This window comes from Neolamprologus multifasciatus, chromosome 2 (genome assembly GCF_963576455.1).
Source record: "Neolamprologus multifasciatus chromosome 2, fNeoMul1.2, whole genome shotgun sequence".
NCBI classification, from domain to species: Eukaryota; Metazoa; Chordata; class Actinopteri; order Cichliformes; family Cichlidae; genus Neolamprologus; species Neolamprologus multifasciatus.
This window is the reverse complement of record NC_140440.1, coordinates 13,392,683-13,464,771: the sequence shown is the minus strand read 5'-3', so window position 1 is coordinate 13,464,771 and position 72,089 is coordinate 13,392,683. Positions and strand designations below refer to the sequence as shown.

Sequence of the window (72,089 nt, the reverse complement as noted above, 5' to 3'; positions counted from 1 at the left end):
GAATTGAACTACACACTAACTACACAAGATTTGAGCTAAACGTCGCAAATCTCTCACATCTCAAAACACGCCGTCACTCCTAAAACTTCCTCCCTCCCTAAACAACTAAATGCCATGTTTTGATTGGTCGACATGGTACATTTTTCGACCAATAGGAAAGGACAGGGTTTTTTGGTGTTGTTTTTGTTCACAGGCTTTCCAGCGTTTTCCTTATAAAACGCTGTTTTTATCGTTTCTTCTCACAGTAAATATAAACAACGACAGTATTCAGGAAGAAAACCAAACATTTTATATATTTTTATCATAACTCTGGTTTTACTGGCCGATCAACACAATTTAAAAACTGGTATAAAGTCCACACTTTTCCCGTCAGTTTCAGCCGCTTTGCTAAAACACCGGTGTCGGCACATAAGGACGCTGTCATAGCCTGTCAACCACGCTGATTAGCTGCGTATATACGAATGTGAATCGCATTATTGGCTGGACTATGGGATAAGGTGGCATCGTTGTAATCCCATACAGGAGCAGTCACTCTCTGACTAACACTGCAAAACAAAATTGTTAACGTATTTATTTTAATTTCAATTCAGGTTAGATCCTTTTTGTGCTCAACACAGATTTTCTGTGCGCAGAGACCGTGCAAGCAGTGCGCAATTGCGCACGCGCGCAGCTTAGAGGGAACATGGCATAAATTAATAAATAGTTGAAAAAGGAAGAACATGTGCAAAAAGGGTGTAGCTGTTGCAGTAAACAGGGTGTTAAGTGGAGGAGTTGTACAGGGAGCCACAGGCAGGAATGATTTCCTGTGTCGTTCAGTGGTGCTTTTCCGTAATCTCAGTCTCTGACTGAACGTGATCCTGTGACTGGCCAGCATGTCATGGAGTGGGTGGGAGGTGTTATCCAACATTGTCTTTATCTTGGACAACATCCGCCTCTCCGACACCACCTTGAGGGAGTCCAGCTCGGTCCCCACAACATTACTGGCCTTACGAATCAGTTTATCGAGTCTGTTGGCATCTGCAACCCTCAGCCTGCTCCCCCAGCATGCAACAGCACAGAGGATCGCACTGGCCACAACAGACTCGTAGAAAATCCTGAGAGTTTTCTGGCAGATGTTGAAGGACCTCAGTCGCCTCAAAAAATAGAGACGACTCTGGCCCTTCCTGTAAAGTGCTGTGGTGTTTGCAGCCCAGTCCAGTTTATTGTCAATGTGAACTCCAAGGTATTTATAGTCCTCCACAATGTCAACACTGACCCCCTGGATTGAAACAGGGGTCAACCTTACCGTGGTGTCATCAGCATATCTGGCAATTGGGTGGGTTGGTGTACAGTCATATGTGTACAGGGCATACAGTAGGGGCTGAGAATGCAGCCGTGCTAGGGATCAAATGCTGATTGACAGTGGGGGAAGCGATGGCGGCTGAGTTGGACTTTAGTTCATAGTTCATGGTCTTGATTTCTTGCATTACTGTGTTGTCTTGTAAATAAAGTTCTGCTCTGAGTCGACCTGTCTTGTGTGGCCTTGGCCGTGACAGATTTACTCTGTAAGCAAATGGGAGGGGTCGAGGGACGTAGTCAGTCTCTGATGTGCTGAGACACTACCCGCTCGAAACACTCCCTGACGTGACGGCTATAGGTCTGTATTCATTGAGACCATCTATACCAGTCTATACTAGTCTATACCAGTCTATACCAATCTATACCAGTCTATACCAGTCTATACCAATCTATACCAGTCTATACCAGTCTATACCATTCTATACCAATAGGGAAACCAAATTCAATTAGTTGGAATCTATAATCTGATATGCAATGATTTTACACACTCTATGTTTAATGAAGATGATTTTACATTTTGCCTATCACGTGCCATTATTCATATTCTCTGTACCAAATTATCCAACTTATAACCATGATTTTTATTTATTAGTCTTTTATTTATCCAGGTAAAAAATCTCATTGAGATTAAAAATCTCATTTTCAAGAGAGACCTGGTATCATGGCAACAAAAGTCAAAATACACATACCACATAAGTATATAACATTTAAAACAAATACAATATCCCATACCAACATGTGTAAAATATACAATAACAGATCAAATTAAGAGTACATTAAAAACAGTCACACTGAGTAAAAGAGTTATTCTCTCGTTCCTTTAAGACAGACTTAAACTCTCCCAACGTAACCAATTCTGATCATTTCAGTTCCTTCTGCAGATTGTGGCCATGCAGATGATAGAATGTGAATGCATTATTAGTATATTAGTATTATTAGATATTTTTTTTGCAAAGTTGGTTTTGGCAAACTAGTTTCTTTCAAAAAGTCACAGCAGTTAAGCCAATAAATCAAAGCAAATTTATAAATGAAGGTAAAAATGACAGGAGGGGAAAGCATGAAAAAGTGAAAAAGTAATAATTTCAGTGGAATGGGGTCAGAAAGCTGGAAAGAGAAAACAACAAAATGCACAGAGAGAGCAAGAGAAAGACAGAGACAATAAAGAAGACATGGAGGGAGCCAGAGGATGAATCAACAGGAATGAATGGGAGCACAGGGGGAGAAATAACCAGGTGAGGAGGGGAGGGATGGATACAGAAAGGGCAGAAGAAGAATGATTGAGGGTGAAGGTGCGCGTGTGTGTGTGTGTGTGTGTGTGTGTGTGTGTGTGTGTGTGTGTGTGTGTGTGTGTGTGTGTGTGTGTGTCTGAGTATGGTGGCAGCAAGGGGATGATGGTGGGGGAGGGGGCCTGAGGAGCCAACGGCGATGAGAACATTATGGCTGGATAATGAAGAGGTTCCACGCTGTCAGCCAACACCATTCACCCTGCATGGCTCTGACCCCAAAGTGTCAACAAGCTAAACGACCAAGCAGCAACGCATTACTGCATGTATACACACTCACAAACACACATGGATGCACACACATGTGGACAGACAGCTAGACAGACAAACAGACAAACAGGAATATTTGTGTGATATGTGACTCAGCAAAATTACACACAAATACCCAAAATACATAATACTACGTAATGACTTCTACAGTGGGCTCTGCATGAATGTGTGTGTATGTTGTATAACCTAATAACAGATACTGATTCACTCAACACACACAGCAAAGAGCCAGCTTGCTGTTGTTTGTACAGTAAATATTATATTCTTTATTGGTCTTCAGAACAGTAAAATTCAAAACAAAATCTCTGCTCATACATCACATGATGACACAACATAGTCACGGGAAGAAATACAGCTTAGACTGACTGAAGCCTGCCTTTAACAGTCACTGTTCCTATAGCTCTCCCGGTCTCTCTGCCCTACCAAAATGCTGATTTATCATGCATTAGAACACAGTGATCTTTTCCCCATTTATTTATTTATTTATTTTTTTCTGTCTTGTATTAAGATATCGCAGCGATTTAATGTGTAGTTACACTTCTTTCACTGGTCTGCCCCACTTAAGATCAAAGTGAGCTGCATGTGACCAAGGGTGTAAAAGGAGTTTGACATCCCTGCTGTAGACTAAATAAGAACTTATTGAACTGTGTTTCTAGGACATTAATTAAAATAGTGTCAGACTTTTCTAGTCTGGAGTTAAATAATATAATTTCTAGAATTAAGCCTAGCGCTAATCCAGGTCTAAATGAGGACTTAAATTAAACCTGGTCAGAGACGTTTAACTTCACCTTAAAGGCCATTTGCCAAGTGAAAATGGATTATCTTGACATATTGCTCCTGCTGCTGCTGGATGAACACTTTCTGATGTCTCTCTTCATCAGAAAGTGTTTTCATCTTAAGTTTATATTTTTCTTTTAAGTATCTTCTTTTTAGCTCATAGAGTCTTTAAATACAGATAGAACATTTATTAAATTAATTAGGCGGGGACAAATCATACCGTTCAATTAATAATCATGCTTTTAACCTGAGTTAGGAAACCTGTTTCCTCAGAGGAGGTTGGAACCCCCGGGATGCTTTGAATGGCGAGATCCCAGTGGCTGTTGAATTATGTACTCCACCAATGCAAGCTGGTCCCTCCAAGTGGTTTGGTTGGAGGAGGCGCAACACCGAAGAACAGCCCAGTTCTTGGTTGGCCCACTCTGCCTGACTATTCGTCTGAAGGTGAAACCCCGAAGATAGACTCACTTGCGCCCCCAGCCCAGAACAGAACTCCTTCCAAACTTGTGACGTGAACTAGGGCCCGCGTTTGGAGACAATGTCCTGAGGAATGCCGAGTAGTCGAAACGCACGTTGGGTTAGTAACTTTGCGGTCTCCAAGGCAGTGGGCAGCTTGTGTAATACCACAAAGTGGAATGCCTTGGATAACCATTCAATGATGGTAAGAATTGCGGTGTTACCTGTCGATAGCGGGATGCCAAGTCCAAGGCAATGTGCGACTGTTACCGTCTCAGGACAGGTAGCAGTAAGAGCAGGAACCTTAGTTTTATTTTCAAGTGCTTTATGAGTAAAGGTGGTATGGTATTGCCAGCTATAGCTACTTTCTTTTGTGCTTTATTGGCTACAGATGAAAACTGACTACTCAGATTTAGAAGCCTTAACCAGCAATCTGACATTGACCTGACAGTACAAGTCAGTTTAACAGCTGGATTTGTGTGTATGTGTGCAGTCACCTAGGTATATGGTTTACAGGAACAATGGTGTATACTGGGACGATATGTGTGGTACAAAAGGACCAGACACACATACTGGTGCAAGCGTGTGAGTCTTTTTAGCGTTTTCTTGTCACTTTTTGTTTGCGCAGCTTTCCTGCTGCCTTATCCTGATCATCACACACTGCACCTCTCCAATCAGGTCCTGACATCCAACTCAAATAGGACAGGCATGATTAGATGAAAGACAACACCTGTGTTGGTCAGTCTCCCCTGACACCACACCCTGTACCCACTGCTCCACCCTTCCCCCGCAAGAGGAGGGGACACCACTCAGTTGTTGCCATCTTCCTGATGTAATCCTGGATGTTTGTTGTCTCATCCTGTTCTTACAGTCTCAGGGTCCTGGATGTGGGGCAAAACTCTCCATGCACAGTCATGGCCATGGCCTCTTCTTGATGTCAGTAACTTCTATCGCCTTGTTTGACCAACTCATTATCTCAGCAAGCTAATCAATCCGGATGACATTCCGATGTCATTGCTCTAGATCCTTGTGGTGTGTATCAGTGAATCAAGGTCTTTTTCACTCCTTGCTTGATGTCAGCTGACAGTAACTCTATTCTATGGTTGGTATCCCTAGCCAGTCTTGTCAGTAATCTAACTGAGGGGGCTCAGGTGTATGTAGAACAGCAGTGGGGACAGAGCATCTACTTGGTAAATCCCGTACTTGAGTGTGACTTGTGCTGTTGGCTTGAAGTTGACCTGTAGTGTTGTTCGACACATCCCCACATTGATGTTCTGGTTGAAGGCCCTATGGGTCCCAATGATCTTGTACAGTTCTAGGCATTCCAGGATCCATGTGTGGGGCATTGAGCAATAGGCTTTCTTTTAGTTAGTCCAGGAAGTCCACAGTCTCATGGGCGACTGCTCTATCGACCAGTAGTTGGTGTTTCGCCACTCTGGTTTTCCTGCAAATTCCTTTCTGTGCCCAGTACATTTGCAAATGTACTGTTTATAAGCCGTGACAGTCATGTATGGAAAGGGAATATGAGAGGAGGGCGGGAGTGGGGGGTTCTAAACACCCAAGCCCTGTTGTGGAGTGGCAGGATGTAGTGGTGGATTGTTTGATAGCTAAGGGAGGTGTTAAGAGTAGTGCTGTGTGCAGAGGGATAACAGGGGGTCCAGTGTTGAAACTGGTCAAAAATAGATTCGCCTGATTGGCTCTGTCCAGGCTGCCCCCCTGTTTTGAGGACGGTGATTAGCTGCATCCCTCTCTGCATTTCAAACATGTCTAAAGAGACCTGAATAGCTGTTCACTGACATTCCCATCCAACCTGACTGACCTTGAGAGGATTTGCAGAAAAGACTGACTGAAAAATGTCTAGAGTCAAATGCTTTCAACAGGTTCTTTTTTTATTCTAATACCTAATAATTGAAAACTAAAAAGTAAAGAAAAATTTTTATCACAAGAACACAGCTCTTGTAAAGCCAGATTAAGTGGATTAGAACTACCTAACTTTCAGCACTACGTCTTAGCCAACAGGCTTCAGTTTATCTCAGGATGGCTAAAACATACCTTCTTAGATGAACCTTGGCTAGATGCAGAACAAGCACTTTCACCCCAACCGGTCGCAGCAGATGGCCGCCCCTCCCTGAGCCCAACACGTTCTCACTCCCAAAGCGTAACATTTTACGCTAGGTGACAAATCGTCAACATATTACGTTTTCGGCTACCCACCACGTTCCTAAATTACGACCTCGGAAAAAATGAGGAAATATGAGAACCGTATGGACTCAATCTACACATGTTCGCTCTTTTTCTTCAAATCGCTTAGAAACACGCTATTTAACATCATTAAAGTCCTGGTTGAGCTCAGGAAAAAGGTTATGGTTAGGGCTGGGGATAAGGTTAGGTTTAGGGCTGGAATACAGGGCTGGAACGTCTATTACCACGGGAGCGTCATTGCACTGGATTTCGCCCATAACCCGCCGCGTACCATAAGAACGCCGAAGGTCTCCTTTTGCGTTCCTCAGGAACGCCCCGGGACGTGACAAAACGTCGGCATGTTACGCCTCGGGAGTGAGAACGGGCTCCTGAGCCTGGTTCTGCCGGAGGTTTCTTCCTGTTAAAAGGGAGTTTTTATCTAACAAGTGAAAATAAAAAATAAAATAAACAATAAAAGGTGAATCAAATAGATCATCACGGCAAGGCTGGGATGGTTCATTTGGTAAAGTAAATCCGTTGGGCATCTTTCTTCGCCTTTAGACAATAATTCTAATGGCAAAAGAGCAAAACGGGACAGGCAAAAAAAAAAAAAAGTAAAGCCAGATTAAAAAATTAAATGTTCTATATTTTAATGTAATACTTTTGTAATATATATATGTAAGCACACACACACATACAGATAGACAGAGGTGTATTTATGCTAATGAGGTAGGTGTAATAAGTGACATCACTGCCCCTTTAAAGTCCTTATAAACCATTTGTTTTGACCTTGTAAACCACATATTTGTCAAAATTCAAAATGTCTCCATTGACCATACTGTTAGGTTGATGTGTATGAGGTTTTACTGACTTCTATACAAAGTGTATGGGGCTTTAAGGGGCCCAAATGTTTGTCTGATTTTTTAGAACAGTGTAGCCTTATTCCCAGGGCTCTAGGACCTCTGGAAAGGGCAGTCCATGTTAACCACCAATGGGCGGGGGGGTGTGTGCGTGTTCTGTGTGTGTGTTTGTGTTGTGGCACTGGCTGGATGAGGAGAAAAGCCCCTGATGTTCCAGTCACTCTGCCTTGATCCTGCTGGATTAACTGGACACACATCCAAAATCAAAACAAAGAAAGAAGCAGATATATGCACAGCAGGCTCTCTGTGTATCTATTTAAATACATGCGCACACCCGTGCACACACACACATAAACTGGTATAAATAAAGATTGAACGGATTGAATGGAACACAGATATGTTTACTGTATGTCAGAACGCATTGTTTAAATAGGAACTCTATTTATATATATGTGCAGGTATGGGTATGCACACAATCATTTCAACATTATTACAGTGATTAGAGCACGCTGTAGGTATTACAGCTACTGCACTGCAGTGGTTTGAATCGTATCTATCTAATCGAGAGTCCTGTTCACACACACTAAGGTTACTGAAGGAGGCTCTACAGGGTTACGTGCTGGGACCAATTCTGTTTACAATATACATGATTCCCTTAGAAAGTATGATAACATACATTTTCACTGCTATGCATATGACACCCAACTTTAACTTATTGTTCTGTGTTATGGATATATAAACTGCAGGAATGTCTTGAAGACTACAAGATCTTAATCACCTCTAATTTCCTACTTCTAAATTCAGATAAAACTGAGAAATATGGTATCTAACCAGATATTTACTGTGGAGGTCTCCAGTAACACTATGAAAGGAATCTTGGAGTCGTTTTACCAGGATATGCCCGTCAATGTGCATATAAGCAAATATGAACAACTATTTTTTTGCCCTTTGCACAATATTGCTAAAATTACAAATATCCTGTCTCAGAAACTCAAAAATTAGTTCATGCATGTATTACTTTTAGGCTGGACTACTGTAATTCATTATTATCAGGAAGTCCTAAAACTCCCTGAAAGCCTTCAGTATGTCATGGTTAGCTGTGTGGCCGGCAGGGTGTAGGACCCAAATGCAGGATTTGAGACATGGAGGGATAAACTAAACGAGGCAGCTTTTATTGTAGTGTAAAAACTCAAATACAAAATACAAGAGAAAAAACATAATAATTGGAAACACTGAACTCAGAAAACTAGAAAACTGCAAAAATGAAAAAACTAGAGACTAGGAGCTGACAAAAAACAACAACAGACATAACGACACGATAACGGACAGAGGAAAACACAGGGCTTAAATACATCAGGGAGAAACAAGGGAATGGGAAACAAGAGGGAAACACAGCTCGGACTAATTTGACAAAATGAGACAGGGCGGAAGCAAAACTAAAAACACTGAACACATGACACGAGACTGTCAAAGTAAAAGAGGAAACACAAGACAGGCATGGAGACGCAAACCTGACAAGGAGACACGACTGACTGACTGACTGACTGACAGGAGATGCACGAACAGAGATCAGGAAAGAACAGACGAGAAAACATAACTGACTCAACGTGAAACATGGAACACAGTAACAAAACCTGAGATCTAAAAATCACTCAAATATAACCAGAAACTAACTGAATCAATGATATTAATAATCAAAAACATAAACACTGAATCAGACTCAGGACCATGACACAGTTAATCCAAAATGCTGCAGTAAGAATCCTGACAGGGACTAGAAAGAGAGAGCAGATTTCTCCTGTATTGGTTTCTCTTCATTGGCTCCATTTGGTTGTGCATTTGTGCATGTGGTTCCCCCAGAATTGATTTGTAAAATGAACCTGCAAGCACAAGACAAAATATATAATTTCTTTAAATCCACTTCCTTTCACAATCCTTGTTCTTCTATGCATTGTAACTTAAATAAAATAATTAAAATTAGACTTCATGTATTACAACAAAATGTATTTTCAGTATTTTGTTTGCATTTGGATAGCCCAGCCCTTAGACTGCAGCTGATGCTGCTCTGAGCTGTGAGCTGGCGTTACTCTAACAGACCCTGCAGATGATTGGTTCATGAGCCACCACACAAAGCTCATCAAGGCTGCAGAGCAGAACAAGGAAGCATCCCTCAACATTGCAAATCACTGCATCTATATTAGTAGGTGTAAAACAATGAAGATTTTTTATTTTACTGTGTGTGATTCCGACTCAGGGGTGACTTAAATGTAGCCAACGTTCCAAAACTGCAAGGACGATTCACTAAGCCACAACCGAACACGGAGTTAGCTAGGTTTCTATGCATTTTGATATTGTGTTAACACTTGATACATTGCACTGTTTACAAGCTAGTATTCAAACTTGTTGACTAGGTGACAGGGAACGAAAATAAATCTTGATTTTTAACAGTTTGTATTTACTCTAAAGTCTGCTCCTCCAACCAAACTCAGTAGGCAAGAAACTCATATGCACCTTTGATTTGTCTTTAGCTTTGGTTTACTTAACTTAATTCAGTGGTGTTAGCTTACTCACCCAACCCTCTGGGCTCTATCCTGGCCATTTGTGACCACTTCACTTTTCTTTTTTCAACCATTTTTGTTCTGTTAATGCAAATGGAATGAAACTTCGCATGGTCTAAATTTTTTATTCAGATTTTTAATTTTCAACATCAGCTCCTTAATAATGTCAGTAATATTCACTATACACCAAATTGTTCCTGTTGACTCTATCGTGGCCATTTTTGGCCAATTGAAACCCATTATAACCACCTTTTTCGATTCCTTGTTACTGACCATACTAAATCATGCAATTTAGGTAAAATTGCTTTCATTCTAAACTCAACACATGAAAATTGTAGTTTTTAATGTTTTTTACCAAATAACATCATTTACCCATTTTTGGCCAAACAAGCAATTTCATGTAATATTCTTAGTTTCCAATAGGGGCGTTTGATGGGTTACCACACTCCAATGGACCAAAAGAATGAAACAATTTTGACATAGGTTTGATCTTAAGGATCTAATAGTTAGTGTTTGTGCATGACATTGCAGCACAAACATGTATTTGCAAGACAGACTGGAATAAATTATGACGCCTCAAATATTACATGGGCTGCAGTGAATTTTTGTCAATGCAGGCTATTGGGCTTTGAGGTTCCCAGTCAAACTTAGCTTTGAAGCACATATTAAAAGCACTTTTACTCTTGTATTTTTCATAAAAAGATACCATACCCATAATATTAACTCTAAAAAAAAATCCAATCACAGGACATTTTGCAGTTTGCAGCTGCAGCACAAACAACAACAAACACTGTTTGTACTGTTCTGTAAGTAAGCCTAACAGCTTCCAGATCATTTATTCTGGCAATATGGCAATAAGGTCATCACTGCTTCAAGCACTGTCTATCTGACTGCATCACCACTGATGTTGAGTACTAGCCAGTGAATCCTCTTCTTTGGGGGGATTGGGTTGGGGGCATGGAGGTGGAGGCTGAGCAGCTGATGGAAAAGAGCAAAGGAGCATTTTCTGAGAACGAGGAGCCGGTGACTGAGTGGATCCCTCATGAAAGGAAAACCATGTGGGTCCCACTACTGAAGAGAGATTGCTCTACAATGCAATACCCACTGGTATCAAACCACACTGTTCCAAAAAACAGTAATGTCAAAGTATCTTACTGTATATTTTACCGTTTTGTACTGTCTTTCTAGAATATCATTAAATCTACATAAGTAGACTGTGATTTTACATGTCAAAGGTAAGATAACATAACATCACTGTAAATATAGTAAAACACAACTTACTTGTTTTTTAAATATATTTGTTGTACATATGCATATTTAGATTGTAAAAATACATTCAGAAATGTATCATGGTTTCACAAATATTTGTCTGTTATGTGAGAGAATGATCTGTTAAATCCAAATGTAATACTATGGAAAAATATATAAAATGATAGAGAATTAATGAGAATAATCAATAATTAAAGCGGTATTTGAATTATAATTGTGCTGAAAATTTCATGTCATCTAGGTCTGATTCAATAATTCAGAGGTAACAAGTGAAAATGTAATTAATAGGAATAAAAACTAAAAAAAAAACATATAAAACATTGCACGGCCACGCTGTGCTAATTATATATTTAAAAAAATAAATGTAGAGGTAGGAATTGCAATTAATATGAATCTCAAAGTATTCCCAACATTCCTGAACAAAAATAGGCCTCTGCACCTGGGGGGAGGGTGTGGCCATGAAAACAATGTGACATGCCATTGGATGTTGGCAGTAGCGGTTTTAGATACGGGCGACACGGGCGGTTGCCCGGGGCGGCATCGTGGTGGGGGGCGGCATCACGGGCATCGGTAAAAAAAAAAATAGCTTGTACTCATGCTGCCCCGACATCATGCGAGCCCATATTGGGAATGGCATAGGCACCGATCGATTTTCTATAGCCCATGGGAGTAAGGGCGCCCTCCGTTTGCGAGGTGCTCCTGCTGCTTGCGGCACAGGGAGGAGAGGGCGGGGCGACGGGGGATTGGCTGGAGCAGCAAAAATTACCAGCTCTCGAAATAAAACAAAAATAAAAACAAACACGAAAACACCAGACATCATGATACAGACTTATAATTTGCACCGATGTTTTTTCAAAATTCTATACACGAAAAGTGAGCGTAAGAGCCCTCGGTGAGCCTGCTTGCTGCTGAAGTCAAAGTAAACTTTATTGTCATCTCCGCTACATACAGTCCAGTATATATAGAGAGACGAGACGACGAGGCTCCAGTTACAGCAGTGCAAGAAAACAAAAATAAATATTTAAGAGTAAAAAAATATATATATACACACTTTAGGACTCGGGGTAAAGGGATCAATAACAATTTAAAATGTATATTTTATATTTTGTTTATTTAAAGTCTCACACACAACCCGTTTTTAAAGTTTAAAAAAAGAGAAAAGAAGAGGAGTGTAGCGACTTCCACAGTCGCTAGAGGCCGGGGATGGAGCCTGCCTCTTTGCCTGACGCGCTGTCAACTTTACGCAGTAATGCCAGAGGTGGAATTGCTTGCTTGTTTATTAAAGTGCTTGAAAAGTTTACAGAGCAATGTGATCGGCTCGCGATTCAAACTCTTAAAATATCACAGGCTCTAATGCAACAAGGGGAAACTCGTTGTGCTGCGGTCAACAAAAACTACGGCTACCCAGCCCTCCTCTCTGTCAAAATCAAACCAGTGAATGACAGACTAACAACGCCCTCTTAATGTCCCCGCTAGCACCCACGTGACTCCCGTTACACATCACCATAGCAACCAAACAAATAAAAACCCAGTGATCCTTAAAATTCAATACATTTAATTATGGCTCCTACAAGGAGGAACGAGCAAAAGACACAGGTAAGCAGATGTGTCATTGGATAATGGCAGGTCATGTATCCTAAAACATTAAGAATCAGGATACTTTCTTAATCCCTAAGGAAATTATGTGGGTTACAGTTCCTCCAAGAAGAAATGGTAAAAATAGTAACAGTAACAGACTAAACTCCAAACAATATATACAATAATATAATATTAATTAGTCAGTATCAATTGTTGATTTGTCCTGTTCTCATTGTATGACGAAGTATGATGTCTGTTTAGTAGCCGTTTGCATACTATGCATACTCTCTCCCTCTTCATATGTATGTGTGTATGTGTGTGTGTGTGTGTGTGTGTGTGTGTGTGTGTGTGTGTGTGTTTGGGGGGGGGCGCCAGAGGGGGTGTTCGCCCAGGGCGCCTAACAGGCTAGGACCGCCACTGGATGTTGGGACACATAATAACATGACGCTAAGCATCAGCCAATGAATGTGAACTAACAACCACAAGGTCGCGGGTATGGCTGCACTGTAGGAAAAAATCCTAATATAAAAGTATTTTACTGCATTTTACAGTTTTGTCCTGTTCTTCTAGAACATCATTAACGTTACGTAAATAGACTGATTTCACATTTCAAATGTAAATTAACGTTAAATCACTGTAATGTAATAAAACATAATTTTCATAATTATTAAATGTATCTGTCTGTACATATGCATATTTAGATTGTTAAAATAATTCACAAATGTATCCTGATTTCACAAATATCTATCCGTTATTTGAAAGATCGAACTGTTGAATTCAAAAGTAATGCTATGGAAAAGTATATAACATGATTCCTATAAGCTTGTGTTACATCACATAAGTATTATGTGCCGGTTCGAGCCCCGGCTCGGACACTCGCGGTGTTGTGTCCGTGGTCAAGGCTCTTCACCTACCACCTACTGGTGATGGCCAGAGGGGCCGATGGTGCGATATGGCAGCCTCGCCTCTGTCAGTCTGTGCCAGGGCATGCAATCCATTATTATTTAAACCAACTGTTAACTGTATATTTCTGTACATTTACGTTTTATGATTCATATTGCCACATTCATTGACCTTGTTTATAGGTAATTTCATTGTTTGATCACGTTAAAATGTTCCTAATTAATGTCTAAAAGCACTTGGAAAAGGCAGAATCCCATGTAAAATTAGCACAACAAACTGTATTTTCATTACTGAAAATAACTGTATTTTCATGAAAAAGTTATTTTCTGTTATTTTACGGAGTATTTTGGCGCCCCAGCTGCCAGAATATTACCGTTTTTTTAAGATGTTTTTTTTTCCTATTTATAGATGATTTCATTGTTTAATCACATTAACATGTTCCTAATTTAATGTTTAGCGGCACTTGAAAAGGCAAGATCCCATGTGATATTAGCACAACAAACTGTATTGGCATTACTGAAACGAACTGTATTTTCATGAGGAAGTTATTTTCTGTTATGTTACAGTCGTATTTTGGCGCCCCAGCTGCCAGAATATTACCGGTTTTTTTAACAGTGCAGTGCTCAGCCTGTATGCCAGGGGTGGGCAACTCCAGGCCTCGAGGGCCGGTGTCCTGCAAGTTTTAGATCTCACTCTGGGTCAACACACCTGAATCAAATGATTAGTTCATTACCAGGCCTCTAAAGAACTACAAGACATGTTGTGGATGTAATTTAGCCATTTGAATCAGCTGTGTTGGATCAAGGACACAGCTAAAACCTGCAGGACACCGGCCCTCGAGGCCTGGAGTTGCCCACCCCTGGCATACAGGCTGAGCACTGCACTGTTCCCTGCAATAGCAGCCTGAGATCTACTTTTGACTTTTATATAACAAAGGAGATCTTTTAGCTGCTGTGCACCCTTACAAACCTGCACAAGAGGCAAAGGTGTGAAGACTGGAGGATTATATGAACTGAAATTCTGTATGTCATGTGTTACTCTGGAAGTTTTAACAAGCTATCTCCCGACTCCTTATTTTTATCTACTTCCAATTTATTTTAGCCCCATTATTAAATCTCCATCTCTCAAACTCAGCTGTCTTCTCTCTTGCTCTCTCTTCCTCTAGTCCTCGCTGGCAATGAATTCTAATGACAAAACACAGGGGACCAACAGAATAATTAGTTTAATGTAGATTTGCATGCCCCCCTTCTTTGCTTCTGAGCATTTGTACACACACACAGATGTACACAAACTTGTGTTAACATCTGTACAGTATGCACACACAGACATGAATTGTCCTGTTAGTCCTCTGGTGCCAACATCGAGTTGTTGAAGGAAAACTAAATGATGGCTGCTCTTTTCTCCAATCTCCTGGATGTCTTGGGATACGATCCCTTTGTCCCACCGGAAACAACTTCACTGAAGTGGGGGAGTCCTCTACAACCTACAAATGAAGAGTGATCCTGGGAGAGCTGGGACACATGCTGGTGACCTCAACAACTGCAAGACACCCTTGTTCCTGATTCTCAGCCACTTCTGCCATTGATCTCAAGATACAGTAGTCTGAACCAGAGTGTGACCCAGAGTGTGACCCACACCCCACCAACGAAATGAGAAGAAGGTGCAAAAGGCGCACCTCCAGGATTGGAACAGCAGCCCCTTGCTCCAGTTGTGGACAGTGTGCCTACAAAAACCACTCTACTGTGGTTAGCGCATCTTGCTGCTAATGAGGATGCACACAGAAGCACACACACTGGAATATAAATTTTAATCATTTTATTGGTCATTTCAGTGGTTATTTGGTCATTAAATGGCCTTTCTGGCCACTAACACACCATGTGTGGTTTTCTTTTTGGCCATTCATCCAAAAAAAAAAAAAATAGAAAATAAAATAAAGTAAAAAATAATAATTAATTGTTACTGTTACTGTTACTGATCTGCAAAGATGATTAAACAAATATTAGGTTTCATCATTCATATGCTGAAAAAATGTGATCTTTATTGCTATTTTCCCCCAAAACGTAGTAATAATACGTAATCTGAGTGATATTCAATCAATCAATCAATCAATCAATCAATCAATCAAGGCTTTATTCGCCACGTGCAGGTTGCCCTGCAGTGAAATAGGACCTCATGCTGGGCTCCTGGGAGGACAGCATGAGGACAGGAAACAAAAAAATGGGTATAATTTCTGAATTTGAATTATATTTTGGTTTTTATGACTAGGACCATTGCTAATTTAGAAAATCAAGTCAATGAAAGAAAAAATGTTTTAATATATATTAATTTTATAGCATTTTGTAAACATAAACAGGAGGTGGCCATTTTGGGCCACGAAGTTTCTGACCACTTATAAAATGTGTTCAATGTGCTGCCCATTGTGTTGGATTGTCAATGCAACCCTCTTCTCCCACTCTTCACACACTGATAGCAACACCGCAGGAGAAATGCCAGCACAGGCATCCAGTATCCGTAGTTTCAGGTGCTGCACATCTCGTATCTTCACACCATAGACAATTGCCTTCAGATGACCCCAAAGATAAAAGTCTAAGGGGGTCAGATCGGGAGACCTTGGGGGCCATTCAACTGGCCCACGACGACCAATCCACTTTCCAGGAAACTGTTCATCTAGGAATGCTCGGACCTGGCACCCATAATGTGGTGGTGCACCATCTTGCTGGAAAAACTCAGGGAACGTGCCAGCTTCAGTGCATAAAGAGGAAAACACATCATCATGTAGCAATTTCAAATATCCAGTGGCCTTGAGGTTTCCATTGATGAAGAATGGACCCACTATCGTTGTACCCCATATACCACACCAAACCATCACTTTTGTTGTTCCAACAGTCTTGGAGGGATCCATCCAATGTGGGTTAGTGTCAGACCAACCGGTGGTTTTGTTTGTTAACTTCACCATTCACATAAAAGTTTGCCTCATCACTGAACAAAATCTTCTGCGTGAACTGAGGGTCCTGTTCCAGTTTTTGTTTTGCCCATTCTGCAAATTCTGTGCGCCGATCTGGGTCATCCTCATTGAGATGCTGCAGCAGCTGGAGTTTGTAAGGGGGCCATTTGTGAGTAGCTAATATCCGCCGAAGGGATGTTTGACTAATGCCACTCTCCAGTGACATGTGGCGAGTGCTACGCTGTGGGCTCTTGCTGAATGAAGCTAGGACAGCCACTAATGTTTCTTCATTAGTGACAGTTTTCTTGCGTCCACATTTTGGCAAATCCAACACTGAACTAGTTTCACAAAACTTAGCAAGCAGTTTGCTAACTGTAGCATGGGAGATGGGTGGTCTCGTAGGGTGTCTTGCATTGAAATCTGCTGCAATGACCCGGTTACTGCGTTCACCAGATATCAACATGATTTCGATCCGCTCCTCACGTGTTAACCTCTTCGACATGTCAATGGCTGTGAACAAAGAGAAACTTGTAAATAACTCATGAAAGAATAAAGTTACGTTGGAACCAAGCACACCATTGTTTTTCTTGTGACATTACCAATAAGTTTGATGTGTCACATGGCCCTCTTCCTATTGAAAAAACAAAAGTTGTATCCAAGATGGCCGACTTCTAAATGGTCACCATGGTCTCCGCCCATCTTGAGGAGTTTGCCCCCTCACATATACTAATGTGCCACAAACAGGACTTTAATATCACCAACCATTCCCATTTTATTAGTTATATCCATAGAAATGGCCCACCCTGTATTCTATTCATGTATCAAGTGGCTTTCTGTTTATATTGTTGTTAGGCTCAAATGTGCAGTGTTATCAGAAGTTTTAATATGTACAGATATATAACTACACATCCTGGTCATGTTTATAAAAATCTAAAATAGTCACCACAGCTTAACTGTAAACATCATGCTATATCCAGGCATTGAGAACTGAAATTCTGTATGTCATGTGTTACTCTGGAAGTTTTAACAAGCTATCTCCCGACTCCTTATTTTTATCTACTTCCAATTTATTTTAGCCCCATTATTAAATCTCCATCTCTCAAACTCAGCTGTCTTCTCTCTTGCTCTCCCTCTAGTCCTCGCTGGCAATGAATTCTAATGACAAAACACAGGGGAGGAACAGAATAATTAGTTTAATGTAGATTTGCATGCCCCCCTTCTTTGTTCCTGAGCATTTGTACACACACACAGATGTACACAAACTTGTGTTAACATCTGTACAGTATGCACACACAGACACACAGACATGAATTGTCCCGTTAGTTCTCTGCATGCGCGCATGTGTGTGTGTGTGTGTGTGTGTGTGTGTGCGCGTGTGTGTGAGTGTCCCTGTTTCTATTTCTATGTCTCTCCGGGGAGTAACAGATAGCATCCATTACTGTCAGCCTCATTTCCCCTAATAAGCTGTGATTGGAGCCTGTCGACCCTGTAAGGAGGGGCCTCAGATTCAATTAAACCCTATGATAGGTCCCTTTAAATATTTAATATCCAGGACTAAAAACAGCCAGTGCAACACTTCCTGTAACCTAACCTGGTATGAATAATACCCTTAAGTGTTCATACATGGATACAAAGAGAGTAAATGCACAAATACACATTTTCTTTCTATAAATGTATCATTGTGGTGTGTATGTGACACCTTTTTAATTTTCTTCTTCTTCATATTATTTTTTACAATTCAATTTTATTTATTCAGTGCTAAATCCCAACAGGGACCCTTTTCGTCAAGGTTTCAGCCAAATCATCATTTGTGAGATGTTCACTGGAGCCTTTTGTGGCTGGTATCTGGACTGAGTTTGATTGTGGAAACTTAACCCTCTGGGTTTGTCCAAAATCACGACCCTTTCAGCTTGTTCATGATCAAATGTGTCCACCAACAAATTGGGTCTGAAATTTTGTTATTTTTGTGTTTTTTGCCATTTTTTCTGCATAAAGCTTTTAACTAACTTCAGTTCTTTTCATAAATGTAAAATAGTTATTACTTTTTACATTTTTAACCCTTTAAACACCAGTTTGTTTGTCCACTGCACTAGCTGGAAGACAACCACAAATCTCACAATTTTGTATAATTGCATTGCTACTGGAATTTCTTGTATTATTAATAGTAGAGTCTGGGAGATGTAATTGATTCACATCAACACTGATTATAATGCATTGATATTTTTGTGCAGGGAGAGCAAAAACATAAAAACTCTCTCTCAGCTTGTTCTTGGCCAAAAATGGCCACCCCTTGTTTACGTTTCCAAAATGCTATAAAATTCATATATATTAAAAGAAAATTTCCACTTTCACTGACTTGATTTTTTAAATTGGCGTCAGTGCTGTTCATGAAAATCAAATTCAAATTTAATTCAAATTCAGAATTTTAACCCTTTAAATACCAGTTGGATCACATAATTGTAATGATTTAAATAGTGATAAAAGCATAAAATCCCTGCCATGGCCCTGCTTTTTCTGAGACAGGAAGATCTGGCGATGGCCTCCAGGGGTGACAAAGAGCAGCCAATGATTTTTGGGGGTGGTGTTAATTACCCTCTGCGCAGCCTTACAGTTCTCAGTCGTGGCCTTTGCATGCCAAACATTCAGGCAGTGGAAGAGTCCACTCTCTCTGAGGAGCGGCAGAAGGCCAGCACCAGCTTCCAGTCCAGGTTATACTTCTTCAGGACGCAGAGGAAGTGCAGTTGGGCCTTCTTTACCAGGGCGTTTGAGTTGTGAGTCCTTATCAGCAGAGATGTGGGTGCCCAGGAGGAGACAGATTCCACCCGTTTTCCATTTTATATTTAGAGAGAAATATTCAGTTAGACCATGGATCACTAAGGGTTTACAAATTGCATGTAAAAAGAAAAATACACTCTATAGGGAATTCCTAAAACAAAGAACAAAGGATGCTGAAAATAAATATAAAAAATACAAAAATAAGTTGACCAATATTATACGAGTATGTAGAAAGGAGTATTATAGTAAAACATTGATCAAAAATGAATATGATATGAAGGGATGTTTTAAACAGTATCATTAAAAATAATTCTGATAATAATATCTAATAATATCTTCAATATTTTATTGACAATGGCAATATTATGGAAAACACTGCTGATGTGGTCAACAGCTTTAATCATTATTTTGTAAATATTGGACCAAACCTGGCAGAACAAATTCTTGAGTCACTGCCATCAGTAGACTGTAGTGAAAACCTGATTGATAGGAACCCTAACTCAATGTTCCTCACAGCAGTGGAGGAAAAAGAAATAATTGACATTGAACACATGTGTAAATATCAAACATCTACTGATCGTAATGATATTGACATGAACAACGTCAAGAAGGTCATAGAAGGAATTGTAGGACCTCTAACATACATGTGCAACTTCTCATTTCAGACGGGAAAAGTGCCAAACAACATGAAAACAGCTAAAGTTGTGCTGTTGTATAAAACTGGGGATAGACAAATTACAGGCTTGTTTCTTTACTACCACAATTCTCCAAAATCCTAGAAAACCTGTTTAATAAACAATTAGACAAATTCTTAGATAAATATAAATTACTCTCTGACAGTCAATATGGATTCAGATAAAAAAGATCAACATCACTGGCATTAATCGAATCAATTGAGGAGATTACGAATGCTATAGATCAGAAAGAATATGCAGCTGGAGTATTTCTGGATCTCAAGAAAGCATTCGACACAATCAATCATGACATATTAATAAATAAACTGGAACACTAGAGGATCAGGGGGGTTGTACTGCACTGGTGAAAAATTATTTGGGTGACAGGAAACAATTTGTGAAGCTGGGTGTCCATTCCTCATCATGCTTGGACATTGCTTGTGGTGTTCCACAAGGCTCTGTACTGGGTCCAAAGTTTTTTATTATTTATATAAATGATATTTGTAAGGCATCTGATATATTAAAATTAGTATTATTTGCAGATGACACAAATATTTTTTGTTATGGGGGGAATCTAAAGGAGCTGCTGAATACAATTACTTCAGAAATGTGCAAAATTAAAAAATGGTTTGACAAGAATAAACTATCACTGAATCTAAGTAAAACTAAAATTATTTGGGAATTCCCTAAGAAACGCACAGCTGCATGTTTACATAGATGGTGTGGAAATTGAAAGAGTTCTTGAACACCAGTTTCTTGGTGTGATAATGGATGATAAATTAAGCTGGAAATCACATATAAATCATATACATAACAAAATTTCAAGACGTGTTTCAATTTTGAGTAAAGTGAAAAGTAACCGGCAGCACGGTGGCATGGTGGTTAGCACTGTTGCCGCACAGCAAGAAGGTCCTGAGTTCAATTCCACCATCAGGCCGGGGTCTTTCTGTGTGGAGTTTGCATGTTCTCCCCGTGTTTGCGTGGGTTTCCTCCGGGTACTCCGGCTTCCTCCCACCGTCCAAAGACATGCAGCTTGTGGGGATAGGTTAATTGGATAATCCAAATTGCCACGAGGTGTGAGTGAATGTGAGTGCGAATGGTTGTCTGTCCCTGTGTTTTGGCCCTGCGACAGACTGGCGACCTGTCCAGGGTGTACCCCGCCTCTCGCCCTATGACAGTTGGGATAGGCTCCAGCGCCCCCCGCGACCCTGAAAAGGATAAGCGGAAGTGAATGGATGGTGAAAAGTAAAACATTCTGGACCACAAATCACTCCACAGTCTCTATTGTTCACTGATTGCACCGCACTTGCATTACTGTGCAGAGGTTTGGGGCAATACTTACAAATGTTCGCTATAATCAATCTTGATATTACAAAAAAGAGTCATAAGGATAATCCATAAAACCGGTTACAGAGATCATACAAATCCACTATTCTTAACATCAAAAATACTAAAATTCACAGATCTGGTTCATTTTCTCACAGCACAAATAATATATAAAGCAATAAACAGCTTACTTCCTGATAATATTTTAAAATTGTTTTCTAAAAGGGAACAGGGACACAATATGAGGGGTGAATTAAATTTAAAACATCCTTGTATCCATACAACATTAAAAAGTTTTTGCATCTCTGTTTTTGGAGTGAAGCTGTGGAACAGACTAAGTAAAGAAATGAAGCAAAGTCCCAGCATGAGTCAGTTTAAAAAGTGGTTCAAGCGTATGGTTTTTGCTGGGTACAGGGAGCTCTGATAATGTTTTCTTGTCCAATATTTTCATAATGCTGATGTGTGTTTATGTGTGGGTGGGTGCACAGGTATGTTGGTATGGGTATATATATCCGTGGGTTGCGTATCCTTTGAGGTGTTACTTTGTAGTTGTGGTTACTTTGTTTTCCTTTTGTTTTGCTTTGTTTGTTGTCTCATTTTTATTTCTATGTGGTTGTAATTATTCTAAAATGTTCAAAATAAAGATTCAATTCAATTCATTAATTTCCTGTAAGAAGGTGGAAGAAGAAAGTGTCCTGTAGGACGCAGTGAACGGACACTAATTTTATGAACATGTGACTCCAAAAGGTTCAGTAAATGAGAGCAACAATATTGCTGTGTGAGACTCAGTGATTTCATTTTTATTTTTTAAAGATGCAACAAACGGAGTGGGTACAGGCCCTATAAAAGACAGGTCAGATGTGCCCCTGTGGGTATTTTGTTTTGTGTGCTTATGTTGGTCCTTGGCCTGCATGTGCTTACAAACACCGTAGGGGAGCTTTTGCTTTCTTTATGTTTTTGCTGAACCTGCCTGTTCAATAAAACAGCTGGCATCAAACTCCGCTCTTCTCTTGTGATTCTGGTTCTCTGAAATTAACGGAACTCTGAGAACTGAAATCCATAATTTTTCAACCCAGAGATTTTTAGCAAAAAATGTGAGATGCGACACCACAACCTGCTATGTCACTGATCAGTGCTAAAGGGCACTGGGGTCTGTTGTCTCTCAGATACCTTGTGTGAATCTAAGCGATCCCAGCAGGATGTTTGACTATAGGCTGAAAAAAACTTGATTAAGCTCCAAGAAGCAAGAAAAGAAAGGGTATTGTCAGCATCAGTGCTTTCCACTTGTCTTTTATTTACTGAACATGATGTATGATTGCTCATAGGCATGACTGACTTAGATACATAGCGAAAGCATTGTTAATGATATTTGTTACACTTGTGTATTTTTCATTAATGATGAAGTCCAATCCTGCTTAGTACGGTTCTCATACACTTTTCGTTTAAATAAGTTTAATTAGATATGCTTCCCTCAATCTCACACCTTCAATTTAGCACATGTCCATGGTCGTTTTAGATGCACAGACCTGAAGTAAAAGGGAACCTCTCAAACTAGTGTCATGAAGTCAATCCAGCAGAAGACTCATTCAGCCATGCTTGTTTGTGGCATGATCCTTCACTGATTACATGCTGCATGTAATAAGTGTTTTCCTGAGTTACAGAACCCTAAAAGCAAAATAACTGTTCCAGGCTGCTGCATCTACTTGATGCAGAATTAACATGTCTCTGAACAACGAATTCTCACTGTGAATGTGCTTGAAGGTGTGTCCACCTTTAAAAGAACAGTCAAGTCAGGCATATATGTATAGTAGTCATGTATACCATAGCATCACATAAAGTATGAAAGTTAGGCAATTAAAAAAAAGTATCTCACATTGCCCTTTAATCCAGCTGTTCACCCAGCATCCTGTGCCAGGGGAGGTGACAGCATCTGACATTGTTACACACAGACTTACTAATTCTCACTACTAATTCTGGTAAGCTACAATTGACACAACCAAGTGTTATTAGACTTTTTATATGTAGTTTTATGAAATCTGCATTTATCGTAAACCAGAAGTTTCCGTGTTTCAGTAGTTTGTTTCAGTGTCCCCTGCTCTGGCTCCTGGAAGACAATTCACTATGTTCGCCAATGTTGTTCCTCACTAGGTGTGTCACAGAGCGGGGAAAACTGATTTGAAATGTGAAAGGTTGGTACCAGGGTTAGGGTTACACTTCCTCCTCTCATGAGCCAGCTGGCCTGGTTTTCCAGCTGCTTAGGACAATCTGTTGGGGTTGCTAATGCTAACCTAGCAGTTGTTACCATTACTTCCACTGGGGCCTGGAGAGCTACAGGATTTACAAGGGTGCATTGCAAGGCCTTTCATCTTCATTGAGTAACAAACAGTCTACATTTATTGCAAGTGCCATTATTACTAAAAGGAGGCTGAGGAATAGTTAAACAGACTTTGCAGAAGGTACAAATAAAGACGCTATACTGCAATACAAGCTAGTAATCACAGTAACCCAAGAGCAAGCAGAAAGTAAACATTTGAGTCCAGAGCTATAAACTAATATAATACTGACCAGTTGGTTATGAAAGTGGACAGAAACATTCAGGTCTCCAGCATGAAGCACCAGAAGAGTAACGTGCATCAAGTATTCTGTGTTTGAATAATGAATTGTGCTATAAAGTAAATGTATTTACAAATTCATTTTTAATACTTTTATTTATTTAGATGATAATAATAAATAAACAGAAAATGAAAAGAGCAATTATAAAAACCCCTTTTTAAATTTTCAAATTCCAAGGTAACAGATTTTCAAAGCTCTTTGAATTTCATAAATAGTTAAACTGATTCAAAAATCAAAGATTTTTTTGACATTCAAAATACAAATTCCACTCCTCAAATCCATTTCCTCACTACATTTCCCTTTCCTGTTAGATAATTAATTAGTTCTTATATTAGCAAATGTATTCGCTTTGGTATTAACTACGGGATTTGCTATAGGATTAGCTAACAGATTGGCTATCCTGTTTAGCATTTCCATGAGTCTTTTGGTCTGTGGAGAGAAAAATACAAATTAGCCATGCTGTTCAATGTAAGGAGCTCTGCAGCGAAATAAAGAGTTGAACCTCTGAGTGTACTTAAACTATAAGAACCAGCATTTATATGCAGTGTATTAGAGCAATGGCTTCAACCTGCAGCCTATAAAATCATGATTAAAATGCTGTCTGTAAACAAAGTCCTGTGTTTTGATGCAAATCATATAATAATCTCAAGTACAGTCCAAGGCATGGTCAAATGAAATAAAATATATATGCAATCTAAAGTAAGGCATAAAAAATGTATGTTTCCTCTGTCTTCTTGGAGGCTTTCTGACATTAATAGAGTTAGGGTTTTATCTCCTGGATGAGGTGTGTGTCCATGTTTATGACTTTTTGTTCATATACATTTTTATTGGCTTGTGAAAAAGGTATTGCTTCTATGTAAAATTGGACAGCTGCTGTCAGCTACAAAGTTTGCTGTGATCCGGTGCTTTCATGAAGGACTCAAAATCAGAATACTTTAATAATCGCTAAGGAAATTATGTGAGTTACAGTTGCTCCAAGACAATAACAGTAACAGACTAAACTAATTACATAATACAGTATATTACAAAGTTTACAAATATAAGAAATAGCACTGTGTGTGCCTCACAGCAAGAAGGTCCTGAGTTCAATTCCACCATCAGGCCGGGGTCTTTCTGTGTGGAGTTTGCATGTTCTCCCCGTGTTTACTCCGGCTTCCTCCCACAGTCCAAAGACATACACTTTGTTGGGATAGGTTAATTAAAAAATATAAATTGCCCATAGGTGTGAATGCGGGAGTGAATGATAATGGTCGTCTGTCCCTGTGTGTTGGCCCTGCGACAGACTGGCGACCTGTCCAGTGTGTACCCCGCCTCTCGCCCTATGACTGCTGGGATAGGCTCCAGCGCCCCCCATGACCCTGAAAAGGATAAGCGGAAGCGAATGGATGGATGGATGGACTAATATATGGCACTGATCCATGATGGCGCCGGTGTGTCACTCCCAAGCTTGTTTCTCTTTCTAATGTTTCTGACCTGTGTCATTCATGAAACAAAGTCTCTGCTGAGCTTTGATAGCCAGACACTACTGGACCCCTCTGGTCCATAACTTTGTGTTGTTTGGTGCTGGTGGGCAGCAACCCTTGGCCCCAATTGCATCGGAAATCCCAGGTTACCCATAATGGGTTCTCACGCTACCTTCCCGGCAAAAGCGTCATCGGTGCCGTGGTAAACAAAGCAGTAGGCTGAGGAAGCCGAAGTTTTCAATAAGGATTTTTTCTGCTGTTCTCCGACCAGCACATGGATTGTTCCCAAGATTGTGTATGCGATCTCCTCCGTGCTGTCCGTCCGGTACAGTACAGAATTGCTACATCGATCGCTAGCAGTGTGACTCTGAAGAAGATAACCATCGCACACAAAGTTGGACTTCTGATTCATTGATTCATTAATGATTCATTGATATTGAATTTTCTGGCAGCTGTTCTATTCCCATGTTCTGGACCTGAAAACAGGGTTTGATCTTTGGTTTCATTCTATAATACAGGACTTAGCTTTCTGTGAAGGTTTGAACTTTGAGAGTGTTTAAACAAGAGAGAAAAGTATAAAGTGTGTAGTGAGAGGTTTTACAGCCTTAAAACATCTATAATTGTAAAAAATAAAGCTGGCTACTTCGTGGATTTCACCTATCACGGGTTATTTTTAGAACATAACTCCTGCGATAAATGAGGGACCACTGTATACAAATACTGAGAAATATAAAATTTCTCTCTTTTGCTCTGAGGCACGGGGGAAAAAATATCGCAAAAGTCGATGAACATCATCTACAGATATATTCGGTAAATGCCCAAGACGTCTTGAATATGTAAATCGCCACTTGATTCATCCATTTAATTGACTTGCTTTGGAAAACCCGACCATAAAAAAGGAGCGAATATCACACCAGAAACGAAGCGCTATACGGGAGTTCCCCCACCCACATGCAAGGTGCACATAGTCTTTATCATACAGTTACATTGTAACCTTGGTTCTCTCCACTCCATTACATATGTATGTGGTATGGTGCAACCAGCCAGTTGTCCAGGTAATTCAAGACTCTGAGGCCCTGCAGAGTCTTGAGAGCTAGGGCCACGTCTATGCACCTGATGAAGGTCCGGGGTGCCAGGGAGATGCCAACTCGAACCCGAATTTGAGGAACTGCCAGTGCCCCTGCCAGATAGGGATCTTGAAGTAGGCATCCTTCAGATCAATAGTGGCAAACCAATCCCCCATATTGATGGCCTGACGCACCCTGGGGGCCGTCAGCATCTTGCATCTTAGGGGCCGATGATAATAATTGAGGCCCCTGAGGTCCAGAAGGGGATGGAGACCCCCGTCGCGCTTGGGTACCAGGAAGTAGCGGGGGGGAAAAACCCATTTAGTGGTTACAAGTGTCTACTTCCCGTATGGCACCCTTTGCCAGTAGCATCGCTAGATCTTCCCGCTGCACCAGGGCCTGCTCTGGGTCGCCCACTGAGGTAAAGGTCGGGATGGTCGTCTCAGGGGGTCTGCAGCAAAACTTCACGACCTTGGGTCATGGTGGAAAGCACCCAAGGGTCCGCCCCCAGAGCCAACTAGGCCACCCTGTGCTGTGCAGACAGGGAAGGGGCCTGGCTCCAAGAGATGTCAGGAGGGAGGGGGACGGCTGGAGGACAGCTGAGCCTTAGCACCACGTACTCCCCGCCTCCCCTGTGTGCGGCCGCTGCATTTACAAGAGGCCTCCAGCTGGGGCTGGAGATCTCCAAGCGGAAGCCTCGGGGGCAGGTTGAGGCACAGAAGCTCTGGGCCTCCCCACTCTGGCCTGAGCAGCACAGCGATTTTCTGTAGCTTGCTGCAGGAGCTGGGCAGAACATGGCTGTAGGGTGAACCGGCAGCCTCATCAGGCGGTTCTGGTTGCCCGCCCGGAGCTGGGACTGTGACAGCCAGAGGTAGCGGCATGTCACCCAAAATGAGGCTAAGGAGCAGCCAGTAGCTATAGCTTGCTCCTTCATGAGCGAGGCAAGGTGCAAGGAAGCAGCCAGCAGCTCCACTGGGTCCCCAGAGCTCACCTGAAACTGACAAGCCAGTTGCTGCAAGTGGAGCAACAAAATGGCCGTCGAGTTGGATAGACAAGCCTGAGTGGCCCTGGCTCTGTGCAGCTTGGCCAACAGATAGTCCATCACCCTCAGGTCCCTGTTAAGACATGCAGCCCTCTCCAGGAAGGAGCCCGAGGTGCGACCAGTGGTGCAGATGGAGGGGGTCACGGGCAATCTGCTCCTGGCCATGCATGGCAGCAAACTATGCAGGCAGGGGACCATCGATGCAGAGCACCATTGGCCTCAAACTCCCTGCATACATGTCCTGAAAATCTGGAAGCAGTGGCAGTGGCAACAGCAGGGGCTGCGGCAGAGTGACATCATTAAACGTTGAGGTTGCTGTGGCAGGAACCTCAGGGAGGGCCCGCTCCAGTACTCCAGGAAACACTGTGGGAAGGGCCTAGCAAATCAGCAGGCAGGGGAGGGCCTGCATGCTCTGCCTCCACTTCAGTGGAAAACACTGACTCTCAGGTAAGCTAACACAGTGTGTTAGGTCTTTGTTTCTTTTTTTTCTTTTCTTTTTTTACTGGTGTGTGGAGCGCTTAGAAAGTTAGGCAACTTAACTGCTGAGCGAATGAGTGGGGCCCCACTGGCTGCGTAAACCTGCGAACCACGGGCAATATGCCAGACAAGAACCCAGTTAAGTAGGATGGAGAACTCTCACTTACCACAGCGAGGTCCGACTGGCATGTAAGCCGGCAGACACGGGCAATACGCCAGGGGAACACAGCCTACAAGAGCCACTCGAGCACAGCAGCTTTGATTGCCTTAGTTTTTAAAGGGATAGGGGCTCGGGGATAGGCAGCGTCCAGGGAGGCTGCCGAGACAGGCTCCCACGAGCGGACACCACTGCCACACACACACGTAGGTACCACTAGTCAACCACAAACACAAACCAGTGGAGATCAAACAATCACCGTACATAAAAAATATGTAACGGAGTGTAGAGATAGTCTCGATATGATAGAGAACCTGGTGAGTCTCGTATGTTTGCAAATCGGATTGTGATTCACAGTCTGGCTGAGTATAAAACCAGTCAGGATATGATATTTTGTTAGAAATGTGATTGTAGAAGCTGCTAATGATTTCTTAGCTGTGTTAGCCCAGTAGAAAGTATGCGCTGCCTGGGCTAATGCACCTGTATGTGAGGTTTTAGCTAATACACGATATGAGACACTTTTCATGCTTCATTTTATTTGCACTGAAATGTTTTTTTGTTATTGAAATATTTTTATTGACGAATAAGAATTGTATAGATGAGTGATATGTGAAGACAAAAGATAACACTTAGAGAAATTTGATTTTACTTTTATTTAATTTTGTACCAATGGGATACAGGAACGATGAGTTGGTAGAAATATGTGCTTTATTTTACAAGTGAAGTGATTGCACTGCGCATTTGTGTGCAAGCTGCAATCTGCTGCGAAGGACTGAGCGGTGTCATCTAAGGACTGGACGCCACTCGAGATGTCTACAAAGGACGCTCCCAATCCGAAGGAACAGGATTCACGTTTTTACTGGGCTCTCAGAGCGCCTTATGTTGAAACCTTATTTTTTGGGTCAGGCTTGATACCACCTAACATAAACTGACACATCAGAAGGAAAAACTGTGAACTAAAGACAATCCAAATAATGTTGAAATACTTACCAAATAGAGAACATGTACTCCACTGGTATGGACAGTGTACCTGGTACATTTGTGGACACTTAAAGGGACGGTATTGAACATTTTGAAGGGCGAATTATTGAGTCGAGCTAAATGTTTGAAAGGATTTAAATGTTTTTGGTTCATGCCTACATTTTTTGGGCAATTTAAATGTTTCAAATTTTAATACACTCATTTTACATTTTTTTCCTTTAAGTCGTCAGTGTCTCATTTTGAGTGGGTTTTTCCTGAAGCTGAGTTTCCACTGCCTGTCTCCTTATGATCCTAATTGAACCGAACAGAGTAGATTTCAGATACTTTTATTTGACCTTAGATGACAGATTACTGTGGATTTGATTATTTCTGACTACTCAATTAAAAAGGGTGACAAAAGCAAATAATTTATTTTTATAATCGAATTATTAGCCACAGTGTCGGCTCAACTATTGGTGATTATAGGACTAAACTGTTGGTACTAATTCAAAATATACTTATATATAAGTGAGAAAGCTCTTGGGTGTGACCCACAACAATGCCAGAATAAATAAAGTATAATATATGGTCAATCTGTCTATTCTGACACTGTGGCGAGAGGGGTTTTCACCCATAAATGCTCCTGTGCAGTCCTCCAAGATCCTAACTGAGCATTACTGGAAGCAGATGATGTATACCGAATGCTGACTGGCTGATAAGATGGTCGAATTAAGGAAGGAGAGTAAAAGCCAAATTCACTGGAAACGGGAGAACCGCGAAACAGCAAATTTTAGACAGCAGATGTCTGTGCTTTGTTACATCTTTTATGCTTTTTATACCATTCATGTTGCAGAAAGCACAGATATTTGCTCCAGTGGGCACTTTTCATTGTTTTTAATACATATTTTGAATATTATAATTTTGCTCTTCTCCATGGACTACCAACAGCACAAGCAAAAAGGTCCCACATACCAGTTGTACCACATTCTTTGTACACTGGCTCCATCTAGCAACAGTTCTCTGCAGGAATACAGGCAGCAGATAGCAAACATGTTACCTCTGCTGGAATATAAATTCCACTTAAGCCAACACAAAGATACTCTTTCTACCTATGTAGTGTAGCTCTCTGACTCTTTCTCTCTGAACCCTCTGGAGGGGTCAGATGAATGTTGCCAAGCAGATGATAGTGAGATGACAGATCAGAAGTTTGAAGGAGGTTTGGAGAGTTAAGAGGTTCAGTGGGAGGACAGCACTTTGGCTAATTGGTTATATTCCCATGGGATTTGGGAGGAGGGGAGGCTGCAGGGAAGAGACATGACATCATAATGTCCAGGGAGAGGTAAAGAAAGAGGGAGAAAAAGGGAAGGGTGGAGGTCAGAGGGTTAACAAGAACACTATCTGCATGATGTCAAAAACTATTTATCATCAAGGATCCTGCTCCAGGCTCTGGCACTTCTATCTGGCTTATTCATCCCCCTTTAAATTTAATCACTCGCCCTGAGATTAGGCTTTGTGGGGTTAGGGGAGGGAAAGGGGTAGGGTTGGGTTGCAGCACCTCCCAGCCTGCTGTAGAGCCTTGCCAACAGATAACAATCTGTTGATGATTGTGGGGGCACCAAATCTTCTAAATCTTGCCTAGCTTGGGTTTGGAATGGCCGTTTGCATCCACTGAGCTCGCCGCGACGTCTCGGCGTACATTTGCCTTTTTCAGGCTTGAACTCATGTGTTTTGGCAGTGTAGTGAGGTCTTGTCCTGCTCTACCGCTGTTTAAATATCCATGCGTTTTAAATGACAAGTTTTAGCTTTTAACAAAAGAACAGCAGCTCTGACACTACAGCATCATTCATCATATTTGGTAAGCAGGCTTTTACTGCCATCTGCTGGAGGAATGGAAGAAGGCGACAGGGATGCAATGCACAGGCCATTCCTGCTCCCATCTTTTGCACCTCTATCTCCCACCTGGTGTCAGCAAGAAGTCACCTGACTTAGTCACCTGATCCCCTTTGATCTCTCCTTTTACCCTGAGGTCAGGGTTTCAGGGATTAGGGGAGGGGGAAGGGTTAGGTATGTTAGAAAGTGTTATTTAGTTTATTTCGAATGAATTCAGGTGCACTTTCCCAGGACTAAGGGGGGAAATTATGTTCTATTCCTTTTTCATAAACATCTCCCACCAAACCAATCAATATTAAAAAAAATGATCTAAAACTTTGACAATGAAGCTGAAATTATATTAAAAAAAACAAAATAAACTTGCTTAAATCTGAAATCATAATAACTATAAAATAATACAAATTTAAGAATCATTATCAAGGTGCATTTATTCATAACAGAGATGTTTTGTTTTAGGTGTTGGATGTTTTGCATTTTTTAATTAAAGTTTTTCCTTTATATAAGCAAATTCAACACACACACACAAATTAGTAAATTATAAAGTTAATAACGTGAACTATATACAACATCCAATATGAATGTATTTTTTGAAAACAAAAAACATTTTTTTTCTCTGTGATAAAAAATGACCACAAAATGTTTTACATCATACAGAAAATTTAACAAATTTTGGTGGGTTTTTTGTACAACATTATAGTTTCTTTCTATTCTTCATTTTCACACTTTCTCCAAAAATGCAAACTGTGAGGCCCAATTTGTCCATCAACACCAAAAAATACCAAATATACACAAAAGAAACAAGAAGAAAAAAAGAAGGGGCAAGAAGGAAAAGCCACAGTTATTCCCAATCTTTCGATAGGGAGTTTAAAAATCATATTAACATTTACTTTAAATTGATAGGTATATTAAGATATACCTATCAATTTAAGAACAATCAACCATTACACAATCTGTTCAAACCATTGTGTTCATATGTGCCAAGCTTTCCCATCCAAATTCTCCCACAACATCTGCTGCCCTGTGGACCAGCCCAGATTGGTCTCCGGGTCCACAACAATGATTACACAATTCAAAAAGTATGGGCCAAATGATAGCTCGATCCGTGCAATCAGACATCAGACTGGCTTAAACTTTTGTTAACATCATTTTGCCTTCTGATCCCTTTTCAAAAACACTGTGGTATCCAATTAAATGACCTCCAAATGTCTAGTTTCAGATTTCAGCTTAATCGAAACATGGTGAGAGTTCATAAACTCTCTAAACCGATCCTCACCATTACCCCAAGCCCATGTATTTTCATCCAAAAATCTCAAAGAGCACCTGCATAACACAGAGCATATCTTTGTCCCATGGCCATCTCCTCCACCTGGAAACAATATCTGTTATCGCACCAAAAAGATATTTCTGGCACAACTTCACCTGATTCCAAGGTGCATGGAGAGGATGAAATAATTCACAAAGCAGGAACTCCAGCAACACTTGAGGGAAGATGAACAACTTTAATAATTGAAGTTGTTTCGGCTTGTGGCCTTCATCAGGGTCATGATGGTCAGATGACCCTGATGAAGGCCACAAGCCATGATGTTTAATTTTACATTACTTTTAATTTTTTTTCTGTATTTTAATATTATCACACACAAGTGAGTATTAACCTGTGTTGCATTTTGCCTTTGTTTATGCTGATACTGTACTATGTTTACCATTTAGAAGCTAATGTAGTTCATAGTTGGAGCGGTATAGGTCACCCTCATTTCATATGCTAATTTATGCTTTAGCTTATCCTGGTTTAGCTCTAGTTGACACATGTACGGTCGCTCTATGTCATTTCTGTCATATCAGAGCTTCTCTGTATGTTGTATCTGGTGCTTGTGATTGTTTACTTTATAATACGGAGTTTGTAGCGGACAATTTGTTATGAGGATCGTTAAATGACGATCGTAGTTCGACCGAAAGTATCACGTTCCCGCTTGCTCTTCACAATAAGAGCATTGCGACGGAGTTGTAATAGGGAAGCTTTTATTTTGTGCAACTACCGGGAGTACTGTCGATAACTTAACCTCGCAGCAATGCCGTTCACTTGCACAGTTTAGGTAGAAGTTTTGCTACATTGCTCTGATCTTTATATGGTTATACTATATTGTATTATGTCTATATCTGAATATGTCACTTATCTATTCACCTTATTTATCATTTATTTGTATTGTGTATTTCGTTTGTAGAAAACCACACACACACACAACTGTTTTTACAGCCACAGGAATTGAGTTGTGACAATAAAGTGCCTCAAACCGAACCTCAAGCTCCTTTTTCCATACTCTGGGACATTTTGGCCTTAGGCGGTGTTCTGGCCGACACACCGGGGTAACTGTAGTGCTAAAGACTGAATCAGTGCCACAATCGTGCCTATCCCTGATATCTCCACTACGCAGAGGGAAACAAAAGTCCCTTTATGAGCACTATATCCTGTTGTGTATTTGTCTAGTTTGCTTGATCTATGACTTCATTATTGAGGGGAAAGTCGTCCTGCTATTCAAAACTGGGATTCAGCAGGAACAACAACTTTGCAGACATTGTAAACTCTCAACAAACATGCAGCATGAGCAGCAAAACAATAGTCCACTTTACCTTTGCTGGTGGTTTTATAAAGAAAATCATTACCTTCTGAAGGACTGGCTGCAGGGCAGGGCCCTGGTAAACCGATTGGGTGCAGGGTGAACTCTTCTTGCACACGATCAAACATGCCTTGACATCTGTTCGACTAATAGTTTCCTTGTGTTAATCATGAGGGTAAACAGACAGTCTAGCTGCTGCCTCTGAGCCCTGTACCATGGAGTGAGGTCAGCATATCCATCATGTCTTTCCGTTACCTGAATTCACCGACCCTAACACTGGGACCAGGATAAACAGCTTCACACGAAGCTGAGTTATGAACAAATGATTATTTATGATTATAACGAAACAGCTATTAAACGACTGCTTTAATGTTTGCATGCTGGGGTGAGAAGGGCCACAACAAGACTGAGTTATTCTAGTCATAAAGGACATTGTTGTCACTGTTTTGGTTTGTGCGTGAAATAACTTCATGCAGCTTTAACTACAGCTACATGCGGCTGCAACTGTAAACATAACTGAAGCTGGTTAGGACGCTGTAATGCACACCTGTGTGGTGGTGTGTGCAGCGTGTCTCCATCAGAGGAGACAAGAGCAACAGCAGCAGTATGCTGTCGGCCAATCAGACGCTAGTTAGAGTCCAACTCTCTCAGCTGTTTCTCAGACATGCTCAGTAAACTCTCTCAGGTCAAATGCACAAACTCGTTATCTGTACTTCGCCTTCCCCCTGCAGAGGAAACTACGCCACCAGAGAACTCTCTCCATGTACTTTGTAAGTATTCTGTCCTTCCTCTCATCTCACTCGTGAGCCTGTAGTAAACGCTGGGGGGGCGGGGTTTAACCTTGGGACCGATCCCATCTCTCAGTGTTCTGGTGTGTCTCGTGTGTGTCTCCAGCCCATGAACGTCCAGCAGGATTCATTCGAGGAGCACTTGGAGTCTCCTGACCTGCCTGAGCCACTCTACGAGGTCGGCTGCAGGTCCTGAAGTCTCTGGAGACCAGCTTCCTGTCCAGCAGCATCGCAGAGACCCAGGAAGTGCCAGACCACCCCCCCACTCAGTTTGGTTCCCGTGGAGACCAGAACTTTGGATCAGTGATCATCCTGGAAGTGGTCCGGATGGCGAGAGGCTCCGTGGAGACTCTGGAGCAGAGCAGCAGCAGCAGGGAGGAGCTGGCGGAGGCGGTGGAGATGCAGGCTCTCCCGACTCAGACGCCATCGGCCAGCCCGCGGTGAGAAAGAGGCCGACCCTGCAGGGAGTCTGCACGCCATCGAAGGAACTGCTTGGTGCTGCATCAGTAACCTTCTCTAACCTGTCAGTTCAAATACTAGATGAAGCTCACACAGGTAAAGCAGGAAGGTGTCACGTGACTCAGTAACAGGTAACCCGCAGCGCTGTTCCTGCGGATGTGTTTAAATAAAGTTAGAAGAGACTAAGTGACAGGGAACCAGCTTCAGTGATGACTGATTACACATCAGATTACACAAACGATGTCATCATAGAAATTCAGCGCTGTGAAGATTAAATTGAAGTAAACAAGCTGCAACATGTGGAACAAATCAAACTGTGAACACAGTTGGTCACATCTAAACGCAGGCACCTCATTGGTCCGTTCTACAAGTCTGCGTGTAAAGTGACTGATGAGACGCCTCAGTCTTAAACTGGCGGTCTACAGCTGTGTCTGAATTCAGGGGAAGGATGTGACCTGTTCCTGGCCCGTTTCTTTTACAACTGTAATAGATTACAGGAAGTCTCTGGCAGCGTGCTGAATCTGCCCGAGCAACATCAGACATGGGTGGATGGGGTGCTGCAACTGAGACCTGCGGTTTGTCTTTTCTGGTCGGCGAGTGGAGAATCACACAGGGTGGTCTGCAAAGAGCTTTAGGATGCTTCCTCCCACTGTCCACTGCATCGTCCATCCACAGGGTTTGCAGGGCTGGCTTGGTCGACGGCTGCCACACCACTAAGATGTTTTTCAGAAATATGCAAGCAGGAGATGGTGGATGCTGTATTATTAGTATAATACTTGTAACTCAGTAGCAAACGACAGTTTGATAAAGTGCTATGTAAAAAAAAAGAAACCAAAAGATTGGATTCTATAAGTTTCAAAGATATTTAGTTTATATATTTTATATAACACAGTACATGTGTAAGAATGACCGATGTTGTGCCAAAAACTGATTTCCGGTTTTTGCCCAAACCTGATTTTTCATATTTAAACTGCTATAAATAACGTGTTGGTCTATAATACGAGAACCATATGTCAAATGTTTCCCTCATTAATGATATCAAGTCACTTTGAGCCACCAGCAACATTCCTGTAACAAGGTAGAAGCTGCAATCAGTGTTTGGCAGTGACTTTTATATATTGTTTATTTATCCAGTTCAAAAACAATCATGTTGACATTACAAATTTATTTTTTAAGAGTAATCTACGGTGGCCCTGAGAGGCCAAAAGCGCTGCAAAAAGAAAAACACTTGCAAAAACAAAAAGCGCTGCAAAAAGAAAAACACTTGCAAAAACAAAAAGCGCTGCAAAAAGAAAAACACTTGCAAAAACAAAAACACTTGCAAAAACAAAAAAGCCATAGTTTTTGTTGACCGCTGCACAACATGTTTCGTCTTGTTACATTAGAGCCTGTGACGTTGTAAGAGTCCAAATCTTGAGATGACATTACTCTGTAAACACTTTAATAAACAAGCAAACAATACTTGAACAACAGGTAATTATTGTATGTATAAAACCCCTTTGTAAACCATGTTCACCGAAGTCTATTTACCAACATTTACATAAAGATATTACACATATTACACACAGGAACATTGAAAATCAGTTTTGGCAGGCGAACACATTTCTGCCACAACACCGGCAATAATTAAATTATCCGTGTAATTAGCTGAGTAAGTCCTAAATGCCTGTAGGTAAAGGAAATTATTTTACCTGGATATGTTTGTCTCTGATGAGCCTAAGGTACAAAACGTGCGGGCGACGACGATAAGGTTTTTCTAGCTCCTCGAGAATTAAAAATGTACAAAAAACTGAACGACATTTCTGGGTCCATGTTAAAGTTTTCGCGCTGTGGCGCTAGCGACCGGAAAACACGCAAGTAAGGGCGGAGTTGAAGGCTAGAAGGTCCACAGCCCATCTGTTGTATGCTGATTGTTCAATAAAGATTCTATGGAGGAAAAAAAAGGGGGGGGGGGGCTGTCCACAGTCGCTCACTTCCTGACTACCTGTCCGGAGAAGGACACTACCTGCCTACATGACGTAGGTAGGTAGCGTCCTTCGGAGCATCCTTCCCCTGAATTCGGACACAGCATGGAAGTCGTGTGAGTTAGTTTGGCGCCTCCTGCTGGGACAGTGTAACCTGTTCTTCCTGTCGCTCTGTCAGCGCTAATGCTGCATTTCCTGTGAGGACTTCATAATAAAAGTCATGTGATGATCCAGCTGTTAAATGATTTAACAGCCGGCGTTCATAGTACTGCAAACGTAGGAGTACTGCAGTACTTCCATCAGTTATCACTTTGTATTAGTTTGGAAGCTGTATGAACATTTCTATAAACGTGTTATTCATATAAAGACACTTGTAAACATATCTGCAGTAACACACACTTGTGTATCTGTGTTTCCCAGTAGTGTTTCCCAGTAGCCACAGTGTTCCAGTAAAGCTGCTGGTGAGGACAGACTGGCCTCACTGGTTTGTGTTCTGAAACCTCCGTGTGCTCATGGTCCTGTACAGATTTGTGATGTGTTATTAAACTGCTGGTTTGCTGCAAACTGATTGGTTCAGAGCTGTCACACCTTAGCCAGTATTTCATCTTATTTTGAAAAGCTTCCTCTTGATGGTTTGGCAGGATGTGATGTAGAGAGCGAGCAGCAGGTGGCAGTAGTGATGTGCGATACCACTGATTTCCTTTCCGATCAGATACCAAGTAAAATTCAGGGTGGTATCGACTTTGTGAAAGGCTGATCATTGATGGATTCCCTCTTGTACTCAACTTTTTCAGCAAGACACCTGAGGAACTGGTTGTATTTCTGTGTATCTGCCCTTAGTAAGGCTAGTCCTACAACCAACCAACATGTGCTTGAGTGTTGCTGGGACTGTACACAGGAGCCAGGATGGGTCCTTTCCAAACCACAGCTGCAGATTTATGGGGGAAGGCAGCACATCGTATGTGGCTCATGTGATGAGACATCGCCTATTAGACTCCATTCTGAAGCTTTTTTTGCACTGAAAACATCCGGATGAACAAAATCAACCTTTTTGGGAAGATGAAAAGTATTTTTCTCAGTCATAAAACAAAAAACATCAAACACTATTGTTTATGCGCATGTTGATCATTCATTTTGTGGATCACAAAACTAACTAAATGATTGCTGGTAAGATAGTGGAATGGCAGGTTTTCACTTTTTATGTCAAGGCCACTAAAGCAATTTGGACTCAAATGCAGGACTCTTAATTTAAAAGATCAAAAGGTTTATTTACAGCATAAGCAAAGATGAAGACTTCAAACACAATGTCAGTGTTAATAAAAGCCTCAGTTCCAGAAAGGCAGGCTATTCCACAGATGCAATTACTCCACAGAGTCTTTCTCATCAGACTCAAGTTTTCAGCTCCTACCTTAAGTACTGGTAGTGGAGTCAAGGGTGGGAACTGAGAATAAGTCATGTAAAATAAATATTTGACCTAAAACCAGCCAAAATTCTGGTTCCCACAGACCAGGCAAACAGATTGGAGTCAATCAGCCTCCAATGCACTCTTTTCTGACTTCTGGTTTCTCACTAGTGGTTTGCATTGGATCAGAGTCAGTGTAACTACTGACTGCATGGAGCTGTTCTGTCGCAATGTGGACACTCAAAAACACAGACTTTCTAAAACGATGACGCACTTTAGGCATGTGATGCAGTCATGTGACCAATTAAACAAAGATAGCGGAGGGCATTATACAGCAGTTGTTTTGATTGCTCTCAATTTTGACAACCCTATTAATGATTAATATCAGTTTGTACGCATGTGCAGGACTGGAACGTAAGCGTTTTGGGCTGTTTCAATGTGGACGCACAACTCTGTGAAAACGACTGAAAACGCTAGTGTGGACGCAGTTTTCAAATCTATGTCAAATCATGTCAGGTTTGTTCACACTTTGTCTCCCAGCAAGATCATGGAGGAGATTGCAGGAGACCTGTAGTCACCCTAGAAGAGCTGGACAGGACTATAGAAGGTCTTTAACCCATCAATATGACCAGTATCTGCTGGAGCCCTACAAAATGACCTCCAGCACAGTTTTGTGAATGTCTCTGACCAAACAGATTTCACGAGTGTCCCGAGGTCTCAACATGCTCTAGTGGGTCCTATGCCTGTTACAGTTGAGCCCGACTGGCATGTTCCATTAAATACCAAAATTGGCATATGGCGCCAGGTGTTTTTCACAGATATTTATTTGTTGTTGTCTACAACAACAACAAATTCAAAAAAGGGTAAACTTGGGTAAACCAACAGAGTCATAGCAGTTGGAGAAGTAGGTGGTCAAAATATATTTGAGATTATAAAAGTTCTTATGAATTGAAACTTGTGCCAAAATAATTCTATAGACCTATAAACTTTGTACACACCAAAGCTGTTTTCTGCCTTCTGTTCACTATGAACAGGCATGTATTTTCGGTTTATGCATGCCCAACTTTGTGCTGAAATGTTTAAAAGAATGTGAAGTATGAGCACAGGCTCACTATGTGAAAACAGCTGTAGTAGGGAAACCCGGGAGGGCTTAGCTATGCTCGGCAGTTTGTTGCAGGCCAATACATGTTGGCAAAACAACATGCAGACATTACTCAAACAGCTGATAAGTGACATGTTTGCTTATGTGCCTCCACCATGTTTGCACAATTCAGCTTTCCAGAATTCTTCAATCCAGTGGAGTTTTTAGCTGCTGTACAGAGCAAAGTACAGCACAACATAGTAGGTTTTGTAATAGCGTGCCTCTAAATGCCAGGTATTTCAGATGTGAGGGAAAACAGCAGCTGACAGCTATCCACCATGCCTGCAACACACCGGGCTTTTGCTCTCATCTCTCTGCTGTCCTTCAGCACAGCAGCACCAACAGTAGACGACTGCAATCAGCTGACCCAGCCTCTGCAAGCTAACGAGCTTCACCAGGTACAGGTCCCTGGACCTCTAACCTCAGCTGTCTTTTGCCCTCACAATATGACAATTAGGCCCAGAATTGTTTTGTCAGTTACAGAGTTTTCCCAGCTTTGGCTCTTCACACCTTGCCATGTAGTGGGCTGATTGGGGTGGCTGTAGCTCAGTTGGCAGAGCAGGTCAGCCACTAACCAGAAGGTTGGTGGTTTGATGCCAGGCTGCTCCAGTCTGCAAGATTCTAACCCCATGTTGCTCTCCGATGCATCCATCGGTGTATGAATGGTAGATTCTTGGCACTTAAGAGCTCAGAAAAAAAGTGCTTGTGTGATTGGGTGAAGTGCTCAGACAGAGTAGAAAAGTGCTATATAATAACCAGTCCATTTACCATTGATTTAAACCATGTTTTATGAACACTGGCATTTGAATATGGAAGCTTTGGCTCTAAACAAAATAATGTGGTCAAAGGAACGGTCACAAAAAACTGAGCTATCAGACAGTGTGGGATGTTTCAGGAAGTGGACCCAAACCCAGATGTTAGCCACAGACTAACAATCAGCAGTTATAATGACAAGATATTTCTGCAGACAATGATGCCTTTACACATGCTACATGTGTCAGTGCGATAACACGATTGGTCCCCATGTGTCCAGATGTGGCTAATGATTTGCAATTTAGAGGCAGATGGATGTAATCTCATTTAGCCAGATTAACCAAATTTGACAGGCAGCATTTTATTCATGATGATATTGTAATGTTATATACATTTGAGACCCGAAAAGTGAGACAATGTAGAAAAGTGGCTGTTATTTCACAACAGCTAATGCAATATCTTTTCCTCTTTTTTAATTTTTGAATTTCATTAAAAGCAGCTATTGTTTGCAGTTTCATAAGAAAGCAGTTGCAGTGACATACAGAGGTAAAATACCAAAAATTGTATCCATATTCACACCTTTCTGAACCTAACTGTATGTTCTTTCACTCTGAATAGATCCTGGGTAGGTGGATCTTTATTCAGGGGCTTGCCGGTAACGGTAGCTTGGGCGACACTTTGAGGTTTGTGGAAAGTACGTGGATGGTGCTGAATACAACATCAGACAGTCGGACCCTGCAGGCAGAGATAGCTGGCCGAGTGGTTCAACAGCTGGACCAGTCTGTTCAGCCACAGTAAGTATTTTTAAGTATTTTTCCCTGTTCTCTAATCTGGAGGGGGGGGGGGGGGGGGGGCAGTAAATATTCAGATAGCAGTGGTGATCCTGGCAAAAGCAAATGGCCATAAGTCAAAAACTGGTTGAGGCAGACAACTAGATGATGACACTGTTTCAACGGAAACACGAGACACTGGAGAAGAAAATCCAAACCTACATGGGCTTCTGTTAAAAAAGTGATATATCTCTTACATCAATGCCAATACATTTAACTTACCTATATTTTTAATTTACAGAGACTAAAATTACATGTTTTTTGCATATTGAGCTAATTCTTTACATTTTGACGTTAGAGTTTCAAAGATGGAGAACGCCTCCACCCCGACCAATTCCCAGGGACCTGAGCTTTCTTCGAGCCCTAGCTCCCACCCTGTCAGCAGTTCCACACCCCATCTGGTCATGAAGTAAGCCATGCTTCTAATATTATTAAGAGAGAATTAAACCCTACCTTCATCACTTACTAGTCAAAGTAAACAACAACCACTTTTTATTTGTGTACTCTGGTGTGCGATCTAAGGCCAAAGTCTGCTGCACACAGGCAACCACGCTCAAAGCAACTCTCTGCAATGTTGGCTCTGGCCTTTGTTGTTCATTTACATACATCTGTTCCTTTGTAAATCGCTAACCTCTGTTCAGAACTGAATTCCCAGAGTTTTTCATCAATGTCACATTTCTGGAGGGATTTTTTAAGGGTGTTATGAGGCGGGTAGGTGATGTGTGTCATACACAGGTGAGTTGTTGTTTGTGCATAGCTTCATCATAGCTACCACAAGTCAGGAGAAAATTGAGGTAAGACAGCTGTTCTCATAGTAGACGCAGGTAGCTGAACAGTAGATTGTTTAATTAAAAACCCACTGTGTGCACAGAGGCAAAACTAAGAAAACTGTGCCTTTGTCCAACCAATCAGAATCAGAATCAGAATCAGAAAGGGTTTTATTGCCAAATGTTGAGCAGGTTTACAACATTAGGAAATTGCTGCGGTACTTAGTGCAAACATACTGTCAGATAACGCTTAAATAGACATAAAAATAAGAATTAAAAGTGCTAAGTAGATAGATATATACATGAGTGCAGGTGGTGATCAGTGCAAACGTGGAATGATGCAGTGAACACAGCGTAGGGTCATGTGTTAGTGGTGGGAACAGTCATCTGGTTATTGTTCATGAGTCCAACAGCAGAGGGGAAGAAACTGTTCTTATGGCGAGAGGTGCTGGTGCAAATGGACCGGAGCCTCCTGCCTGAGGAGAGCTGGTCAAACAGACTGTGTCCAGGGTGAGAAGGGTCAGCTGAGAGCCGAGCTGCACGCCCCAGTGTCCTGGAGGTGTACAAGTCCTGCAGAGATGGGAGTCTGTCTGCAATCACCTTCTCAGCAGAGCGCACAACACGCTGCAGTCTCTGTTTGTCCCTGATGGTGGCTCCAGCGTATCACACGGTGATGGAGGAGGTGAGGATGGACTCGATGATTGCAGTGTAGAATTGCATCATCGTCCGTGTTGGCAGGTTGAATTTCTTCAGCTGCCTCAGGAAGTACATCCTCTGCTGGGCTTTCTTTATGACGGAGGTGATGCTGGGCTCCCACTCTAGGTCCTGGGTGATGGTGGTACCCAGGAAGCAGAATGAGTCCACAGAGGTGATGAGGGTGTCAGTCAGGATGATGGGGGGGAGTGGGGCTGTCTGCTTCCTGAATCCCACAATAATCTCCACTGTCTTCTGGGCATTCAGCACCAGGTTGTTGCGGCTGCACCAGGACACCAGACGTTCAACCTCCCTGCTGTAGGCAGACTCATCCCCGTCCGAGATAACGGTGGTGTCATCTGCAAACTTGATTAGCTTGACAGACTGGTGGGTGGAGGTGCAGCAGTTGGTGTACAGGGAGAAGAGCAGAGGAGAAAGAACACAGCCCTGAGGGGACCCGGTGCTGATGGTCCGGGAGTCCGAGACATTCTTTCCCAGCCTCACGTGCTGCTTCCTGTCCGTCAGGAAGTCAGTGATCCAGGCAGATGGGATCAGGCACATTCATCTGGGAAAGCTTGCCTTGGAGATGGTCTGGAAGGATGGTGTTCAAGGCAGAGCTGAAGTCCACAAACAGGATCCTGGCGTAGGTTCCTGGGGAGTCTAGATGCTGCAGGATGAAGTGTAGAGCCATGTTGATAGCGTCGTCTACAGACCTGTTGGCTCTGTATGCAAACTGCAGGGGGTCCAGGAGGGGGGCCGTGAGGGTCTTGAGGTAGGAGAGAACCAGGCGCTCAAATGACTTCATGACCACAGATGTCAGAGCCACAGGTCTGTAGTCATTTAGTCCAGTGATCCTAGGTTTCTTGGGGACATGGATTATGGTAGAGGACTTGAAGCAGGCAGGCACATGACATGCCTGCAGTGAGGAGTTGAAAATGCCAGAAAACACTGGGGCCAGCTCGTGTGCACAGTGTCTGAGGGTGGCAGGAGACACACCGTCTGGGCCAGGAGCTTTTCAAGCATTCAGACTCTTAAACTGCTTCCTCACATCTGCTTCATGAATATGAAGAGTTGTAGTGGGAGAAGGTGGTGTGAAATCCTCCTTGGTGTGGGGTGAGGAGGGGGGTGTTGTAGGTGAAGTGTTTGATGGGGGTGATGGCTCTATGAACGGGGGAGAGGTGGGGGAAAGAGTGTCCAAAGTGTCTCTATTGTTGGGGCCGTTGGAGGTGTGAAGGCTGTTAAGGGTGTTGGCCAAGAGCAAGTCATCAGTGGAGTGGGGGGTTTTAGGCTTGTAGTTGGTGATATTCCTAAAACTTTTCCACACAGAGGCCGAGTCATTCTCTGAGATCTGCTGCTGCATCTTCTCAGAGTGCTGATGTTTAGCAACGTCCACTTCTTTACTGAACCTGTACTTGGCCTCTCTGTAGCTGTCCCTGTCTCCGCTTCTGAACGCCTTTCTCTTTTCCAGCCACAGCTTTTTGAGTTTAGGAGTAAACCAGGGTTTGTCATTGTTATAACTCACCCTGGTGCGTGATGGCACAATGCTGTCCTCACAGAAGTGGATATAGGAGGTGACAGTGTCCGTAAACTCATCCAAGCTGTTAGAAGCAGCCTTCAATCATGGACCTAACTGTAGGGTGAGGAGCTCATTCATCTGAGAGGTGATCAGATTAACTGAGATGTATTGTGCTGTTCTTCATATCATAATGGCGGAGATAATGGTGGAATAGTTTTTGATAGCAAAGCTGTTCTCTGGATATATCCTATTCTCCACTTGTTTCTCAACTCTCACTCAGAGATCTGCATTTACACTGTTTTATTCTGGCTAGCATGTTACTCCCTACCTCGCGCTGCGTCAGCAGGTCTGCTGGTTTTTTAACCTCAAATTTCACATCCTCGTTTAATGTTTGATAGTGTTTCAGTAGATAAAGGTGAATGGCTTGGACATTAATTGAGCTGTGGTTTGGGGGAGGCCTCGAAGGGGACTGGTGACGGCTCCTGATGTACAAAATAGAAGAGAAGAAGTTGAAAAGGCGAGGGAGGGTGTGAACTGGGGGAACATATATAGATAAGAACCGGAAGGAGCATGTTTGGAGGTGTGGTCCCACTCCTGAAATTCCAATACTTCCAATTTGCTATACTGTTGGCAGAAAGCTGGTTGATACTGAAATGAACTGATTGCAACTTTATATAAAAACTAGTGTCGTTGCATCATGCAACTTTTGTATATTCTTCAAAATATTAGTTTAATCACAAAATGAAACTCTTGAGATTAAGAGTATCTATAGTAAGAGCAGTGGCAGAAGAAACCAGAACTCCCAGTGAACGCCCACGTAAGCAAACTCTACACAAAGAGACCACTCTGGGGGTAACCCAGGAACAGGAACAGCAACAGCAACAGCAACGGTGGTCATTACTGAGCCACCATGCCGCCCTCATTTGTGTTGATTAAAAAATGCCACAGATTACTCTGTTTAGATCTCAGTCTTCTATTATTAAAGTCAAATCAAGTTTGAAAGTGTCGGTCAAGGATGCATTCAGATGAGAAAAACGTCATAGTGTGCAAGTCAATATTTCTTTTGGTGTCTCATTATCAATCCAGATGAAATTTTAATGTTGCCATTTTCCACTTCCATTCTGCTTGATCATTGTGTTAGGGAGGATCGCTGCCTCAGGAATGTTCAGAACATGTCCCTCGTTGATGGCAAAGACTTAGAGTTCTACAGTAAGTTGCTTCAGTGAATAACATACAGTATGTACACATGTAATCACATCAGTTACATCTGTCACTTAGGTCTGTGAGGTTTGTCACAGTACAATTGGCATGCTCAGTTGATCAGAATTGTTATCCTCCCATCATGAATGCTTGTGTTTTGTTGCACAGTGAAAATTGCCAGTTCCTATCACAGGTTCCTGCAGACCTGCCCTGACTGTCTGCTCATGCACACCTACGATAAAGTAGCCAATCACCAATTGTTCTACTTGTTTGGTAAGTATGAGCAGTGATGGAGCATTTACTAAAAGAACTGACAAGTAAAACAGTAAAATATTTACTTCATGGACTATTCATTGTATATTTTAACTGTAATTAGTGAGTTGTAGACAAATGACAATTCTTTGGCTATTTCAAATAAGGATGGAAGGGTGGACCACTTTGGCATTCAACTCATCATTTCTTTTAGTATCTCACTTTCCTATTTGTGAAGAAGTAAGAAAAGAATATAAAAACCAATGAGAAACTAGTTGTAGAGCCCAGTATGGATTTTCACAAATGGATTTTTCTACAACAAGTTAACTGATCAAGTAATTAATCATTTTAATATTCATCTACTAGAGTATAATTGTTTTCCATCTAAATTGTAGCCATGTCCGGATACAAAGTAGCTTGAGTTCAATCAGGGCTGGACTGGGACAAAAAATCGTCCTGGGCATTTTGACTAGAGAACCACAAAGACATAAAGCCTTTGAATGAAAACAAACGCTGTTGTGACAGTGATGTATACTGTCTTGTTGGTATATACATTTACATCTATACATTTTACATCAGATCACCACTTTGGTTGTTTTGAGAATAATAGATTGCTGAATATACATTAGAGCTAAAGAGACTGTATTTTAGGGTGGCTTGTGTTGAGACAACGCCGGTCTCTGCGATTCTTTTGGTCCTGGTAGAGATCACACTGAGATGTTTCCATGTTTTACAAAATCCTTTTATTACCCATTATTCTTACAGATGCATCTGGAGATCAGCACACTGCATTCCTATGCAGTCCGATGCTAAAGGCTGATCTAAAGAACTCCACAAAACAGTTACAGTTCTAACCTCTGGTCTCCTCCCCCCTACAGTAAACACCCCCACAATGGAAATACACTAGTACAGTGGCCAAGGGTGCTGACACCCTGACCCCCACCTCCTTTTAAGGTAGTGTCCGTTTGCCCTTTGTCTGCCCCTCACCCTCAGTAACTCTTGTTTCATGCCCTGGGGGTGGGGTTGGTCCTCCTGCCCTGCACCTCAGTTCTTTGTTCCCATCCCAGGCCTATTTTCTATTTTGTATCCTTACACCCATTACCACAATATTATAATGTTGCAAGCAATCACAACTATATTCTCTTTAACGTTGATGTACATTACGGAATCTATTCTCAACACTTGCAAAATTATCATATGGAGTTTGCTAGTGTGTAAGAATACAAACAGAAAAGGCCTGGAATGTGAACAATGAACTGGGGTGCAGGGCAGGAGAAGAATTAACCCCCACCCCCAGGACAGAGTTACTGCAAGAGTTACTGAGGGTGAGGGGCAGACAAATAACAAAAGGACACTACCTTAAAAGGAGATGGGGGTCAGGGTGTCAGCACCCCTGGCTACTGTACCAGTGTTTTTCCATTGTGGGGGTGGGGGTTACTATAGGAGGAGGATACCAGAGACTAAAACTGTAGCTGTTGTGTTGAATTCTTGAGATCAGCCTTTAGAATAGGACTGCAGTGTGCTGATCTCCAGATGTATCTGTGAGGAAAAATGGGTAACAAAAGGATTGTGTGAAACTTGGAAACATCTCTGCATGATCTCTACCAACACAAAAGGATCGGAGAGAGCGGCGTTGTCTCCCACAGTTGTAAGATTCAGACATTTTAAATGAGAATAAGAAAGAAAAGTATTTCTTTGTGCCCCCCTCCCTCCCTGTTAATGCCCTACCTGGCCCCCTGGCAAAACTTTGCTAGACCCGCCCCTGCACAGCTACCAGCTGTCAGCTACATAAAAAAAGGATCCTGGTGTTATTTGTCTCTCAGAAACAGTTCATAACTTCAACTCATCCATGTCACCTAAAAGGTAAACCTGTTTCTCCATCACCTGTTCAGCTCTGATGATTCAGTAAGGACATCTCCTGGTTTCATCTTCATGTTTCCCTCTCACCACATATCCAACCTGACATCATAACCAGCAGCTTTACGGCTGTGGCTCCAGCAAACATCAGCAGATCCTAGAAAGTAATATTAAATCAATTAAATAAATGATTTAATAAATAAATTAAATAAACAACTTATCAGGCTTTAACATGCTGCATGTATGTTTAGCCCAACATCTGCTGGTTTCCTCTTTCTGGCGCAAAGTGGGCGATAAACAAACAAGAGAGAAAAGCCGATCAGCTGATCATTGATCAGTTTCATAACTGAAGTAGCAACAGAGAGGGAGGGGGAGAGAGTGAGAGAAGAAGAAGCTGTGCAGCGGAGGACACAGATTAACTCCAGTTTTGTGTCTGTTTTTTATTCTAGCTGAAGTACGGGACAAACTGCGTTCCTTTTCGCCTCAATGCCATTTTCTTCTGTTTGAATGTGATAAGACTGCTTTCAGAGCCGTTGCCCAAGCAAGGAGGAGAGTGTATCCGACCTCCTCGGCTGTAATTGTTCCAGCCCCGAGTCGATCATGACCAATCGACCACCTGTCATTGTTTATACCGTTACAAAAAAAACATAAAAACTAAAAGTCACCATCGCCCTTTGTGCCCGATACTCAGTCACAGTACTTCAACAACACAATTACAGTCCATTTCTGGGTTTTAAAAGTTCCCTGTCATTTTTAATTTAGCAAAATTCAATTCACTTTTATTTATATAGTGCCAAATTGCAACAATAGTTGTCTCAACGCACTTAGAAAAGAGTGAGAAAAGGACAAACAAAAGGTTGTTTTTTTTACACCTGGCCGTGCAGACTGCCCTCCATGTGCTATACAGACTGAGTACTGGCCAATACATTTACCTAACGTCTTACTTCTGTTTGTTGTTATTTCATAAAATTGTTAAACAACACATCTGTGTTAATTGTAGCAGCTTTATATTGTAACAGAAATTGTAACATTTAAGTAACCAGGAGGCTAACTAATAAGTGCAACATAGAGTAAACTCTTAAGTAGTGGAGGTAGTTCTTTAAGGAGGCAGCTGCCCGATCACACGAAACAAACAAAATACACTTTAGGATTCAAACATCCTCGAACACTAGTGTGAACACAATACATTCTAATGGTGCTTTTCCTGCTGTTGTTCTCTGCAGGGAGGAACAAGACTGTGACAGCTTCTGATTTAGAGACCTTCAGAAAACAAGGTGACTGCCTGAGGTTTCCCACGACACCAAAGTTTAACTACAACCCTAACAATGGTAAGCACCACATATCGTCTACATTGAAATAGAATATGAAATCAATCTGCTACATAACTTAAATGCAGTAGATTGCCCAGTGAGCAAGTTACTGCATTACCACACACTGAAAATGGTGTTGTAGAACAGGTTATCCCTGAACTTGTTTTAGCATTTCGGTTCATGAGTACAATAAAGCTTTAGAGGTGCTGGAAGATGGGGGTCTGATCATTTTTTGGCTGAAAGAAATCATCTCATACATCATGGACAATTTCTCAGTTTGTGATGTAATCTGTCTTCTTGGGATGGCAGGTTTAGTGTGAGGAAGTAAAACTTAACATAAGGAGGTCTACAAAGAAAAAGCACAATACAATGTAAGCTTTGTTAGATTATTTGGTAGCTGTAACTCAGGAATTACAGCATGTCATCTAATAGTTGGAAGGTTTTTGTTTTGTTTTGTTTTTTGCTCTAATCAGTAGCCTATGCAATGTATCCTTGGTGAAGAAACTAAATGCTCTCCAATACATGAGGGATGCATCCAGTGAGGGATATTGTATAAAGTGCTTTAGAAGAGATTATATATAAGAATCTGTCCATGCATTAGGATAATCAATAAAATAATTCTAAAGATTTTTGTTGATTTATTGTGATGGGCAGCAGATTCCAGATTCCTCTCACAGTCCAAAGACATGCTGTCATTGGGGTTCAGTTAGTTGGTGATTCTAAATTGCCCATAGGTCTAAATTGTTGTCTTTCTCTAAGCGTTAGCCCTGCATCAGGCTAGTGATCTGTCGAGGGTCTACCCCACCTCTGTGACAGCTGGAATAGGCTCCCTGTGACCCTGATAAGGATAAGCGGAAGTGAATTGATGGATGATTTATTGTTTTGCAGCTGAAAATAACATGCTAGCCAGTTAGCACATAGGCTTAAGGTTCAATGGGGTAGTTTAGCTCAGGCAGTAGAGCAGGTCATCTACTTATCGCAAGGATGGTGGCTTGAGCCATGCCTGCTCCAGTCTGCATCCTTGGACAAGGTGATAACTCTCTGATGGATCCGTTGGTGTTATAAAGTAATTCTACAGAAAAAACAGAAAGAAAGTGAATGAGACAAGTTCTATAAAGTACTTTGAGCGCTCAGGTATAGTAGAAAAGCGCTATATAAAAAAAACATGTACATGCCAACCAGTTGTGGTGGTCTCAAGGGAGCAACCAAACAGAGGGACCAACTCCACCACCTTTAATTGTAGCTAATGACAATAGTCTGCACTCCAACAACTCCAACCAGAGTTGGAGTTCATGGGCAGCAAGAATTGGAGATTATGTATCAGAATTTCAGGAGCAGGACCACGCCTCCAAAAACACTCCTTCCAGCTGCCATCTATATAGGTTCCCCTAGTTCTGCAATCTGATCAACTTCTTCACTCCTATTTAGTACATGTGGATCTGCCAGGCCTGGGAGCCATTGCCAGTCCCCTTCGAGGCCTTCCCCAAACCGCAGCTCAATTCATGTCAAAGCATTCACTACTAAAACGCTGTCCAACTTATAATGTGGACGTGGGCCCAGCTAGTGAAAGACTTACCAAATAAATTGCTTGCACATGAAAAACATAACATCCCAATTATTTGATCTTTCACTTGAAATGTGCACACAAATGCATGTTGATCCTTATACCAACCTCCACTGCAAACCGAATGCAAATCTGATAGTTACAGTGAGTCACTGTAACATCCAGTCGGCCCTCTGGTCAGTCACACATCTTGGGAATCATGTTGAAGGACAGGCAGTGAAAAACACAGTGAATGGAGATGAAGCTCTTTGGGTAGCAGAATTAATGGCCGACTAGCTAAGATTTGTTTTACTCCCACATTTCTTAATGCACTTCAGCTTTCTCAAATAGCACTCTGGACCCTGCTTGTCCCCAATCCAAGCTAAGATTGCAAAGCTTCTCAAGAAGATTGCCATGCAGTTGCTGGTTGCTGTTGGTCGCAGTTTAGTTGCTGGATGATTTCCATGTTATAGCAGTATCTGGTAATAGAAGATGAAAGTTAAAGAAAAAACATATATAAACATGAAGTGAGACAGACTACAGCAAACTTATCTTTGCACGTTTCACAATGTTAATGACTCCAAAGTTCATCTCATCACAAGAATCTGTGCCGTTGTAGTTAAAGTAAGACAGGATGGGAAACAATAGAATTTACAGCCACTGCAATCTATTGTGTAAGAACATGACCCTTTGGAGAGAAAGGTATTCTATATATTTAGCATTTAATGGAGGGTAAAGGACACTTGGAGGTGGGGAGGACCTACGGATTTGCATTTGATGTCACTTCTCCAGAACGATCAGTTTATCTTACTATTCCTGTTTGTCTGTGAATCTTTATTCCCTTTACAGAACTGTGTCCTGTGGAGGAAAAGAAGTCAGAATCCACACCTCAACAAAACCTCCACTAACAGAGTTCTTAATAACACTGCCACTGCTATTGTCAAACTTACGCGGTTGATTGGTTTTTACTCATGATTTAGTTGAAAGAAATTTGACAAGTTTGAATGTCCAAACTGTTAAGTATTAAGTAATTTTTACTAGTAGTAATCAGCTGAGGCATTTGATCTTTCTGAATGTAGACGTGCACTGAGGACAGACAGTCTGGCTGCTGAGTTTGGTTCTGTTCTGTGGATTTGTTTGCAGTGTTTTGTTTTTCTGTTGAACTGAAATTAAAAGTTGGATTAAAATACTAAACAAAAGTAAGAATGCCTGCTTTTGTAACAGAACAAATAAACAAAATTAGGCAATTATGAGGCTTCTCATAAAAAACACTAAATGCAAAAGGGTTTATCAACACACAAAGCATTCACATTAACCTAGTAAAGCTAAAATATGAGGCTACGGATGATAATAAATTAGGAGCCATTTTGGAGCCAAAAGAGCCGACTCTCTGAAAAGACCTGAACTTCCCATCACTAGTCAGTAAGCCGCAAAAACCACGTCACGTTCGCCACTGACAGAAAAATGGCAGTAAACATGTTTTTAAAACTTTAAGGGCTTAATTCTTAAATCCAGCTCCACACGCGGTGTTACGTCTATGTCAGTTATGTGTAGCATTGCATGTCCCCTTTAACCCAAAGGAGATCCTTAAATATCCTGAATTGTTCCTAATGACAAAAACTGGCAGCTTCCCAAAAAGTGCAATAATAATGTTATATATTAATATTGTTTTGCACTTTAAATGAGTCAGTCTGTTAAAACTACTTCTGCCTAAGATATTTGTATCAAGTATAATTATATTTGGGGGTTTTAACCCTTTGAAGGCCAGTATGTTTACATAGCTGCACTGTTTTAACTGGAAAAATATTTTCCATAAAATACATTTCAAGAAAGATTTCATTGCTATTATAATTAGGCCTTTAGATTGGCACCAAGCTAGATTTTGATTCATCATTATTTTTTTTGCAGGGGCACAGTAAACGTAATAATCATAACCTATAATGGTATATGATGTGTTTCACTTTTTCCACACTAAATGTTTATTACCTTGCTAACGTAAATAAAAATACAAGCTCAGTTTGAACTACAAAAACATTTATTTTAGAAAGATAAACATGAACATTTATGTTGTTGGGGATGGTGAGAGAGACAGAGAGAGGTAGTATATGTCTGGGTGTGAGAGTCCTGCTCAGGCGGCGCAGTTGTTACAAATGGACACACTGTGGTCCTTGCATGTGTACTTCTCACATTTGCAGCAGGTGTTGACAATTCTTCTCCTTTTTCCTTTGCAAAGTTCGCACTGCCCCCTGCCCTTACATTTAATGATGGGAGAGGGGCCTGCAGCCGCTGCAGTCACATCTGTGACTACTGCTGCAGCGGCTGATGAGCGGGGAAGGCGCTCTCTCTTTGCTATGTGTGGTTTCACCAGCATTTCTCCCACTTCTTCAATGAAGAGCCTCCGTCTGTGTCCTTTCTTCTTCTGCCAGGATGACTCGATTGATGTCCACAGGACGAAGGCATTGTTAAGTGAAACATCAAGGACGTTGTGGAAGAGGGCCATTGGCCAATAATTTGTTTTCCTCCTGCAGGAGTAGGTGCCAACAACCTAGCAAAAAAAAAAAAGCATAAAACTTACATATATTTTAGACAAGAATATATGAGCAAGAATGAATGAATATATGCGTAACTGGTTCAGGGCTCGCAAAATTTCAAAATCCCTGGTAGCCCTTTGGGCAGGTACTCTTCAGTTTTTGGTAGCCCAAAATAAATTTAAGTAGCCCGAATAAAAAAAGAGCAATTTTTGATTGATGTTTTGTTTCCTTTACAATATTACACATTAAAGTATAATATTGTAATGGAAACAAAACATTAATCAAAAAATTGTTGAAACACAAATAACAACATTGTATAAAAATTACAATCATCAACTCAAATACTTGGTTCTAATTGAACAGAAATTTCTATGAACTTGTAAGAACTGTGTAGGACATGAATCTGAATTTAAAATTTCCACTGAAGTCACAGGTAAGAGGCAAGTGGAACCAAGATCTAGCCCATTTGCTTTTTGAAGTTTGCAAAGACTGCTAAATTGTGCCAGTGGTAGTTCACTCTTTGCAACATAGTGCACTGTTCTATTTGCAATTGGTGTTTGTTCTGGGAAAGATATTGCAGACTGAGCAATAATGCATTGCTTGCATTTCTCATGGGTTCTAACAGGGGCCTTTCTTAAAATGACTGGTCCCAGTAACAAAGGCGCTTATTGACTGAAAAATCGAGGGAAAACCAACAACACACCCGGCAGAACATTATGTTATTTACACGGGTGCACAGAAGTGGTCTGCAGGTGCGCATTCGCAGTCAAAATAAAAGACACGCACCAGCGCGCGTTTGCGTCCATATAAAAGGCTGTTTTTGTCCGCTAGAGTGGGATTTTCACGACACATTCTGCACCACATCTCTGTGCGTTCATCATTTGTTTGAAGCCAGCTCACCTCCTGTAACCACTTTTCCGAGAATACGCGCTTCTTTTGTGGTTCGGACTCCTTCTGACATTTCTTTGGAGGTGGAGGAACATCACAGTAATTGCTTAAAGGAGCTTCTTCGACATCCTTAAGAGTTCTAAACAAATGTCTGTCCTCCTCCAGAAAATCTTATGTATGCAAACACGCGTTGCAACTTCTTATCTTGTGCGCGTTTTTTATTTTGACAGCGAATGCGCACCTGCGGACCACTTATGTGCAGCCCTGGTTATTTAGCTCGTCATATTGCAGCCACAGAAATTCTTTAGTCCATGAAACCATAAAGCTGCACTTTCTTTTTGCCTTATAGTCTGATTTGTCATAACTTTTCCGTTTTGTGGTAAGCTTTTCTTTGGCTGTCACTTCTTCACCCTGACCTGTCTTATTTGGCTCAGCAGAACTAAAATATATATCCTGCTGCTTTTACACACGCACTCACTTAACGCTCAGCGATTCTCTGCGCGATCAACCTCTCACATGTTTAAGCTGCGGGAGATTTCACTGGTCATGTTTGCATAGTAAGCTAACGATTGATAAGACGATGTCAGAGGAATTGGTGCGCAAATGATCATCACTCACCAATCAGTGCTGTCGCTCTCTGTACACAGTTCACGCGATTGCAAAGTGAAAGCAAAAAATAAGCGCAAATTCAATGTGATTTCAATGTGTCACATATTGACAGTGGCTCACCGATGCCAATGACATAATTACCCAGCTACATTTCCGAAAGAATGCAAAAGCATTTACATATATTTTTCCTTCCTACGATAGGCCGACGGGCAGGGCAGAGAAAAATCGCTAGCCCCGGGACGTCGGGCTAGCGATTTTGCGAGCCCTGTGGTTCGTAATGACACCTACCTTATCAAGGTTGTCGACACCTCCTTTGCATTTGTTGTAATCTTCGATTATTACAGGCTTTCTCTTCCTTCCTTTGCTCACGTCTGGACGGCGGTGTTTTGTGCTTAGTAGCAGCACATTCTTGCCCCGTCGGGCGGTGTAAGACACAAGTGTGTGGGTGTTTGTAAAAGCGAAGATGGAGGAGAAGAGCCCTCTCTTTTTTGCCTGGAGCAAATGAGGTGGAAGCTCAGGCTTGTTTTGGCGAATTGTGCCAACCAGGGTCATTTTCTTCTTGAGTAGCTCATCTGCCAGTGCACAGGAAGTGAAAAAATTATCACAGGTGACGACGTGTCCCTGGAGCCCCTCTGTCATGTCCAGGACCACCCTCATCCCCTGGTTGACTTCAACACGATCTGGAGCTGCTTTGCCCGTGTACACCTGCAGTCTCCAGGCGTAGGATGTTTTGACATCACAGGCTGCCCAAATCTTGATACCATATTTGGCCGGCTTTTTTGGCATGTACTGCCTGAAGCTGCACCTGCCTCTGAACGGGACGAGTTGTTCATCCACACAGAGATCTCTGTCTGGGCTGAACAGCATCTCCAGGCGGTGCGTCCACATGTTCCAGACTTTGCGGAAGGGAGCAAACTTGTCAACACGGCACTGGGGGCGGGATAGCTTATCATCAAACCGCAGTGCTCTGCTGATGTGTTGAAACCTCTTCTGGGACATCGTAGCCCGGAAAATGCTCCGTCCCCATTTTTCAGTCCAGAGGCTCAACGTTGATTCGTGTTTTGACCTGAAAACACCGGACAAAACGAGCAGCCCCACATAAGCCCGAAACTCATCTGCGTCTATATCTCGCCAGTCGGGAATTTTGCGATTCCCATGCAGGTTTGTCATGGACACAATATGCTTCACGATCTCATCCGTTAGAAACAGTGCGAAGCTGGATATGGGGTCAACGATTCGGGCAGTGGCATAGCGTGTAGGTCCCGGGGTCAGACCAGTGGGTGCTGGGATGTAGCGGAACGTCTCAGCGTTTGTGGGAGACCAAGATATTTTTCCATTTTTTGACGTCCATGCTGCTTTATTAATTTTCCCTCCGTTTTCATCTCCAGCCGCTGCTGTTTCATCAATTTTCCCTCCGTTTTCATCTTCAGCCGCTGCTGTTTCATCAATTTTCCCTCCGTTTTCATCTCCAGCCGCTGCTGTTTCATCAATTTTCTCTCCGCTTTCATCTTCATCCGAGTCGGAACTGGACCCCAGCTGCTCTGTTTCTGCCTCCGATACCTCCTCTTCCTCCTCGTCCCCAGATTCCACAGGGGATAACTCGGAGCTATCCTCGTACTCAGAGTTCATGATCACTGGATATCACGGATATCTAAATAGATTTGCTTATTCGGCCAGGATATCGTTTCTCGTGCCTTCCCTTTTGCCAGCACATGCAGGACTAAACCGATTCAAAACTATATCCGGTAAGATATAGTTACTAGACCGGAAGCATGGACCCTGCTTCCGGTCAGTCCAGCTAACGTAAAGCTACAAACATCTCTACTGTTTAGGCTACGTCCACACTTAGGCTATGTCCACACGTAAAGGGGGTATTTTTGAAAATTGAGATTTTTCGTTTTAAAAAATAATCCCGTCCACACGTAAAGGCAGAAATGAAGGAAAACGCTGCTAGGAACACGCCAAAGCAGCAGGTGGCACTATATTCCTAACCGTGTAGAAATGTTGGCCAATCAGAAGTCTAGAAGCCTCGGTGGGAAAAAGTAAACAAAGCTGGGGCATAGAAGCAGAACCGAGTTGTATGTGTGGAAGGACAGTAACTGTGTGTGTATATGTAAGCATTTAAACACTGCAGAGAGAACAATTAACAGTAACAGTATTGTAGAAATTCATTTCACCGAAACAATAACGTGGCGCACAGTGTGACGTCAAAAAAGGCGCACACCTTTGTCGCTGCGTTTAATCCATTTGTCTGTCCACACATAAATGCAAAAACTGAGCTTTCAAAATATCCACCCTGGCCGGAGTTTTTAAAAAGCTCCGTTTTCAGTGACCAAAAACGCCGTTTACGTGTGGACGAGGGTGCAAACGCATAGAAAAATCTGCGTTTTAAAAAGTGCCCAGGTACGTGTGGACGACTGGTAGTTTTGAAAACAGAGCTTTTCCGTTTTCGTTTAAAAAAAAAAAAAAAAAAAATCCCGTCCACACATGCAGTTTTGAGAAAAATATCTCAGTCCACGTGTAACACCCCCACCTCCCACCCCCCCTCCAAAAAAACAAAGGCAAACGTTGTAAGGAGCACGCCAAAGCAACAGGTGGCGATATAATCCTGACCTTGCAGAAATGTTGGCCAATCAGAAGTCTTGAAGCCAGGGCGGGAAAGCATAAACAAAGACGGCGGAAGTGAAAGAGTTAGTACAAAAAGAAAGAACAGTCATTGAAGGATTTGAACCAAAGGCAAAAAATAACATGAGCAAAGAAGGGCAGTCATGATTATAAAATAGGGAGGTTTCTTTTTTCTTTTTCTTTTTTTTTAACATAAATTAAACTCGTTAAATAAAACAACAAGTTTATGGGCTTTCTTGTTATTCACAAGTTTCAGCGATTTAGCCCAGAGTTTAAAGTCATTCACCCATCTGTTTATACATGGTTTAGCTTTAAAGTATCTGCATTTGTGAATAAAATTTTTTCCCATTAACAAAAACGTCCTAATCAACAGGTCAAAATCTGCATTCTCAGCAAGTATTCCAAATTTTATTACTGTCACCGTCAAATGCGGTAACTGAATCCTCCTGGACTGTAGCCAGCTCCACATGTCAGTCCAGAAGGAGTGCACTGATTCACAGTAGAAAAACAAGTGATCCAGACTTTCAATATCATTTTCACACAATGTGCAGGCGTTCACATCTAAATTAAATTTCCGTCTTAAGAATTCATTGGTTGGATAAATCTCATTAATGATTTTAAAGTGAACCTCTTTTACTTTAGGGGAAAGAGGAAGTGAAATATACTTTTTTCTTATCGCCTTAACCTCCATGGTCTCAAATTCTTTAAGGATTTAATTTCTTTTAACCAGATTAGGGCAAATTTCATTTATCAAAATATTCCTGATCACTTTGTTTGTAAACCTGCTGTCACCAAATTCAACTCCAGCTATGCAGAGCTGCCTCAGTCCAGGAGAAATTTTAGAGTGCACAATATCTTCTTTTATCATTGATCTTAAAGGGACTGGGATAGCTTTCATTGGGGATTTATATCTCTTAGCAGTACATCTTACATCAAATTTCTCACAAACGTCTCATGTTTTAATAAGACCCCATTCTCATCCATAAAATGAGCTACAGCCCAAATCCCTTTAGATCTACACAAACAGATATACCTGTTGTTCCATATAGGGGTACTGTGAGGAGTAAAGTTATGTTTATAGATTAATTTCCGGTAGAGAAGGACCTGCTGATGGAAAGCTGAGAGTTTAACAGGTAACGAACTGCAATCAAAGTCACAACGTAACAAAAAGTCTATTCCACCCATTTTGCCAAAAATCACACTGGGAATAATATTCCAAAAGGAATTTTTGTTCCTAATGAAAGACCTTAACCATTTCAATTTTAGTACACCATTCATAACATCAAAGTCAATGGCATTAGCCCCACCCTCTTCATAATTCTTAATCATATCATTTTTCTTTATATAATGACATTTGTTCCTCCATATGAACCTAAAATTAAGGTTATTTATAGATTTAATTAGTTTTTGAGATATGGGCAAAGAAAAGGCTGGATAGATCAGTCTGGACAGACTGTCCATTTTGGTTAGCAAGATTCTCCCAAACAGAGTTATGTCCCTCTGCAGCCACCTGTTTAAAATTGACTTACACTTTTCTATATTGGTACAGATATTCTTATTTTCTGTTGATATCTTATCCTTGCAAATTACAATGCACAGATACTTCACCTCTTTTTTGATCGGTATATTATTTATTGCTTGCAGGGGACACTCATGCAGAGCTAGAATTTCACATTTATTAATATTCAGCTGTAGGCCAGAAGCTTTGGAGAAGTGGTTGATCACCTGTAAGGCTAAAGGAATCTGATCCTCATTTTTTTAAAAACAGGGTGATATCATCTCCCAGCTGACTGATTATTATCTGTTCACCCATCACAGTTAACCCGTCAATGTAACTGTTTTTAATCAAAATAGACAACAGCTCAGCAACCATGATGAACAGAAGTGGTTAGCTGCTACATCCCTGCCTTATCCCTCTATTAACCTCAAACCTTGAACATGTACCATGTTCTAGCAAAACAGAGCTGTTAATGTCATTATATAGCATCTCTATAACATTGATAAATTCCTCTCCAAAACAAAAAGACTGCAGAGTTTTAAATATGAACGTATGTTCAACTGAGTCAAATGCTTTGTAAAAATCCAAGAACAGGATGTATCCTCTCTCTTGGATTATTTCACTGTACTCAAGGAGGTCTAAAACCAGCCTAATATTGTTATGAATTAGTCTTCCTTTCAAAAAACCTGATTGTGTTTCACTGATAATGTTTGAGATGCCTTTCTTTAGCCTCTCAGCTACAGCTCCAGAAAGGATCTTATAGTCAGTGTTTAGTAAGATGATGGGTCTTAAATTGTCTAAAATTCTTTTATCCTTACCCGATTTAGGGATCAGGGTTATCAACCCTTGTTTCATGCTTGGCATCAGTTCTTTTTTCTCTATCGATTCCTTTAATACATCAAACAATAAAATTCTTAGGTCCTTCCAGAAGAATTGAAAAAAAGTTAGTAGTGAGTCAGAACAATAACAACAAATATAAAACATCAAACAGAGAATGTGCAGTGGTACTGCAAAGAAGAGAGAGGGGTGCGAGACATTGAATAATCCAACAAAGACATTAAACATATTACAAATATTGATGGTTTTTAAAGCTTTTTTGGTGTGAGAAGAAAGGATTGTATTCACATAGAGTTCAACTTCTTTCCTGAAGGTGAAAAAGTTTGGCTTCTTACTTGAGAACTAAAAAGCATTCGAGTCTTTCCTACTTAAGTCAGTATAGCCAAATAGCACATTTTGGTAAAAAAGCACAAAATCTGATAAGACATCGCATAGAAGCAGAACTGAGTCGTACATGTGACAGACAGTGAGGTGGAATTATTCCTCAATATCACACTGGAATATGAAACAGCAAAAAAAACAAGAAAACGTGGACTGGGAGACTTGTCAGGGGAAATAAGGTTAGCCTACCATACGTGTATAAACAAATGCCCTACTGTATTTCAGTAGCCCAATTATAGATGCCTTTAGCACCTTTAGGTTTGACCTAGTAATGATACAGCTCGGCTTCATTTCTTTAACTACTGTGTAGCTTAACCTATACGAAGTCATCATAATGACAGATTTAGATTCATCTGAATCTGCAGTGTAACTGTGTTGGTGTTGAATCCCTACCTCAAGAATGTTGTAGAGTTAAAAGTATAGGAAAAGAGAACACTTAACCTAAAATATTTAAGTGTAGCACTTAAGTAAATATTAATCTTGGTATTCCACCACTGATTTATTTTTAACATTTATTGTGGTTAATTTGTTTTTCATTATTCTACCTTTTGTCAAGGCAAAACTCAAGGGCCACAGACAGGACAGACTTAAAAGAAGACTTTCAACTGAAACACATTTGCGTAATGTTGCAGAGGTGGACATACAGATGAAGAAAAGAATTCTGGATATGATGGAGACATCTGAGAGGCAAGCTTCTGAACATCACAGTAAATTATAAGTCACTCTTGAGAGACAAGTTCAGTTGCAGATGGATTTTTACTGCTAAGACAAGTCATGCATCCACCACCACAACCTTTCAACCTGCCACCATACCATGGTGGGCACATCTATGCATGTGCACCACCACCACACGCTGTACCTGGCTCATTTCCACCCAACAGTACCATAACTGAGCTGCCAAGCAGCCCACCCTTTGCAGGGAGCAGGGCAATTTTTCTTCACACAAGCACTTTTGGAGGATGATATTTGAAATAATCTGCATCATTACCTATGCTGGGCAAAAAATAACTTATGTTGGGAGCTTTTGGGGCTGCATCTGTATGCTCAACTTTTGGCATGTTAAATGTTTTCTATTAGCTGTTATGCAGCTCAAATTTTTTCTGTTCAAAACAGCACTTTGACTTTGACTTAAGTGTAAGAGGTTTTCCTTGTAATTTACAGCCACTCCCCCCCCCCCCCCAAATAACCAGACCCAACCAATATAACCCCTTCAATAAAATTATCTTATCTTACATAAATAGGCTGTTGATTTTCTTTACTCATTTCAGTTATTACCAACAAAATAGTTGCATGTTTAATCATCTGGGAATTTACCCAGATTTATTTATTTAGACAGAGATCTTGACCCCCCCAATGTTCAGCACAAAGTTACGCCGATGCATGTTCAGGATCACAGTGCATAGATTGTGAAGTGTCACATATCCTGACTTACAATTTCTGTAGATATAACCGTGTATATCCCTCTCAAGGCAGGCGTTGCCGATTTGCAACAGTTAAAAACAAACAACTTGATTACCCCACATACATATTTTATGAGTTTTTTTTTTTTACTCAGAAGTACCACTGCTGGACTTGGTTGTGCATTAGCAACGAAAAGTTTAATTTGAGCCTGAGAGGAATATCAGTGATGTCATGCAATCAGCTCTGTAGTAAGTCTGTGTGTCTGGGTGGTTGTCCTTTTCCTGCTGAATTACTTCAGTGACTGTAATCTATCATGTCCCCGCGGGGGCCCTTCGCATATAGGTGTAACGTAGAATCAGCCAATCAAATCGCAGCTTTTCAGCCAGTGTAAAAAATGATATATTTTTTTGCACTGAACCGTCTGAGCGCAGGTGCCCAACCTGGCAAAGATGCCCAACGGATTTACTTTACCAAATGGATCATCCCGGCCTTACCGTATTGGTCCATTTATTTGACCTTTGTCTTTATTGTTTATTTTATTTTTGCTACACACGGGACAAACACGACTGGGGGAAAGAAAGAGAGGTAGGGAAAGAAAAACAGCGGAGAAGAGGAACAAAGGCAAAAAACAAACAAAACGACAAAAAATACAAATATCACCTGGATCACCTGTTGAGAAAGAAAAAACGAGCAAAAAAACAAAACAAAAAAAAAAACAATATAATAAACCACATCATTGCGATGATCTATGTGAATATAACAGTAAATACTAAGTATTGAATATTATTGTGCAGCACGTACGATCAACAGTGCACAGTGTGCTTTGAGTTAGCAGCCAAACAAGGTGTAGTTTGTGTCAGTGAGCACCTGTGACGATCTGGTAGAGGGTGTGGCCTCTGGTAGAGGTTTGCCCCGGCAAGCAGCCATCAGGAGTGAGCCGGTGCGTACCTGAACGCCCATCCCCGGACACTAAGAACCACCAATGTACCGATGTCTGAGGGCGTCTGCCACTGGCAGGGGGAGATATGCCTCCATACCTTGGAGGGCCTGAGATGTCCCTAGAGAGGTGGCGTCTGATACCCAACCTGACATATAGACACAGACAAACAGGCACACACAAACATCCATTCCCACCCTCATATGCAAATACTCACTCACCCAACGTGGAGACAGACATAGAGAGACACTGTACACACACTCACACTCCCCAAGTGTACTCTATACCCCAGGTCTAGGTACCTTTGCCCCTGGAGGGGGAAACTGCACCCAGACCCAGGTAGTGTTTGTCACGTCCAGTGTGGCGCAGGGGCCTGAGCCGAGAGTGGCTGCTGGGCAGCTGACTGAGCCGGGAGTGGCTGCTGGGCAGCTGACTGAGCCGGGAGTGGCTGCTGGGCAGCTGACTGAGCCGGGAGTGGCTGCTGGGCAGCTGACTGAGCCGGGAGTGGCTGCTGGGCAGCTGACTGAGCCGGGAGTGGCTGCTGGGCAGCTGACTGAGCCGAAGGTAGCTGAACAGGCGATAAGCAGCTCGTATTGCCACACAAGACACAGCCCCTGAATGAACAGTCACAAAGTCCGAAAGAGAGTCCTCACCACAGCCGGCGAATTAGAAGTCCGAACGTCCGGCTGTGGGGTGGCGCGCCGGCAGCGCGATCGGCGTTTCCTCCCTGCAGACGGCTCCGACGGGCCGGGCAAGATCACATCCGGCGAGTCGGGCAGCGAGGCAGGAGTGGCTGAGAGAAGGTGAGGTGTATGCTGGAGAAAAGGCTGCATGGTCAGAGGAAGCAATTTCAAAAGCCATGGCAGGCCGGAAAAGAGCCGTTGTAGCCGATTTTCAACGGTGCAGCGAAGCTCATACGGAGGGTTCTCCAGCCACAGCCCGAGGAGGATCTTCACATTGTAGCTGATGTCATCCTGGAGCTCCTCGGACGGATTGAATGCCGCAGGGTCCATGCTGGCTGGTTCGTACTGTCACGTCCAGTGTGGCAGACGTGTGGAGTTTGTAGAAAGGACCCAAAAGGCGGCAGCTCTGGTGCAGGTGAGTATTTATTTACAGGAGTGGGTACAAACAGCAATGGTGGATGAACATGAAACTGGAAAACCTAAACTGGGCAGAGCTAAGAAAACAAACCTGAACGAAGATGCAGGGAGGTACGGCAAAATACACAGAGAGACAGCCGGAGAGACACAGAAATACCGAGGGGAACAACACAGACGAACCAGCAACAAGGACGAGGTAACACACACTATAAATACACACGGCAGGAATCAGGGGATGGGAAACAGGAGGGGAACACACCTGGAAGACATCACAGCTGACGAGGCAGGGGAAACGTAAGCAGAACACACTGACATAAGACATAGACTTTCACAATAAAACAGGAACTTACACATGCAAGGACACAGACTAAGAAACGCAGACTTAACACAGGAATACATGGGCAGAACCGAATAAACACTAAACCGAGGAAGAACAGAACCAAAATCACAATAATAGAAAACACAAAACGCTGGGTCAAAAGGACCCAGGATCATGACAGTGTTACCCTTTTCCCTGCGGTGGAGAGAAGCAGACCGCCCGACTCGGCAGCAGCAGGGAGGCCCCACATTCCAGACCCCAATTGGACGGCCAACTCCTCCTCCCAGCCCTCCCGCCCCAACAGGCAACAGAGAACGGGGGTGTGTGATGACTCCAAACCTCCCTCCACCCGCTCATATGTAGTGTTGATGCATGTGTGTTCTAGGGTGCATTTAAATATACTAACCATGTGTTTGTTCAAAATTTATTTGAGACAAGAATCTGTCAAAACTTTTGTAATTATATTTCTCTGTTATCGTGTTTTGTTTCACCAGTGCATGTGTGACTTTTTTCCCCTGTGCATTTCCAAACCAATGATCAAAGTGGCCGGTAGTGGCGGTCCTAGCCTGTTTGGCGCCCTGGGCGAACAGTCCCTCTGGCAGCCCTCCCCTTCCCCCCCCCCCCCCTACACACACACACACACACACATAAAACATATTAAGGATTGTACATTAACACAAAACTGTTGTCGGAACCACACCATTTCACCAGAGAAACACACACACACACACATATGAAGAGAGAGAGAGTATGCATGGTATGCAAACGACTACCAAACAGCCATCATAATTTGTCATACAATGAGAACAGGACAAATCAACAACTGACTGTGACTAATTAATATTAAAATCTGTAACATAATGTATTTTGGAGTTTAGTCTGTTACTGTTGCTATTTTTACCATTTCTTCTTGGAGCAACTGTAACACACATAATTTCCTCAGGGATTAATAAAGTATTCTGATTCTGATTGTTTCAGGATTACCTGCCATTATCCAATCACACATCTGCTTACCTGCATCTTTTGCTCGTTTCTTCTTCTCTTCTTTTCTCTTTTTTCTAAACTGAGGACCTGATGGCTTTCAACTTTTCTTGTCCATCTTGGTTTTAATTTTGCACTCCAGTATAAACAGCCATCCCCCAACTTGAGGATCACCACAACATGATCTAACAGACCTACACCTTAGTTCACAGATTCACTTTGTTTATTTCTGGGATTTCGCACAACCCAGGATTCAAATCATGAATACATAATGGGCTTGGATTTACAACATTATGAATGAAATGTGCTCTACTTGGAAGCAGCAGGTCTCCCTCCCCTTACGACGGGTTGTGTGAGACGTTAAATCATCAAATAAATATAAAAGTTTAAGATCACTTGAAAAATGGCAAAAAAAAATATATTTTCCATGGATGGATCTTAACAACATGCAACAAGAAGAAATGGGAGTGAGACAAAACATTTTTTGAGAACAACGCTTAAACTGAGACAGGCTGTTTCACTTCACAGCTGAGCAGAAGTTTAGGACCACGTGCCTTTAAAAGGCCAAATCTGTGCAAAAGTGTGGATTCAGGTAGTCACACTGTGGTCAGGTTGTTGAAATGCATAAGCGGGGTCTCTCACAGCGCGCCATCACTGCTGAGGTGGGACGCAGTAAGACAGTCATTTGGGATTTCTTAAATGATCCTGGGGGTTATGGAACAAGTCAAGTGAAAGACCAAAAAGGTTTTCACCAGCACTGAGCCAGACACTGGATGATCCTCCACCCAAATTAAGGCCGTTACTGGTGCCGACTGCAGCCCCGTCGTCTTCAAAGGCCTCGTCTCCTTGAACTCCACAGAACTGACCATTTGGACTTTGCAAGAGAGAAAGAAAGTTTTATTCTCTGATGAGAAAAAATGTAACCTTGATGGTCCTGATGGTTTCCAACGTTACTGGCATGACAAGTAGATGTTTTCTATGCTCCACAGTGGAGGGGGCGCCATAATGGTCTGGGGTGCTTTTTCCTTCAGTGTAACAATGGAGCTTAAGGAGTTGCAGGGGCGTCAAACAGCTGCTGGCTGTGTCCACATGTTGCAGAGAGCATCTGTTATGACTGAGGCTCCTCATCTGTGTGGTAACGACTGGATTTGTTTTAACAGCACAACGCTACACAGTGTTGGGAAGGTTACTTTTAAAATGTATTCCACTACAGATCACAGAATACATGGCCCAAAGTATATTTTATAACGTATTCCTTTAGTTACTCAATGAGAGTAACGTATTCTGAATACTTTGGATTACTTAATATATTGTCATGCTTTTTACAACTACTTTTTTCTTAAATAAATCTACTACATCATGTGTACTTTTTATGTCATGTGTAATTTTCATTGCAAATAGTAATCACAGTTAAATTAAGAGGGGATAGAGCTGTGATGTCATCAAGTACACTGCCATTGCAATTGTAGAACGATCGTGCTGCGTTCTCGGGAAGCCTGGACTCCCATGTGAACTTAGGACGTCCAGAGTAATGAGAATATCCTGCGGTACGATGTCTGGTTAATAGCATTGTCCTGTTCTAACTGCTTCAGACATCTATCACCCTCTTCCTGTAGCCACTTCCTGGGTCTCGTTTCAGGGCCTCATAAATATTTTTGTCACTGAGCAGTGACAAAATTTCCTATCATAGTCTTTTTGGTTTAGCAAAACTGTGCACCCAGCCTTGTCCGCAGGAAGGGTGAGAATGCTGTTGTAATGTAATGAAAACCTTTATTTTCCTGATTTAATGAATAAAAGAAATGCCAGCAAACTAGTGACAAAGATACTTGGGCAGGTTGTCATATTTATAGAACTATAGAAAACAGACATGCAGGCTACCCAGGTGAACGCTGTGGCCGAATATAGTACTGAAGCAGTAGGAATGTTATATCTAAAAGCTCTGTGCTCATCTGAGCCTTATGGCTAACTGAACTAAATGTACAGTCGAGGCATGCAGTATGCTCACAACTTTTATGTAGTCAGTATGTGGGTCGGAGTGAATGTGGACAGACAAAACATACTACTGAGTTTAATTTTGTCTGTACGTCGTATTTATGATTAAAAACAAATGTAATCAAATTAGATATCGATATTTTCATATGGGAATTGATCCTGCAACATGAAATGCTGATATTGGATCAATACGTTATCAATACGGTTGCCACTGACAGAAAATGGCAGTAAACATGTTTTTAAAACTTTAAGGACTTAATTCTTAAATCCAGCTCCACACGCTGGAGTCTATGTCTATGTCAGTTATGTGTAGCATTGCATGTCCCCTTTAACCCAAAGGAGATCCTTAAATATCCTGAATTGTTTCTAATGACAAAAACTGGCAGCTTCCCAAAAAGTGCAATAATAATGTTATATATTAATATTGTTTTGCACTATAAATGAGTCGGTCTATATTTGGGGGTTTTAACCCTTTGAAGGCCAATATGTTTACATAACTGCACTGTGTTTTAACTGGAAAAAAACAAAGAACTGAAATATTTTCCATAAAATACATTTCAAGAAAGATTTCATTGCTATTATAATTAGGCCTTTAGATTGGCACCAAGCTAGATTTTGATTCATCATTATTTTTTTTGCAGATGTAAATGTAATAATCATAACCTATAATGGTATATGATGTGTTTCACTTTTTCCACACTAAATGTTCATTGCCTTGCTAATGTAAATAAAAATACAAGCTCAGTTTGAACTAGAAAAACATTTATTTTAGAAAGATAAACATGAACATTTATGTTGTTGGGGATGGGGAGAGAGACAGACAGACAGAGAGAGGTAGTATGTGTCTGGGTGTGAGAGTCCTGCTCAGTAGTGATGTGCGATACCACTGATTTATTGTATCTTTTATTGTATCTCATATTATAGCGTCATAATGATTACAGGACATCAGATACTTGTTCTTATCACTTAATAATGCAGAATTCATCATATAGAAATAAAAAATCTGAAGTTGTTATTTGAACTATTTGCTATTTGAACACCTTGCCAGCCTGCAGCACTAAAGTACTCAGTGAGAGCACCTGTCCCTGTCCTCCTCTTCAGTTCGCCTCAACATAATCTCGTCATATTCTGTGATGTGATTTACTCTGAGGCATTTAACAAGGTTAGTGATGTTGCCACAACCATACATGCCAACCCTCCCGACTTTTCCAGAAGAATCCCGAATTTCAGTGCCCCTCCCGAAAATCTCCCGGAGCCACCATTCTCCCGAATTTCTCCCGATTGTCCACCCGGACAACAAAATTAAAAAACCATATCGCAGAATTCATAAGGCCCAGCCAATTCCAGTTTCCAACAATGGCGGCAGCGACTTAGTTTTAATATTTCTCTTATTTCTCTTTCTGGGTCGCAAAATAAACTTTTAACATATTTTTCAGGTGAGAATGTAGCTGTGTAAACTTCAAATATCTGAGCCGACACGTCGTCTTCAAACCCCCGCGGTCTTTCACTACTCGGGTTAAACATGATGTATAAGCCACTTTGATAACTTAAAAATGTTATTGTTCGGCTTTTTCAGTGTTTTATTTGTTCGTGAGTAAATCGGTTTGGCTGAGATTAAAGTTATTAGATTAAATTCAATTAACTTTATTAATCCCTCGGGTGGGTTTCCTCCGGGGTTTTCACACAGCTGAATAAACGTCAAACAGAAAACTGATTAAACAGAAGAGTTTACGTCAGTGCCCGGTTATATTTTAGATAGCAAGGAGCAGACGGCAGTTTCACTCCACCGAGGGAGCTCGTGACGTACTACCCGGCTTTCTTTAGACCGCGAAGGCCGGGTCCTCAGGTGGAAGCAGCCTCTGAATTTGGACCCCTGCTGTTTCCGGGCCGGCCAATAAGAACGGTGATATTTAACGTATTTTATCCGATAAATAAACACTGTAATTTATTTATCTCCCCCCCCCCCCCCTTTTTTTATGTCTCCCTAATTCTCAAGGTTGGCAAGTATGACGACAACACCTCCCTTTTTTGACACATGTATGCAAACCACGTCTCGGCTGTTTGTTGATGTAAAATACGTCCGCACATGACTCCAACTACGCTCAGCCAGTGTTGCGAGTGCGCGCGCCAAGGGGCCGCAAGACATTTATACAGCCGTATTTCGCACATGACTGTGAAAGGCGGAAGAGGAAGTAGTTCCTTTGAATGTAGACAATCCGAATGATAGTTTCTTTCCACTGTGTTCCTGTTAATGATAAACTACAAATTTACTCTAAACTACTAAAATATCGATATTTTAATGTGAGTATCGATTCTAGAACATAAATGATTGGTATCGGAGGAATCAATATTTCAGGATCGATCCGCACATCACTACTGCTCAGGCGGCGCAGTTGTTACAAATGGACACACTGTGGTCCTTGCATATATACTTCTCACATTTGGAGCAGGTGTTGACAGTTCTTCTCCTTTTTCGTTTGCAAAGTTCGCACCGCCTCCTGCCCTTACACTTAATGGGAGAGAAGCCTGCAACCGCTGCAGTCACATCTGTGACTATTGCTGCAGCGGCTGATGAGCGGGGAAGGTGCTCTCTCTTTGCTATGTGTGGTTTCACCAGCATTTCTCCCACTTCTTCAATGAAGAGCCTCCGTCTGTGTCCTTTCTTCTCCTGCCAGGAGAACTCGATTGATGTCCACAGGACGAAGGCATTGTAAAGTGAAACATCAAGGACATTGTGGAAGAGGGCCATTGGCCAATAATTTGTTCTCCTCCTGCAGGAGTAGGTGCCAACAACCTAGCAAAAAAAAAAAAGCATAAAACTTACATATATTTTAGGCAATAATATATGAGCAAGAATGAATGAATAAATGCGTAACTGGTTTGTAATGACACCTACCATATCAAGCCTGTCGACACCTCCTTTGCATTTATTGTAATCTTCGATTATTACAGGCTTTCTCTTCCCTTCTTTGCTCACGTCTGGACGGCGGTGTTTTGTGCTTAGTAGCAGCACATTCTTGCCCCGTCGGGCGGTGTAAGACACAAGTGTGTGGGTGTTTGTAAAAGCGAAGATGGAGGAGAAGAGCTCTCTCTTTTTTGCCTGGAGCAAATGAGGTGGAAGCTCAGGCTTGTTTTGGCGAATTGTGCCAACCAGGGTCATTTTCTTCTTGAGTAGCTTATCTGCCAGTGCACAGGAAGTGAAAAAATTATCACAGGTGACGACGTGTCCCTGGAGCCCCTCTGTCATGTCCAGGACCACCCTCATCCCCTGGTTGACTTCAACACGATCTGGAGCTGCTTTGCCCGTGTACACCTGCAGTCTCCAGGCGTAGGATGTTTTGACATCACAGGCTGCCCAAATCTTGATACCATATTTGGCCGGCTTTTTTGGCATGTACTGCCTGAAGCTGCACCTGCCTTTGAACGCGACGAGTTGTTCATCCACACAGAGATCTCTGTCTGGGCTGAACAGCATCTCCAGGCGGTGCGTCCACATGTTCCAGACTTTGCGGAAGGGAGCAAACTTGTCAACACGGCACTGGGGGCGGGAAAGCTTATCATCAAACCGCAGTGCTCTGCTGATGTTGTGAAACCTATGCTGGGACATCGTAGCCCGGAAAATGCTCCGTCCCGATTTTTCACTCCAGAGGCTCAACGTTGATTCGTGTTTTGACCTGTAAACACCGGACAAAACGAGCAGCCCCACATAAGCCCGAAACTCATCTGCGTCTATATCTCGCCAGTCGGGATTTTTGCGATTCCCATGCAGGTTTGTCATGGACACAATATGCTTCACGATCTCATCCGTTAGAAACAGTGCGAAGCTGGATATGGGGTCAACGATTCGGGCAGTGGCATAGCGTGTAGGTCCCGGGGTCAGACCAGTGGGTGCTGGGATGTAGCGGAACGTCTCAGCGTTTGTGGGAGACCAAGATATTTTTCCATTTTTTGACGTCCATGCTGTTTCATCAATTTTCCCTCCGTTTTCATCTTCAGCCGCTGCTGTTTCATCAATTTTCCCTCCGTTTTCATCTCCAGCCGCTGCTGTTTCATCAATTTTCTCTCCGCTTTCATCTTCATCCGAGTCGGAACTGGACCCCAGCTGCTCTGTTTCTGCCTCCGATACCTCCTCTTCCTCCTCGTCCCCAGATTCCACGGGGGATAACGCGGAGCTATCCTCGTACTCAGAGTTCATGATCACTGGATATCACGGATATTTAAATAGATTTGCTTATTCGGCCAGGAGATCGTTTCTCGTGCCTTCCCTTTTGCCAGCACATGCAGGACTAAACCGATTCAAAACTATATCCGGTTAGTCGTGACGCATGGACCCTGCTTCCGGTCAGTCCAGCTAACGTAAAGCTACAAACATCTCTACTGTTTAGGCTGCGTCCACACTTAGACTGGTATTTTTGAAAACAGAGATTTTCCGTTTTCGTTTTTTTTTAAAAATCCCGTCCACACGTGCAGTTTTGAGAAAAATATCTCCGTCCACGTGTAACCCCCCCCCCCCCTTCCAAAAAAACAAAAACAAAGGCAAACGTTGTAAGGAGCACGCCAAAGCAGCAGGTGGCGATATAATCCTAACCTTGCAGAAATGTTGGCCAATCAGAAGTCTTGAAGCCAGGGCGGGAAAGTATGAACAAAGACGGCGGAACTTTTCAACAAATATAAAAATTTGGCTTCTTACTTGAGAACTAAAAAGCATTCGAGTCTTTCCTACTTAAGTCAGTATAGCCAAATAGCACATTTTGGTAAAAAAGCACAAAATCTGATAAGACATCGCATAGAAGCAGAACTGAGTCGTACATGTGACAGACAGTGAGGTTGAATTATTCCTCAATATCAAACTGGAATATGAAACAGCAAAAAAAAACAAGAAAACGTGGACTGGGAGACTTGTCAGGGGAAATAAGGTTAGCCTACCATACATGTATAAACGAATGCCCTACTGTATTTCAGTAGCCCAATTATAGATGCCTTTAGCACCTTTAGGTTTGACCTAGTAATGATACAGCTCGGCTTCATTTCTTTATACGAAGTCTATACGACTTCGTATAAAGTCTATACGAAGTCATCATAATGACAGATTTATATTCATCTGAATCTGCAGTGTAACTGTGTTGGTGTTGAATCCCTACCTCAAGAATGTTGTAGAGTTAAAAGTATAGGAAAAGAGAACACTTAACCTAAAATATTTAAGTGTAGCACTTAAGTAAATATTAATCTTGGTATTCCACCACTGATTTATTTTAACATTTATTGTGGTTAATTTGTTTTTCATTATTCTACCTTTTGTCAAGGCAAAACTCAAGGGCCACAGACAGGACAGACTTAAAAGAAGACTTTCAACTGAAACACATTTGCGTAATGTTGCAGAGGTGGACATACAGATGAAGAAAAGAATTCTGGATATGATGGAGACATCTGAGAGGCGAGCTTCTGAACATCACAGTAAATTATAAGTCACTCTTGAGAGACAAGTTCAGTTGCAGATGGATTTTTACTGCTAAGACAAGTCATGCATCCACCACCACAACCTTTCAACCTGCCACCACACCATGGTGGGCACATCTATGCATGTGCACCACCACCACACGCTGTACCTGGCTCATTTCCACCCAACAGTACCATAACTGAGCTGCCAAGCAGCCCACCCTTTGCAGGGAGCAGGGCAATTTTTCTTCACACAAGCACTTTTGGAGGATGATATTTGAAATAATCTGCATCATTACCTATGCTGGGCAAAAAATAACTTATGTCGGGAGCTTTTGGGGCTGCATCTGTATGCTCAACTTTTGGCATGTTAAATGTTTTCTATTAGCTGTTATGCAGCTCAAATCTTTGACTCACTTTGACTTTGACTTAAGTGTAAGAGGTTTTCCTTGTAATTTACAGCCCCCCCCCCCCCCCCCAAATAATCAGACCCAACCAATATAACCCCTTCAATAAAATTATCTTATCTTACATAAATAGGCTGTTGATTTTCTTTACTCATTTCAGTTATTACCAACAAAATAGTTGCATGTTTAATCATCTGGG

The 72,089-nt window shown here is 41.8% G+C and overlaps 1 protein-coding gene and 2 long non-coding RNA genes across 4 annotated transcripts; 2 read left to right on the top strand and 1 right to left on the bottom strand.

Moving 5' to 3' along the window:
* Window positions 1-32,195: 32,195 nt before the first annotated feature.
* On the bottom strand, window positions 32,196-36,880 carry LOC146524093 (uncharacterized). The gene is made up of 2 exons (XR_014869615.1): window positions 36,412-36,880; window positions 32,196-35,433 (listed from the first exon to the last, which is right to left on the bottom strand). It is a non-coding gene; the product is annotated as an uncharacterized LOC146524093 (long non-coding RNA).
* Window positions 36,881-39,416: 2,536 nt separating this feature from the next.
* LOC146524092 (uncharacterized) lies at window positions 39,417-53,610 on the top strand. Of its 2 annotated transcripts, XM_085182759.1 has the most exons (7): window positions 39,422-39,625; window positions 40,599-40,774; window positions 41,109-41,219; window positions 44,928-44,995; window positions 45,155-45,259; window positions 48,319-48,423; window positions 50,798-53,610. In XM_085182759.1, the coding sequence occupies exons 1-7, from the start codon at window positions 39,506-39,508 to the stop codon at window positions 50,854-50,856; spliced, it is 744 nt and encodes a 247-aa protein (XP_085038885.1). In that variant the 5' UTR covers window positions 39,422-39,505; the 3' UTR covers window positions 50,857-53,610. The 2 variants fall into 2 exon arrangements, with proteins under 2 accessions (XP_085038893.1, XP_085038885.1); XM_085182767.1 differs by lacking the exon at window positions 41,109-41,219 and having other exon boundaries at window positions 39,417-39,625.
* A 16,935-nt stretch (window positions 53,611-70,545) lies between these two features.
* LOC146524091 (uncharacterized) lies at window positions 70,546-71,506 on the top strand. Its single transcript, XR_014877654.1, has 2 exons — window positions 70,546-70,963; window positions 71,351-71,506. It is a non-coding gene; the product is annotated as an uncharacterized LOC146524091 (long non-coding RNA).
* The last annotated feature ends 583 nt before the right edge of the window (window positions 71,507-72,089 follow it).

What these genes read in the sequence shown, in the direction of transcription:
- LOC146524092 (XM_085182759.1), top strand. Translation starts at nt 39,506, where the DNA reads ATGCCTGCAACACACCGGGCTTTTGCTCTCATCTCTCTGCTGTCCTTC. An exon ending in ACACCCCATCTGGTCATGAA is followed by an intron (nt 41,220 to 44,927) that starts GTAAGCCATGCT and finishes TCATTGTGTTAG; the next exon opens with GGAGGATCGCTGCCTCAGGA. An exon ending in CAAAGACTTAGAGTTCTACA is followed by an intron (nt 44,996 to 45,154) that starts GTAAGTTGCTTC and finishes TTTGTTGCACAG; the next exon opens with TGAAAATTGCCAGTTCCTAT.